The sequence below is a fragment of the Borostomias antarcticus genome (assembly GCF_949987555.1).
Source record: "Borostomias antarcticus genome assembly, chromosome: 10".
Lineage (NCBI taxonomy): Eukaryota > Metazoa > Chordata > Actinopteri > Stomiiformes > Stomiidae > Borostomias > Borostomias antarcticus.
Genome location: NC_140243.1, coordinates 808,742 through 880,830, shown reverse-complemented (window position 1 = coordinate 880,830; position 72,089 = coordinate 808,742). Strand labels below are relative to the sequence as shown.

The window sequence follows — 72,089 nt, the reverse complement described above, 5'->3', positions numbered from 1 at the left end:
CTGATCACTTGTGATTGGTGGAGCAGTGGAAGCACATAGATCCCTGATCACTTGTCATTGGTGGAGCAGTGGAAGCACATAGATCCCTGATCACTTGTCATTGGTGGAGCAGTGGAAGCACGTAGATCCCTGCCTGACTGATGGGCCCTGAACGAGTGCATATGGCCTCATCTCATCCTAATGCTGAATTATGCCCTTTGTAAAGGAAATTAAAGGCTAATTGCACTTCTTTATGATAAGCTGTTATTAGAAAGGAGTTTGGTCCAGAGAGGGACTCATTTTATATTATCCGTAAAGTGCTTTTCGATTAACATAATTTTCCTGTCTTAATTCCATAAATCGTCTTGTCTAATGATAGTCTAAGATATGAAACATTCACAGAAGGGTTTGCCAATGTCTATGAAGATTTCCCTCTCAAGCCCAATAGTCCCATTACACCATGACGGACATCCTTGCGGCCCAAGGGCATGCATTTGGGGGGAACACCATAGCTATCCTTTATAAACTATTAAAGTATGTGTATATACCTGTAACCAATTGATTAGTAAAACAAGTAACAAATAATCAGTTAATTATGAGTTAGAACTACTAATAATTATTCATTATTTAATGATCATTTATTACAGTTTACAAACAATGTGTTAATAGTGAATTCCTGATCTACAAACATTTGAATTGTATTTCTACAACACAAACAATTGTGTGTTCCTCATTTTGTTTTAGTCTCAGGCTGCCTCACCATGAGAGCGAGGGTGGGTCCCTGTTGAAGACATTAGCATTGTAGCAGATGCCCTTATTCAGAGTTAATGACATTTGTTCAAGTCATAATCCTCTATGCATGTGACTCATCTAATGTCTGAGCTTAGCAAACATCTGTGATAAATATAATATGTTTCAAGGTAGCTGGCTAGACCTCTCTTGCCTATTTCATAAAAGATGATATGATAAATAAAAACAAGCTTGCTGTTATAATGTCTTGTCTCTTTTCATCCAACCCTGCAAGTCACCCGCATCTAACTCTGCTTCACCCATCTTTAATGAGGGAACAAAGGCTGCATATCGTACTGCTGTGGCAATACTATAGTCCTAATCTCCTTCTCTACATCTGGTCTAAAACACTGACACTGTAAAGGTACATCCAAAACTACACTACCTTATCTCTTCCAACCACCCAGAGCTCCACAGAGATGAAAGGAAAGAGCAGAAGGAGGAGAGTCTTGTCATCTGGCCGACCTCTGAGACACGTCTAAAGATGTACTTTCACGACTGAGCTGTCACACAGTCATACAGATACAGTATGCGAGCAAAAGTTCACCCTGCGCAACAACTATGTCCAGCCTTTCTCTCCTCTGGCCAGGCGAAGGAGAAATGAATAGAGATTATTGGAATTAATCTGCCTATTTAACATCTGTCTGTCCCTTTGTCAAACTTGTACAGAGGGTTAAAATGGCTAATTGAGCAAAAGGGCTTACCATTTTACAAAGGGACAATAGCCTATACCATCCTGAACATTGTAGCCTACAAGCCCAGATGATAAAACAGAAAAAGGCTTTCTCTCTCTGGAAATATGAGGGCTTACGTCCTGTTCTATCATTATAGATAACATTGAGATCAGTCTTTTAGTTTTAGAAAGGGGCTAGAGAAAGGAACCCCTAGTTGAGAAAAGCTCCCAGTATCCATCCCGCTTTGTGAGAGGGGCTGCCTGCAGCTGGAGATAAACCAAAGGGAGGTGACAAATTAGTCACGGATTTGTGTTTGTGTAATTCTGAGGGATTCTGAGTTTGGCCCTAAATAAGGTGACATGGCTGAGAGGGATTTCATCTGGCTGAACTTGCAAAAGAGACGGTTCTTGTCAAGATGCTTCCTGGAAAGTCAAACGGTGGAGGAATGTTATCTTATTTTTTCCACAATACATCAGATAGCTTGGTGAATGTTTTAGAAGGATGATTAGAAACAATTACAATTAGAGGTGTGTGATGTAATGAGGCCATAAAATGAAACTACACAATTATTAAAATGGCAACACAGTGTCCCCATGCTTACTATTAATTCACATCAGTTGTCAGATATTAGGATGCAGAATGCATTGCTGGATCTATTCAAGCCTTCTTCCTTTTATTTTTTCATAATAAAGGGGGGGGGGGGGGGGAATAAACATGTTTATTTTCAATATAATTTCTAATCTCAAATCCTTCAAACTTTCAAAAGTGTAATTTCCACGTTCCATTTGAAAATAGATTTTCTGTTTACCCATTACATTACCCAGCACCTGTTACACTTCAAAACAGCCTCCCCCCCTCCAAGTTCCTGCTATGTGTTCCCATTAAGAAGGTCACTTTGTAGTGTCTTGGCTCCACATCCATAATGACAGCATTAGAGCAGTTCAATCCAGCCCAGCGGGTAACCAGGAAGATAAGTCATTTGCAGACACACTTCTGTGGGCAATTTAAACACTGATTGCAAAGCAAAGGAGGTTAATTAATTCTCAATCAAATTGAATATGTTCCAGTTAGAGAGAATATGTCTACCAAATTCTTCCATAACATTAATGGTAGCGGTCAGTGGCTAAAGCAGTTACACTGATGATAAGATAAAGTCATCCCCACCGGGTCTTGAATCCCGGTCTCCCAGGTGGGAGTCCAATGCTCTCACCTCTACTCTACTTGTGCAGAGGAGATTGGCGGGTTGATTTTAGTGTCCTTCTTGATTTTGGTGTGCTGGGACTACTGCCTCTTGTGGTGCCAACAGAGAAATGCAGACCAATGCAGGGAGGGAGGGATGGAGTGATAAACGGACAAACGCTATACTAGGTGTGCTGGCTTACAGCCACACACAAAAATAGACATAAAATTAACAAAAAGCAGAAAAATAAGAAAGAAGATAAAACATACCCAGAGGAGCAGGATACCTACATAACACAACCACTTACAACGCAATATCATACACCCCCATATTTATTATAGCTATTTATTATATCTACAGCATGTACATAACTCACCCATGCCCTAACCTATTTTTTTATATACAAAAAAAAAAATCATATCCATATACCACATACATAATCCATATTATACATATTGTGTAGTGTGTTTATTTGTAAAATTTGTAGTTTTCATAATTTTTTGTTTGAGTATTAGAGTTAATCTGTATCAAGTATAATCTTGGAGATGGCAGCAACATTTCACAGTGACTGTACACTGTACATTAGATCTGACAAATAAAGAAATGTTGAATCATGACATTATGTTTCTGATGAAGTGGCTAGGGCTAAAATAATGGCAAACAAGTAGATGGTTATTATTTCAAAACAGAAAGCTGCACATCCAACCTGCCTCAAGTACTTAGGTACTGTAATGAGTACATTTGCATTACAATATAAAAGTCTTTATTTCATGCCAATCTTTCCCTAGAATGAGATTGCAATAGCAATCATCATGGAACTCAATATTAATAATCATCACAAGAGAGTGCAAACAATGGTATGATGAAAACACAGTTCATCGTTGTGATTTGTTACGTTATGTTGTTTGAAATGACAGACATTAGATTTTAATTTGGCTGCTGGTGAGACGCATTGCTTAGATTAAGCTTTTAATTGTTTTCATTTCATGTCACAATAGTGGTCTCAAATAGGTTGTTTACATGTGAAGATGTATGTATTGCGGCCCAAGCTATTGTTGAAAATAAAAATGTGGGCATGACATTGTCATGGTTTTTAAAGCGCATTTAGGCAGAAATACTTAGAAAGTTTAAGATTTTTAATTTAAGACTTTAATATACAGTATACAGCCCAATTTGTGTTATTACGTTTTGTAGCAAATGTATGGTGTGGCGGCAAGGATTTTGCCATGGCGTCGCACCACGGCAAAACCTTACCAGCGGAAACACTGCCCCAGTAAGATTAGAGCAATTGCGTCTTGTGGACTTGGATTCATCATGTTTTATGTTTTGTGCTTTGTCTTTTCTCTATGCTGTTATAAGTTAAAGTATCGTCCCACAGGAAGGACAGATATCTCATCGGTCACTCTTCTAACACTTTCATTTGAACTCCATTCATTGATTAAACTCTTTGACAATGATCAAGGGGGGTTTGAGGAATGAAGACCACCTGTGTGACTATTAGTTCGCTCCACTGTCTGTCACGGTGGATTGTGGTTTTGGTGTCCCGGCGGCCCTGCGGAGTCCATCCTGGTCGGCCACCTGTCCCCAGCCACCTGGAGAGGGTGAGAGGTCATGGCAGGCTGTCCATCAGGCCTGAGAGGCAGGAGAAGTGAAGGTATGGAAGAGGAGAAGCAAAAGTATGTTATATTCAGCAGATGTGGTGGAGAGACAAAAGGACATGTACTGTACTATATGAGTTTACGGAATGTCTTTAAAGACTAGAGGCAGCTAAAGTGATTTGCATTTCACTGTGTATTTATGGAATTTGATTATGGAATGATTTGTAATCCTAAACTATCCTAGACCTATTTTTGCTAAAATGCTCACATTCACTGGATTACAGATTTACTATTGACAGCCATAACATTCTCATTTCTCATCCATGCTGAATTGATCTCACTTATTTATACAAATACAAAACCCACCAAAGTACCAATCGGATTGTACAGTGCATGTGGGCGTAACAGTGCACTCACACGCTTGCGTTTGATGTGTCAACATTGACGGATGCCATTCACTTTCGCTGCCGCACGCAACAACAACCAATCACATTGTCCAAAACTGCGCTCGCAACAGCCAGTAGATTCTCCGAACCTGCTAGCGCACTATTTTGAAAACCCACCCGGCTTTTCGTTTAGTGCTGTCATGGATGCTAATCTGGTCGAACGTATGGCGATCGTTTATGCATTGTGGTTCAGGCAACGTGAACGTGGTGCCCGCAGGTACAGTATTGGGTACATCCTATCCTGAAAACAAACAATTCAAACAGCAATTGTCCTCCATCTTGGTATCGAAAAATTTGAAAATCCCGCCTTGCGATGACGTCTTTCTCCGTCAAGACATCTGATTGGTCGGCAGCTCCGGCAACGCATCTGAAAGTTGAAAATGTTTTAACTTTCGACGCTAGCAACTCAGGCAACGCAACGCCCCGGGACAACAACGGAACCAGAATACCATTCGGCTGCAGCCATTGAAAGTGAATGGCATCCGTCAAAGTTGACGCATCAAACGCAAGTGTGTGAGCCCGGGGTAAGATAAGGAAAAAACAAAAACATGGACTTTGTCAGGCCTACTCTGATAGGTGTTGAATATGAATTGAACATAAAATGTACTACAAGGAATGCTGGGGTCCTCCGAGGATACAGAGTTGAATTTATAAAGGCAGTGCATCCGATAGAGCTAATCAAGAGCAATTAATCTCCATTGTGAGGCTATGGCTTGGTTGTAAAGGGCAGTCAGCCTCTGGCATCATTACACACTCCGATGCCTGGTGCCATTTAAGAGGTGCAGTGCTCCATTTGTGCATCAGACCGTGTGGTGTACAAGCAAACCCAGGGACATTACCCAAGCTGGGCGTCGTGACACTACCCTCATCAAGATAACCTGTGGGAAGGCAGTCTGCATGGAGATAATCTGTATTTTAATCCCATAATTGTCCCTCATGGACACTCGTTTGTTTTTCTTAAGGAGGCAGAATGTGTCATGTTGGTCTGTGTTGTTGTGACTATTTATATTCATTCCTTCACTGTACCTCTCTGGGGGTGGACTCAATTTCAGAGACATCTTCATGATTACGCCTACACTCTCCAAACTTCAGAATGGAGAATTAGCGATTATCTGTAAACTTTCCAAGTGAACTCTGAATTCCCTACACTATTATAGATATTAGCATACAATATGATGTATTTTGCTGTATGTGTTACCATGCCTGCATGTAATTACAGCTGTGTAGGTTACTGAGATAAAATAGGCAGATGGGAATCCACATCATACATTATGTGAGTGAATATGAGCTCTATTTCGCACACTATAAATGATGTCTAATATGAAGATTCACACTAATTCGTTGTTGACATATACATTCTGATAAGGTGTAGGCCAGCCATCACCAACATGCGGACCCCGGCCCGGATCCGGACCCAGAAGCCATCCAATCCGGACCGTGTCTATAACCCGATAAATCAATGAGAATTTCTCCCTTTTGACGGAGCGTAGGTAACTAGTTTGAGCCTGCGCAGCCTTTGTAGTATATTACGGCAAGTTGTATAATTCATTCTCCCCGCGGGTAGCTCTGAACCTGTTTGTCTCATATATTTCAAAAGCTACCTTGTTTTTAAATGTAGACCTCATTTCACTCAAGTTTATAGTAGCCTACTTTTTATTTATAATCCCTCCTAAATGTGAAATCCCTCCTAAATGTGGTGTCAATAAACAGGTTGAAATATTGTTGAAATGTAGCCTGCTGAAGTAGGTTGATTTTAAAGTAAGTTAGGGACCATACAACTGAAGTGAACAATATTTTAACTTCCGTATACTTTTAATGCGTATTTCACAGTAACATACTTGCTGCTATACAACAATTTGATAGGAATATGCAAGGAAACAAATCTGTGTTGAGGGCATTAAAAACGCACGCATCACCATCGGACCCTGGCTTGAGGCCACTTTGTCAAAATGGACCTGTTAGAACTTTACTTGATTACCCCTGGTGTAGGCGACTACAATTGCTTTCGGAGATCTGCCATGCATTCATTTGACAGGCAGAATTTGTAAATCCATTTGTTCTTTAATTTGTTCATTTGATGGTACTCTAGTGAACTTTCCCTTCATTAGGCAGCTTGATACAGTCAGCTTGGTAAAATCCAGAAAAATCACCATACTACATATATTGTTATTACATTTTGGCATGCATGAGAGGGAAAATCCTTCCACTTACAAATGAACCCGTTCATCCATAAAATCAGATCAAGGATTATGAGAAACACTGAATCTAATAGTTTTTACAAAACATTAACCCCATACATATTTATTGCAAATGGTGTTTGTATGATCAGCACAATAATACAATTGCAAACAAAACCACAGGGGAGAGAGAGACTATGCTCAAAGCTGTGCTCCCAACACAGAGGTCTTTAGCCAAAATAACATGCATAATAACATTTACCAGGGTAAATAAGTATTTGGTCTCTCTTTGACTTATAGTAAGTAATATACTTAGTTACTGTAGAACTGTGTGACACAGTAATCAATTACTGGTTTGTTTATTGGGGATTGTTCAAGATGGCTAAGCACCCTTCATTAACAGGTGAATATAGATAGATAGATAGATAGATAGATAGATAGATAGATAGATAGATAGATAGATAGATAGATAGATAGATAGATAGATAGATAGATAGATAGATAGATAGATAGATAGAAGGTTCAAATAATGTGACAGCTTCATGGCACCATATCGATGCTATCAGGCAGTCTTACTGCACAGGCAAGCAAGGCAAGTCTTACTGCACAGACAAATATGGCAAATACACATGGTAACAGCAGTATTACATCACCTCTGTCTTTCGGGGAGAGGTATGTCCAGGCCCCCAGGATTTGAAATCTAAAGTGAAGCCCTATTGAACCGTGCCATCTTGGCAAATTTGTAGTCCTTCTGGTGCCTTTTGTATTTGCGCAGTTGTGCTTTTCTGGCCTACGCGCGTCCACGAACAAGTTCACGTTTATGTGAAATATAGACGCACGTTCCCGGCTCTCCCTGCTTTGAGTTAGCAATGAAAACCGGCTTGCATATTACCTGTTTTTGTCAAATATATCCATTGGAGACATTATTTTTTTATCCAGGCATCTTAGTTTTAACAGGTTAATTATAGCTGAACATGTTTTGTTTGCTAGTAGATGGTATTCATTCCGTTTGCGATAACGTTATTGCAGCCAGGCTAAATTCCTCCAGGCAGCCAGTGACAGGCGAGTTGAAAAGCTTCACTCCCCGCCAGCAGGAGCTTTTGGACAGGATATACATAGTTTAATGTGCGCTGTGCCTAAATCAGGCAGAAATAAACGAATGACGAGGCTTATCCCCAAAACCTACATCCCTTGAGTCAGACTTGGTCTGGCTATGTGAGTCTAGGGTTAGGGTTAAGGTTGGGGTTAGGGTTAAGGTTGGGGTTTGGGTTAGGGCACCATAAGAATAGCGGGCACGTCTATTCTTACGGCAGTGGTACTGTAAGAATAAACTGGAAAAAATGCTAATTTTCGCGCACACTATTTTTTGGGTGCATGAAGGATGTCCTGGAAAAGTCCTGGAAATTGATCTCTAGAAAAGAGTGGGAACCTTGTAAATACTTACGTCATGTGTTTTGGCGTGATTAGAAGATTAGCAGGACTCGGGAGGCTGTGCGACGTGCATTGCTTTGCGGTAGCCTACTAATCGAGTCTACATTTTCAAGATTGATTGCTCATTTTTTCCCCAAAGTCGATGACTAGTCGAAGTTCAAATATTTATTTGACAGCCCTAATTGCTTACTTTTGCCCTTTAAAATAAAATAAAACTTTGATCCAAAATGTCATTTTTTTCAGTGCATGGGAGCAAGGGAAGGTGAAGGAGGACAGGAGGCTTGGAGCTCAGGGAAGTGCAGAAGTGAGGAGAGGGAGGGAGGTGTAAGGTCAGCTGAGAGATTGGATGGCTGGGGTTGCACTCATGGTGATACTGTATGTGCCCAGGAGGCAGTGGTGCTCATTTGAGAGCTGTGCTTGGCTGGAGCAGATGAGAAAAGGTTACATGGTTGGTCATTTTGAACGGTGTCCTCTGTCTGACAAGTGTCCTCTAGGCACAGCTAGCCGCTGCCGTTTTGAAACACAAGATAAAGATACCGAGTTATAAAACACAAGATAACTACTGCATGATACTTTTGCATTAACAATTTATTTCTGAAGTTGAGATGTCCTGAACCTTGACACTTAATGTACAATATAACTCTTCGCCTTGTTATTTTATGACAATAAGTCACACTCTAACTGACCTCACACTCTATAACTGACCAAGATAACCTTCCAGATATTCTAGAACTTTTTTACCAATGGAAACTGGTAAAGTGTTATCTGAATTGTCCAGTTTATTCATAATTTGCACCAAAAATGCAGTTATTGTCAATTTGGTAGAAAAAGTGTGTGTTTGCTTGAATAACACCCCACTTCAATGGTGCATCTTGTATGTAGACAACATCTCACTGATTTCCCCAGGTAGAGCAGCTGAACACTGTCATCTATGTGAAATGACAAAACAAAGGGTTTTCATCTCCCCTTGGAATTCGTCACAAACACGGCTCTTATAAAACAGATTTTGCCCTGGGCTCACCTGCTGCAAACCAGAACGATACATTAGCAAATATCTTCAAGTATTCCCAGTTTTCTAAACCTGCAATAAATAAACGACCACAGGGACATATCTGTTTCCCTCATGGACCTTGGGAAATATCATTGAGGCCTGCTATTTTCCTGACTGTAACAATTCCACGTCATGGAAGAAAAATCACAAGCTGTGCCAAGGGCCCTTAGCAGTTTTTTTGGGTGACATTGTCAAGTGTAGCAGTGCTTTATTTATTCAGTTTGATCTGCATAACATTAGTCATGAATATTAATGTTACCTCATGGCGTGAACTGTTTGCAATACTCAATGGGCTGGAAGAGGCTATGAGACAAAAGCACAGTAAAATAATATCCGCTAATATGACTGAAATGGAGTTCTGGGCATCCAATGGAGTGAATCCAAAGAGAAAAGTAGATAAATCACTGATAATATCACAACTAATATGGGAAAATGGAGTTACATCTTTAACTGCAATGATTATATTTCAGCTGACCTCAGGTCAAGAATCATACAGCATGGCCAATAAGAAGTTACTGGAACTTAAAAAAAAGAAGTTACTATTATATACTATATATTTCATGTCTTGCCCAGAGATGCCTAAAAAATGCAGTAATTCGTGAAATGAAAGACACAAGGGAGGGATGGGTAGTAGTGATGGCCTGACCTAGAATATGGTGGATCTCTGGCCGGAGACTGAAGCTGCTTTTGGAAAGGACTCGGCCAAACTTTAGGTCAGCGGGGATTAATTATCTTTTGAAACCCACCCAGCAGATGTCAAGGTAATCTGGGGACATGGGCCGCAGAGGTCAATGCAATATCTCCCAAGCAGGGGGATGAGAACTGATCCCATCAGTGTGCACCGCTTCGCCACGGCATCACTCATAAACAAGCTCCGACCATTCAATGCAAACGCCAAACCTCTCTGTCTTACACTAGCATCATTACCACATCACAGATCCATAATTGGGCGACTCCAGGCAGACATTCTACACACCATGCGTTCTGCAAGCGACTGTGAAATAAATGTTTTGACTTTTTCTAATATTTTATGTTGTACTATCAGGCCACCAGCGCACGACAGTACCCTCATTTGCCAATTATTCATCTGAATAAGTGCATATTGTGAGCAATTTAACTTTCATGTTTGCCATCAACCAATCTAGCACAAATATAATTTTAAAATCTGCAAAAAAAAATAACATTGAATTTATTCACCGCATTCATCACAGATATAGTGACAAACTACAGCATTTCTTATGATAGAGGAGAAACAAGAAGACAGAACTCCGGAGTTGATTTTCACATATAGGCTGAGAATAGCTCTGTTCTCCCTGTTCCCCACTGACCCCACTGTTCCCCACTGACCCCACTGTTCTCCCTGTTCCCCACTGACCCCACTGACCCCACTGACCCCACTGTTCTCCCTGTTCCCCACTGACCCCACTGTTCCCCACTGACCCCACTGTTCTCCCTGTTCCCCACTGACCCCACTGTTCTCCCTGTTCCCCACTGACCCCACTGACCCCACTGACCCCACTGACCCCACTGTTCTCCCTGTTCCCCACTGACCCCACTGTTCCCCACTGACCCCACTGTTCTCCCTGTTCCCCACTGACCCCACTGTTCTCCCTGTTCTCCCTGTTCCCCACTGACCCCACTGTTCTCCCTGTTCTCCCTGTTCCCCACTGACCCCACTGTTCCCCACTGACCCCACTGTTCTCCCTGTTCTCCCTGTTCTCCCTGTTCCCCACTGACCCCACTGACCCCACTGTTCCCCACTGACCCCACTGTTCTCCCTGTTCCCCACTGACCCCACTGTTCTCCCTGTTCCCCACTGACCCCACTGTTCCCCACTGACCCCACTGTTCTCCCTGTTCCCCACTGACCCCACTGTTCTCCCTGTTCCCCACTGACCCCACTGTTCCCCACTGACCCCACTGTTCCCCACTGACCCCACTGTTCCCCACTGACCCCACTGACCCCACTGTTCTCCCTGTTCCCCACTGACCCCACTGACCCCACTGTTCCCCACTGACCCCACTGACCCCACTGTTCCCCACTGTTCCCCACTGACCCCACTGACCCCACTGTTCCCCACTGACCCCACTGACCCCACTGTTCCCCACTGACCCCACTGACCCCACTGTTCCCCACTGACCCCACTGACCCCACTGTTCCCCACTGACCCCACTGACCCCACTGTTCCCCACTGACCCCACTGACCCCACTGTTCCCCACTGACCCCACTGACCCCACTGTTCCCCACTGTTCCCCACTGACCCCACTGACCCCACTGTTCCCCACTGACCCCACTGTTCTGTGACTGCAACACACTCTGCAGTGAACAGTGCTAATGACTCAGAAAACGCAGCCAGACGCCATCGCTCCACAGGGGGCACCAGAATGGTCGCCATTAATGTTGTCTGTGCTCTGTTTAAAAAGCAGGTCCAGCACTTAGAGTGCAGGCCTAATCAAATCCAACAATTAATATGTTAAGTAATAGGAAACATTTATTTCAGTGAGATCCTCGTTTGCATAAATAACAGTGAGTTCAATAGAACTGTAAGGAATTATTGCATATGACTGTCTTTTGGGGATATGCTCTGTTACAGTTAATTATATTATTGTGTTACAGATCATAAATATGACATTCACTTAGATCTTCAGTCGTACTAATTTCATTACAGGCGAGGAAGACAAACTTTCTTTTGCTTTCCTTCTTTTCTATGTTTGCTGGCAATGTAGTGGAGCAGATAAGTGACGTAATCTTTCAGTTGGTGATGCAAGCATGAAAATTGGCATGAGCAGTCTCCATGGGTCACTTAACAAGAAAATGGTCAGAGCCAACTTTAATTTTCAAGATGGCGACCATTTTCAAGATGGCCACCACCTCAGTGGAACAATTAAGTGATGTAATTGTTTAGTTGGTGATGAAAATTGGCATGAGTAGTTTTCATGGCTTCCTTGACAAGAATATTGTCCCATCCACTTGAAATTTCAAGATGGCGGCCATTTTTCAAGATTGCCGCCACCTAAGTGGAGTAGTTAAGTGATGTAATCATTCAGTTGATGATAGAAGCATGAAAATTAGCATGAACAGTCTCCATAGGTCCCTTGACCATAAACTTTTCACAGCCAATTGATATTTCAAGATGGTGGCCATTTTCAAGATGGCCACCACCTTTGTGGAGCAGTTCAGGGGGCATGAAAATAGTGTTGAGGCAGACACACATATTCTTCTACATGCCCAGCATGCAGTGAATGAAGGACACAAATCTGTGATGATCGATGCTAATGACACAGACATTGTAATCATAGCCACTTCTGTTATGCCCTCTTTGATGCAACTTTGGCCTTGAGAAAATGTGGGTGTCTTTTGGCAAAGGAGAGAAGACCAGATGGATCCCAATACATGAGGTGGTTTCAGCCAGAAAACATGTGGTATCCTCTTCTTCCATGCATTCAGTGGTTGTGATGTTGTGTCAGCCTTCCATGGGAAATCAAAGAGGTCTGCCTGGAAAACATGGGACGTGTGATGAGGTCTCAAACACATTTGCAAAACTCAGTGAATTCCCTCCCTGCAGTGGATGACAGTGACCTGCAAGCTTTGGAGAAATGTGTTGTGCTAATGTATGACAGGTCCAGCGATGTCACAACTGTAAATGAGGCTAGGCTTGATCTCTCTGCCAGAAAGCAAAGACCATATAACCTGATCCCACCAACTCAAGCAGCACTCAAAGAGCCAAACGTGCATCTTATGAGGCTGGATACGCGTGGGGACAGGCTGGATACGTGTGGGGACAGGCTGGATACGCGTGGGGACAGGCTGGATACGTGTGGGGACAGGCTGGATACGTGTGGGGACAGGCTGGATACGTGTGGGGACAGGCTGGATACGCGTGGGGACAGGCTGGATACGCGTGGGGACAGGCTGGATACGTGTGGGGACAGGCTGGATACGTGTGGGGACAGGCTGGATACGTGTGGGGACAGGCTGGATACATGTGGGGACAGGCTGGATACGTGTGGGGACAGGCTGGATACGTGTGGGGACAGGCTGGATACGTGTGGGGACAGGCTGGATACGTGTGGGGACAGGCTGGATACGTGTGGGGACAGGCTGGATACGTGTGGGGACAGGCTGGATACGTGTGGGGACAGGCTGGATACGTGTGGGGACAGGCTGGATACGTGTGGGGACAGGCATTGAAGCGACAGCCACAAATACCAAACCCACCCGACTGGGGATGGATAAAACAAGATGAGGGGTGGAAAATCTTTTGGACTTCTCTTCCACCTATTGCAGAGAATTGTTGGGAGTTGACCAAATGTGGGTGCACCAAGGCATGTACTGGAAGGTGTAAGTGCTTCAGATATGGACTCACTTGCACATGTCTATGTAGTTGCCCCTGCTAGAAACTATGTGCATTTTTTGTTTTTTACCAGGGTTCCTCTCCCTTGGCCGCCTGTGTTCTCAGGTGTAGACCTATGGCTCGGCTCCCCATCACCACACCAGTGCATCTTCAGTTTTAACAGTGAAACACATATTTTTGTTTAGTTCTTTAGTATTGTTTTCCACTGCCAGTGAGATATATTTTAGTTGAGGAGTTACTTTGTAATGTCAGCACCTCTGCCTTTTATTTGTAAGAGATATTTTCAGTTTGTCATGCTGCACGGCTGTGTCAGTCAGAGCTGCTGTTGTCTCTTGATCTGTCCATATTGCCATTCAGTACTAGTAATTGCTCAATTATTATTTTGAAGCGTTGTCCATTCAGCACCACAGCTGTGCTCATCTTCCTCTTAGTATTTATTTGACAAAGTTATTGTCTGTTAGTTTAAAAAAAAAAAAAACTCCCTTGTGACTGCTACCTTGTCGTGGTAAGGGAGCTTGTGTTCTTCACTGAACCCTAAGAGCTGTGCCGTTGGGAGGCAACTCCTGGCAGGTTTTACCAAATCAGACAGGTCAAGGGCGAGGAGTTAAACAAAACACAGTCAAACAACCAGTCTTGTCCTCTTTAGGAACTCAATAAATTTATATGGGAAGATATATAATCTAAAGATCGAGGCAGCAATCTCAAAGAATGGTTGCAATCTTTTCCAAGTGGCTGTGAGCAGTTTCTGCTCAAGTGACCCATGGAGACTGCAGACATGCCCATGCCAAACTTTCAGGCATGTATCACCAACTGAGTGATTACATAACTTACTCAAGTGACCCATGGAGACTGCTCATGCCAATTTTCATGCTTGTATCACCAACTAAACATCACTTAACTGCTCCACTAAGACGGTGGCCATCTTGAAAAATGGCTGCCATCTTGAAATTGTAATGGGCTGGGAACATTTTCTCGTTAAGTGACTCAGGGAGACTGCTCATATCACCTACTAAACAATTACATCACTTAATTGTTCCACTAAGGTGGCGGCCATCTTGAAAAATGGCCGCCATCTTGAAAATTCAAGTTGGATCGGACCATTTTCTTGTTAAGTGACCCATGGAGACTGCTCATGCCAATTGCCATGCTTGTATCACCAACTGAACGATTCTTCCTAAAATCAGCTCTTAGCCGCTCCACTAATGGAGTTGTGACTCATAGGATACCTTTTAATGGGATGTTATTTTTCACTGAGTTGTCTGGCTAATAAATCTCTTCCATCTCATCAGACGTGCAGAGTAAATACCTATAACACCCAGACAGTTCCTGTGAGAGGAATAAATGCTCCTGCTCTCACTGTGATATCACAATCGATATAATAGAGGAACCAATGTTTCCCCACATATCTTCAGTGTCTCAGTGCTCAGTGTCTACAGCTCCTGTTGAAGGGATATCGGAAATTGTTCTGCAGAGTTCATAGAACTCGAGGACAATTAGTAAAGAAAGAGACAACTCTCTCTCTCTCTGTCTCTCTCTCTCCCTCTCTCATGCACACACCCAGACACACTCACTCTCTCTTTCGTAGAGTGTGTGGTAGAAAGAGAGAAAGCACAAGAAAAGTGCAGTCTTTATTGTAAAGAGCCTGACAATGTAAATGTGAGGCCACAAGCCAGAGAACATATTGAGTTGATGAAGCGTGTAACATTTTCTGCACAGTCAGTATCATTGCTTAAAATTTTCCACAAGGTAGGTTATAATTAAAGTTATTTAATGAATTGGCAATTTTTAAAGGATAAGACAGGCTCACGTAACCGAGCATGAACAAATTTTGATATTCAATCTGTCATTATGGAAAGACTGTAAAGACTTTACAAGGTTTTAAAACGACTGTAGTGTCTCGTTGTGACTCATGGCTTGTATATGTGAACCTGGCTTTATGCATCACCGTCATTTTTGAACAGGGCGACTGATCTTTGCTGTCTTGTAGAACCGTCTACCATTGGTGTTTTTTGTTTGCTGGGAGCGATATCTTTCGAATGTACATTTAGACCAAAGCTTTTTTTCATCCAGGTAATATACTGTACAGTGCCACATATTCGGGCATGTGCAGAATCGAAAAGATGTATAAACTAGAAATGGTGCTCGAAGAGCACCATTTCTCCACCCATGAATGTACTTCCTGGCTCTGTGCATGCACACGTGCGTGCGATCAGGACATGTATGGTATTGCTTCATTCATTAGGTGAAGAGCTTTATGCCTGTCCAAACCCTGTGTTACGGCGCCGCTCCCACACTCCTCCCCTCCAGCCCTTCCGCAGCCGGGACGCGTTGTGCGCCGTTCTGGCTCCGTTCCGCGGCGTTCGGAATCTCCCAAATTCCCACCCCCCGCCTCCGGAGCTGGGGCGCGTTCGCGCTCCTCATCCCCGGAGAGTGATCCCGCATCGACGTTGGATTATATTTACTGGATTACGTACGCCGATCGCCTGACCCCGCCTGTGATTTTGACTCAGATTTTTGCCCCCGTTTTTGTTGCACCAATAAAGGCCCTGCTGGGCAAACCGTCCGCTGTCTCCTGAGCCGGGAAAAAATCAAGATAGGTGAATGCCCGTCCGTGTTTGGGCGGCTCATGGACACGCCCCATGACTCGGATCCGCTCCAGAATGTAATTGGAGTTGGCCTCTGCTACTGTGATTGGTCAGGTTTTTTTTTTTACATAACCCTGCTAATGGACAGACAAACAAATGATCAAACCAACACGCGCCACTGAAAACATTACCTGTCACCCTGCGCCGTCACTGGGGCGGAGGTAATGAAGTCACTTTTTTTTAAAATGCCATTGCCTGTTTGTTTTTGATCAGGTGCTTAAGGCTAATAACGTATTAATAATACATTATGCACATTCCCTTCCAGCTCTCTGGGGTAGCCTACTATGATTATTCATAGATATTGGTTTATGTTAAAGGGATAGTTCAGAATTTTGGACATGGCCATTATGTTGTTGATCCATGGAGACCTTTTTCAGCTAATCCCATGCTGTCCTTCTCTGTGGGCATACACATTATGCTAATGTTAGCGCAAACAAATGGTAGCCAGCTAGCATCCATTACCAAACTCATTTAAACACTCCACAGTGCCCCCAAAGCAAATGCAATATGATGGCAGTCGTAACAAGTTTAATTTGAATGTTTATACCATCATTGTTGAAGTCAAACAATGAGCTATATGCCAGTGGCGTCTGGTGGGTTCTAGAACCAGGTAAGCCAGGACCAATGAAGCACTCACGCGCAGCGCGCACAATTGTTTTGGGGGTGCGCTTTCAAAGCATGATGGGAGGTTTCACAGCACCAGAAGGGCGCTGAGCAGTGACATTTTTATGTAAAAACATACAGGAAAACTACAGTAGCCTAGGCTACTGATGTTTTTTTTTTTTTAACACATCAACAAAGGCCAATAATTTGAGCGAATAAGAGGACAATATTTAGGCCGAAACAACAAAGCTTTTAGGGACACACAAAAAAAAACTACAGAGCCATTATATGACAACAATGGCCAAGCACCATGAAGAGGAATGACAGGATGATAAAATACACCCCCTTAGGGAACAGCACTCAATAGCCTACTCCCCTACTTCACTAATCAGTGTTAAGGCTACTAGCCTACTAGGCTACTAGGCTTATTAGCCCACCGCTCCAGGAAGCAAAGTTCACACTAGCGAGTGCTGATTAAACTAGACAAAGCAAAACGCACAGCCATAACAACTGGTAGGCTAATTAATCACAAACATTATATCGTAACCCAACCAGACCAACATTATATCGTAACCCAAACTCGTTTAATCCACTTGATTTTGGAATCAACTTTCAACAAATACTCAAGATCTCTGTTTTCCATGTCCGTTGATGCTGCCAGTAGCTAGATAGCTAAAGTGGGTAACGTGATTGACAGGGGATGTGAATGACGGAACAGTCATGACAGGTTTTGATTGGATAAACCGTCCCAATGTTAAAATGTCAATGGGAATTCCATGTAAGCACTTTGAGAATTGGCTTACCCTACGCCCACTTTTAAGCATTTTGACAAATCACAGATTAGGTTACATTTCGACTGATGACCACATAGTTCGCGGTTTTGTATGTGTGGGCTAATTTGATTGGTTGATTTTTCATTTGGTCTTGACTTCCGTAAGCCAGAAGCCTACAATGTTAAGTGAATGACGAGCTAGTAAGACCGGTGTCAACGGACCGTAACGTGGACTGTATTTTCATGAGGACTGTAGGAGGCGACGGAGCACTACCAAAACGCTAAACACGGATGAAAATAAAGCGATATGGCAGAATACAAGATGCCTTTAAGTCAAAAACAGTTTGTATGGGTAAGCCAGGCTTACTCTGGCTTATAGGAGCAATTGCCACTGTTATATGCACAACTCCAGTACTTCCTGAAATAAGACATTCTTCTCTATTTCCTGTCACTTTTTCCTACACTATTAGATGAAGTGATTAATCAGGTGTGCCTGACTGCAGCACAATGATCAGGCACACCTGAATAATCAGTTCATCCAATAGTGTAAGACAGGAAATAGAGAAGCATGTCTAATTTCAGGAAGTACTGGAGTTGTGCATATAGCTCACTCCTCATAGTCTCCATGGTTCAATAACATAATGACCAAGTAGTAAATGAGACTATGTCCAAAATTCAGAAATATCCCTCTCATTTATAGTTGGCTATGCCTCTATATTTGCAGGTACTCTGCCCAACATCTTGAAGCCTGCACAGCGTTTTATTAGCATGCTCACCCTTATGGCTATTGTTATACAACCGTCTGTTTCTCAGCTATGAATATTGTCTGGTGCAGTTCAATTCAAGACGGCTACAGTATTCTGCTGCTGTTAGTTCATGATCTGATAAAATAATGTTCTAGAAGTTATCAAATCACACCACTGACTTCTCAGTGTCACTGTATTGGTTGTCTCTGACTGTCTGACAACATCTGTTCTCTTAGCACTCAAAGGTGGTAGAAATGAAGCCAGTGCCTTTTACCTCAATGCATTATTAGGGAGTTTACCTGTTGAGTATAAACGCCTACATTTTAAGGTGTGAGAGAAATGACTGCCCCTGTGTGGGCAGGGCGTCCAGTGAGACTGCCCCCTGTGTGGACAGGGCATCCAGTGAGACTGCCCCCTGTGAGGACAGGGCGTCCAGTGAGACTGCCCCCTGTGTGGACAGGGCGTCCAGTGAGACTGCCCCCGTGTGGACAGGGCGTCCAGTGAGACTGCCCCCTGTGAGGACAGGGCGTCCAGTGAGACTGCCCCCTGTGTGGACAGGGCGTCCAGTGAGACTGCCCCCGTGTGGACAGGGCGTCCAGTGAGACTGCCCCCGTGTGGACAGGGCGTCCAGTGAGACTGCCCCGTGTGTGGACAGGGCGTCCAGTGAGTGCCTCTTAAGAATATGGTGATGAAAATGTGATGGATAACTTTAACATTAGCCTTCACCTAAATCTCTGCTGGCATCGGACCCTAAGGTATTCAATCACACTTTACAATGTGGACTCAAATGGATGTAAATACCCATGCAATCTGTCATGGTTGACCATAGCACATCAGGGAGCAATTAACTTTAATCAGACTTCAGTTGGGTCAATAACTCCAAGAGTAATCACAATGCATGAGACATTTTTACTTTAAATATAGACTCAGTTTCCATGCTGACAACTTCATTTTTTTTTTCGTTTTATACAATTGGCAATTGAGTCACAAGTGAGTCACAATTAAACAGTTTTGTGTGTAACTGTGGCCGTCTGCAATGTTGTGTTGCTGTTTGTTGAAACTTCAGAGAGTCCATGTCATAGAGATGGGTTCATTGCAAACCCTTTATTTGATTGAAGCTTAGCGGGATTTGAGCTGAATCTTGTAGTGCTGCCTTTTTCTCTCTTTTTGATGACGATATGAGGGAATGGAGAAGGATCAGACGAGTGGGTATTACCATTAAATCACTTGTTAGAAGAGACTATGGACCACTGTCTCCTACTTGACCTATTGGTTGATTTATTTATGACACTGACCCTTTGGCTGCTTAAATTCAAAGGTGATGTGTCCATAATGGCTGCACATTAATGTGCCCTTCAACAAGACAATCACATTAAGCTAATGGCATTCAATGTGGCCCTTCATTCCAGATGATCCGACCAGCAATGTCCAAGGATATCACCTTCAAAAGAAACCTTTGGACAAAGAAAAGCTGAACATCATGAGTAGTATTGTTCACATTCAAAGTAACCTTCTATCAGGGCAGGCTTCATTATACAGAGAGGCATTGCTGGAGGAGAGACAGAAATGTGCCCTATTGAAATGAAAAATAATTGGTCTGTGAATGAGTACCTGCAGTATGAGTTCATTTTGCAATGCAACTTTCACTGACCGATGTCCAAATGTGAGTTTCATACCCACAGAGATATCAGAAAATCAATGCACTCAGTGCACTGTGATGTGAGTATCAATCAGCCAAATAGCATATGCTTTAGAATCTCAAGTGTTCAAACCTATTGAATATCATTCACACAATCATTTCACTCTGGTTAGACACACAACCACCATGAAATACACCTCACCACTCATCAGACAAATGCAAATACCTGATAGGATGAATACCACCACCAGTCTTGAGACAAAAGCGCATGTCTAGTAGTAGTTCTGCCAGACTGATACTCTCAACTTGGTACCCCACAGCTCACATTTTTAAGAGCCACAATACAAGCAGACATCCAAGCCTTGCTGAAAACACTGATACCCTCATCAATATTCAGTATGCAGCTCAAACCACTGTAAACAGATGGCTTTCCTTTCCTTCATCCTAAAAACAACTCACAAGGAATTGCAACCACCCTTGCATACAAAATATTACAGAGGCTCAAATAATGGAATGTTACCGGATAATGACTACATTCCTGATGAATTTGGTCTTTTAATGGATTTATAATTAATGCCTGTAAGTTTCTGAAAGCATTGGTCCCACATGAAAGATACTTCTCTGTAACCACGCTGTAATCTCTGGCTGTTTGGGAGTCAGTGGAGGGGAAAGTGATGATGATGTTAACAGCTCTATTTAGATTCCGGTGCTGCTCGATGTCATCCATCCCGCTGCAACAGAATTCTCATATTCTCGTATGTGGGCTGAGGGCGTGATTTGTCTAAAGTGTCAAAGGCACTTGACATTAAAAACCATCCGTCTGGCATCTCAAACAGAAGCCAATGTGGCTCTGCCAGCTGTTTCAGTCCTAATCTGTCAAGAGTCTCTGTGGATCTGGTGATCAGGGTCCAGATGACTTTGGGAAGGTCAAGGTCACAGGTAGACCAGCGTGGACATAGCATGTGCCTTCAGTATGGAGCAAATGGGCAGAATGTTTAATGACAAGCACAATGGTTTTGAAAGCATTAAAATGAAAATGGGTTAATAGCACTTCAACCAAAAAGCAAGTTGATGGGCGTGGCGGGAAAAAAAACAACTAATCACAGATACTGCCCAAATCACGTTAGACACACCATCATTACTTTCGTTGATTTTTAAAACTGATGTCTTCATTGTTGCCACCTTTATACGTGATGAGTCTTCCAGCTGGACCTTAGAGAAGAACATTTTGGTTCAGAAATATCAACACGTTTTCATAAAATCAAATGTGAAATCCTAGTATTGGGTTATATCTGTATTCATCTCTCTGTCATGATATATGGCAGGACCATGGGAAAATAATCTTGGAGTCGTGCTGTATCTGATATATGACTTGACAATGATTTATGTCTACCGGATACCAGTTTTGTCACTATTCTGTCACATTCAGTCAAAATGATCAAGGTACAAATTCATCAAATATAGCGAAAGGCTCATTTGATCTATTTTTTGACAATTTTCTCATAGGTCTGACAAGCAATAGTATGCAAATTGAGCTTCTCTGATAAGCATCCTCTTAGTTCAATTTGGTTCAAACCTTTTTTTCTGGTCTGCAGGTCTAATTTCAGTGATGAAAATAGTCTTATTATTTCCTGATAAGGTCATGCCTATTGAGATGTCACAATGCCGTTCCCACTGAGCAATCACCCAATCCATTCAATTTGGATTCAAAATACCAATTCCAGTATTCTCAAGAGAGATGGTTACCTACTAATAGACACACACACATGCACACACACACACACACACATGCACACACGCAGAGACACATGCATGCACCCAAACAAACACACATATACATGTGCACAGAGAAATACACACACATAAAAGCACTCACGAGGATGCCTCCTCCATTTTCATCTCAAACCTGAGTGTGATGATGGATGATTGTGCCTTCTATTCCGGGCCCATCTGGAACATTGAGTTCTACTGCCCAGCTCCTCCAACGCCCTGCACTCAACCTGGCAGTGTTTGACCAGAGAGGGAAGCAGCATGAGGGCATGATCACCAGGATCTATAATGCCAGCACCATTTTTTATGTCTGAAAAGGATGAGGTCGAGCAGGTCAGGCAAGAAGTCAGTACAGAGACTAGAGCTGTGTTCGAAACCGTTCCCTATTCCCTATATAGTGCACTATATAGTGCGTCCGCCAATTTTTTGTAGTGTTCGAATTCTCAACGGTTAATTTCATTCGCTATATAGTCCACTACAAAATACCCACAATTCACATTGATTCCTAGTGAACAGAGGATGTACCCTACAATTTCTCCCGTATACCACAATGCAACGCTGTCGTGTTTTACCGAAACATAAGACGTGAAGAAGACGGTAGCTACCAGTGGCAAAACCAGTTAGCTAACGTTATGATGATTCCTGTAGCTGTTTGACTGCTAATGTGCGTTTGAGTTTGCCTCCGTTTATGCCTGAGAAACAGAAGTTGAACCAACAGCATCAAAATAGCTACAGGAATCATCATTGTAATGTTGGCTAACTGCTTAAACCACCGACAGCTACCGTTAATGTTATGGAAGCTGCCGTTGTGAGCTAACTGATTATAATCACAGTCTTATTGTGCAACTTTACAGCTTGCTATTAGCAGACAGCACCATAGTTGACAAAACCACACTTGCACATCATTAGAATTTCAACAATTTATTTGGGATTCAACATTCAAAACTGAACATTGAAACTGAAAACTACTGAGTACATTTCAACCTGCTGCCATCAGTGCTCGGTTTGTTTACGTTACACGCGCTGCTTGCGTCCATGAATATCCGACAGAATGATGTTCCATGTAGTATCCGAAAACCGTTTAATCATTCCCTATTTAGTTCACTATATGGGGAACACTACATAGGGAATAGGGAGTGAGTGAATGAGTGAACGATTTTGAACAAAGCTACTGTATAGTGTACTAGCCACCTAAAAATAGGGAGGCATTGAGAGAAGGAAGCAAGCTCAATCTGGACAAGACTGAGCTGCTGTTCCTCCCGGGGAAGGGCTGCCCGCACCAGGACCTGTCCATCACCATTGAAGACACAGTGGTGACACCAACTCGGACTGCGAGGAATCTGGGTGTGACCCTGGATGACCAACTGTCGTTCTCCGCACATATCACATCCGTCACATGCTCCTGCAGATTCATGCTCTACAATATCAGGAGGATTCACCTTTTCCTCACTGATGAAACGGCGCAGGTGCTCATCCAGGCCCTGGTCATCTCCCGCCTGGACTACTGCAACTCCCTCCTGGCTGGGGCGCCGGCGTCAGCCATTAATCCCTTGGAACTTGTCCAGAAAGCTGCTGCTCGCCTGGTGTTCAACCACCCCAAGTTCTCCCACACAACTTCCCTCCCCGTTCCCTACACTGGCTCCCTGTAGCGGCTCACATCCAGTTTAAAACTCTGTCGCTAGCCTACAGGGCAATGAAAGGAACAGCCCCCTCCTACCTCCAGGCCATGGTCAAACCCTACACCCCCTCCTGACCGCTACGCTCTGCTACCTTGGGGCGACTGGTTGCCCATCACTCCGAGGCCCCTGTGGTCAATCGACACGGTCACGGCTCTTCTCTGTCCTGGCCCCGCAGTGGTGGAATGAACTGCCCACTGACGTCAGGACAGCAGAGTCGCTGCCCATCTTTCGTCGCAGGCTCAAAACTCACCTCTTCTACTACAACCATCCTCCCTCTTAAGCACCTATTGTGTTTTAGATTGCTATTCTTGCACTTTGCCTTCAGCACTGGATTATGCTCTTAGTCACTTGTTTTAGAAAAGAGATGCACTTGTGAGTTCTGGCAAGTAGTAGTACATTGGCTCTTCCTATGTTAAATGCAATTATTGTTAGTCGCTTTGGATAAAAGCGTCTGCTAAATGACTGTAATGTAATGTAAGGATGCAAATCTGTCTTTATACCTGTAAACTGTTTGTCCGCCAGAAGATAAATATTATTATCATTCAGTGACGTGAGATTTTGATTCCAATTTGGCCAGTGCACTTCATTCATGTACTGTATGTGCTCTAACATGCTTGAACATAAACCGTGCAAAAGCAGAGAAAGGGACAGGTTGCAAAGCAGCCTCACTGAAATTGATATTAACTGAAATTGATTTTAAAATCAGGGATGCATGGGTCATTAATTTCTAATCTCTTCTTAATCAATAATACTCAAAATCCCATTGCCAATTCCGATTTTGGTAACTCTTGTTTATGAGTAAAACTAATAAGAATGATGGCATTCTTTAATTAAAGCCAAGGCTCCCTTGCTCCTTTATTGCAAAATGTCATACTCCCATAGCAACATCCTTTATGAACCTCTTGGTGAGAAGTTATCGCATACAGTATGTGACAATGCCATCTGTGACTTTCACTGACACAAAAAGGAACATTACTTTTAAATACCATGACATTACACTGCAGAGGTTAAAAGAAATAGTTCTATGTCTAAAGGTTCCGTCCCTTAGGGGCTACACTCTTATTGGTATATTCCCGTGTGTAAACAGCTGATAATTTATTCATACACTCGCTTGAGCCAATCAGGCTGAAGCAGCATTGCTATAAGCCCATGGCGTCCCCCATTCGTCTTTTTTTCCAGTTCAGCAAGACTGATTACGACTTCTAAACTCAACAAGACGACAATTTCAAGATGACCGCTGCCAAGTCAAGCCTTCTACATGCTTCCTCTGCGTCTTGACAATGGCAGATCCTATGCTGACAACAGCTCTTGTAAGATCGCCCTGCTTGTGCGCCAGTCTGATGTTTAGAGATGACCTCCATAGCAAGTGTTTCATCTGCTTAGTAGCAGAGCACGCCCTCTCCGGGTTCACAAACCCGCCATTTTGTTGCCACTGTGTCGTCAAGGTGTGAGAATCTTGACATATCTCGATGACCTCTTGATCCTAGCCCATGGAACTAGGGGCCATTCCACTCACAAAAAGCATGTGATCACTCTCCTTACAGACTTGGGGTTTGTGATAACCTGGGAGAAGAGCTCTCCCATACCCAGCCAGCAGGTGACCTATCTGGGATTGCAGTTAGACACCTTCCATATGAGGGCCTAACTGTCTGAGTCATGGAGAGTGGACATACAGACTGGTTCGGGTGGGCCATTCAGTGACGGTGTTGACCATCATGAAGCTGCTTGGGCTACTGGCAGCAGCTCATGCCCTAGTACCATTGGGCCTCCTGCACATGTGCAGTATCCAACGATGGTTGAACCCGATTTGCCACTGGTTACATTTGCTGGTTGTGCCACGATCTCTGAGCAGAGACCTGACCTACAGGAAATAACCACGAACCTCACACAGGGCATGCGTCTGGACAGATTATAGGCATTGTTTTCTGACTCTGGCATACGGTTATCACCCCATCTGATGTCATGTTTATTGTGAGTAAGAACATTTCTCTTGTGTTTTCCATGTTTAGTCTTACTTCAGCCAGTTCTGATGACACGTTTAATGTGAGTAAGAACATTTCTCTGGTGTTTTCCATGTTGAGTCTTACTTCGGCATGTTTGAGCGTATTGCTGCTGCTCTATGTTGGCCATGTGTGGGCTATACTTTTGCAGTGTAAGCTGGCCAGTAAGGCACAGGAAGTATGTTCCTGTGGTCAGCCTACATTTTAGGATGGTAACCTACCCTAGAAAGCAATAGGCCTAGTGTTGAGGTATAGGGAGTAAATTAACACTCTTTACTCCACTTTGCTTCACTCCTTTATCCACAGGCAATATACTGTATACCCACCTCTTATCACCACTAATGTAAAAACTGAACATTTCTGAATAGTTGCTGTTATATTTGCCCACTGGTTATTTCCAACCTCGCAATCTGATTTCTGCGTCCCAAGAAGGGAGTCCTGCCGGGGACTTGGAATTCGTCACAACCCCAGTTTGAAGTGGAGGGACGCGAGTGGCTAGTCTCAGAAAACGGGTTAGTACTGAAATACAGAATCTAGGCCCTCAAACAGCAGAGAGGCTGCATATTGATAATGGCTTTCAAACGTGCCCCCCTCTGTGTTTTTTTTTTCCACAAATTGCACCCTGCTTGTTTCATTCATCTATATTCTGTTCTCCCTGCTTCCTTTGTCTCCGGGTTAATTTCTGTATTCTGTGTGTTGCTGTCCTTCATCCCCTGGATCATTGAGGACATAACATTCCTATATTGGGATTTCTGCAGGCTCTCTTTGACAAGAAGCGCACACCATCCACCATTAGTGTGTAAGTGGTGGTAATTTCATCTTTTCATGAGGGTTTTGCTGACGGGCCAGTCCCGTGATGGCTGCGGTCGCCCCTCAGCGGGACTCGGGGTTGGTTTTGGACGCACTCTGTAATGCACCCTTCAAACCTGTGTCCCCGATCCTGCTAAAGCTGTAGTCTTTTAAGACGGCACTGCTTCTCGCTCTGACCTCTGCAAAGCGTTAAGGGGATCTGTGTAGTCTGCCTGTGCAACCTGACCATCAATGGCGATCTCATGGCGCTGTGCTATGCCCTGACCCCTGACCCCTGGTTTATACCTCAGCGCTGTGCTATGTCCTGACCCGTGGTTTATACCTCAGCGCTGTGCTATGCCCTGACCCCTGACCCCTGGTTTATACCTCAGCGCTGTGCTCTGCCCTGACCCCTGACCCCTGGTTTATACCTCAGCGCTGTGCTATGCCCTGACCCCTGACCCCTGGTTTATACCTCAGCGCTGTGCTATGCCCTGACCCCTGACCCCTGGTTTATACCTAAGGTTGTGACAAACTCATCAGATCGAGGGTGTGTTGAGTTGGCTATTTAATGAGGAGATCTTTGTCCTTGCAAGATTTATAGTACAGTAAGATTTATAGTACACTATATCCAACAAAATAGGTTATTTTGTCATAGAAATGTAATGTGTTTATCTTTTGTGAAATGTCTGTGCAATGTTCTTCTTTTGGAGAATCAGAGGAAATGTAGATTATGATTTGTCATGTGGCCATCCTTGGCTGTTATTGCTACAGTATTCAGTGTCATGAAAGCCCATATGTGCTTGGCACCATAAATAGTACAGGACACTTCAATTAACATATCAATCAATCAAATCAATGTCTGTGTCCCATCCCAGGCTGGTGTGCTACTGTATGTGAACTGCACAGCATCGATGCCCTGGGGGTTCAGGACATTAGTATGCCGGCATCCTGGTTGTCACCATCACCATTTGCCGTTTTTTTTACTTGCCTGCCTTCTGCAAGTATGTGCTTGGCATCGCGGCCATACACATTTAGGGATTTTTTTTTTTTCATGGACTACTCAGACTCTCTGACATGCTGCTTGTGCTTAGTGTCTAACACGTTATCTGTGTGTACTCTGTGTGTAGCGCTAGCCGCATCCCATTGGCCCTTTGTTGGGCACGATGGATTGCCAGGGTCACGGTGTGCATAATGTTATATTCACTATCGGTCTTGGCTGCATCAGCCTTCGCCCTGGACCGTTACGCACTCGAGGCGTGTCCAGGTCAAGGGGGGAGTATACATTAGTATTGTTCTGTCTGGAGGCTCTGCCCCTGGGAGCTACACTCCTATTGGTATACCAGGGGTGGAGCCTCCTGACATAGAATGATAGTAGTTTTGTAAGTACAGTTCTTTTAAGGAGGCGGAGCACCTCAGGGTTTATACCCCACTGGCCCCCCATCAGTCTTACTGAATTGTTTTAGAGGACGAATGGCGGGCGCCATGGGCTTACATGCTGCTTGATCTTGATTGGCTAAAATGTATGAATACATTCTCAGCTGTTACCGCTTATGTGGGGGAATATACCAATACCAATAGGATACTATTTAAGATGCAACAGTCTTACTCTCTCACTCAAGACCTGAACATCGTCACCATCATCCAATCCTCTGTAAGAGGATATGAGCACAGGCCTCTTCAGCAACAACAGTGCCTCAACAATGCATGCACTGACTGGCAGTTGATGATGTTTGTATATTCACCCATTATTACTTACAGTATGTTAGAACACAAATTGCCCCCTGATTGCTGCAAGGATGACTACCTTGTAACGACAGGAAGTTGAACAATCAGCCATACTGTTTCAAGTGCTACAAAGTATACTAACGATCACTTACAACTACAGTACTCGTGGCTTCTCTGAAGTGCCTGTAACATTCGACTAGCTGGGTTTTTAAATATGCATAATAAATATTTTCCAAAGCTTACTGCTCAAGCACTGTTGTCTTGCCTTAAACAACTAAATAGTTAAATTAGGGTTATCTGAAAGATAAACACAGCCAACATTGAATATTTTCCTTTATACAAATAATCTATGTTTTTGTTTGTAACACTGTACTGTATTCCCCCCAAGGGAATACTATCTCAACCATCAGTTGAGTTGAGCACAAGGTCAGCCAGCATGACCAGAGCGCCTGGATGTCTGGATAAAGGACAGATTCGGAATTTAGCATTATAAGCATTTATTTGAGAAAAGGTACCTTTTGGTTGCGCTGCCTGTTTCTGAACAGCACCACATCCACGATTACTGTCTAGTTACATCGGTCCAGTGGGTCTAGACACAGGCTGTTGCCTTCCCCTCCCCCCTAGTTATTACTGTTATGACATCTTAGTAGGGAACCAAACAGAGGTATACACCCCCACCCCCTCTGCAGTGGCTTATAGGGACTGTCTTTTTACTTTTCAAACTTTTGCCAAAATTGAACTTTTGATATTGTTCTCTAGATTGTGTCCACTGAGTTTCATGCAGATTGGTGAATATTCCTAGGAGGAGATGGATTTTAAGCATTATTCAAAATGGCGGAAAGTCCTCATAACGGAAGATATGGGTTATTGATGCAAATTTGTTCCACAATAGGAGAGACATGTGTGCAAAGTTTCATGTCTCTAGGTTAAACGGGACATGAGATGCCTGTTTAAAATGTGATTTCAAACGGTTGCAATAGCACCCCCTTTGGTCAATTGATACAAGACTTGTTCTTTTGCCTCTTTGCATGATCCTCTACCATTGTGCAAAGTTTCGTAAAAAGTTACGTCAGTTATAGGTGCTGCCATAGACTTCCATGGCAGAGATAGAAATAGAAAAGCTAACTATTACAATTGGGTGCCTCACACCTTCGGTGCTTTGCCCCCTAACAAGTCGAAGCCTAGGATTGCTTTGCAGCTGGTATTTAATTGATAGCTTTAGGTAGTGTTTGTTGATGAAAACATATGGGACACAGATTAATCTAAACATATCAAGCTTTGTTGCAAATACAAATAAATGGATATAATGATCAATAAAACCCGATCGGAAGTATACTTTGTGGCGAATTGTTTTTTTTTGCCAGAATATCAACGGACACCAGTGATCACTCGGTGAGTTTCCTGTCTTTTGAAAACGAGAGTTTCTAGTGTTTTTGAGGGATTTTGTCTATGCACCTAGGGATCCATTGAGTGAGTTAGCGGCTATATCTTGAGTGCACAGTTTGACGAAACTTTGATATTGGCCATTGTATATGATCGTAAATAACCTTATAGCATGGCATATCATGCTAAATTCCGAACCTGTCCATTAAGTTTGTACATACATATTGTGTTGCTTGTACAGGTACATGCATATTATGTGATATACACTGTACTAATACTAAGACAACATGTACATTCATTAAGTTCTAGGTAAACAAAATAATCAACTTATACAACACAGCTTAACCACAAACAACCACAGGGTCAGTGGCTTGCTGGCACTAAGCTGCCCTTACTCATGACCAGACAGAGGCTGGTGGGGGTGGGGGTTTGTAAAATGTGCCATTAATCCAAATAGTTCATAAATCACTTTGTTCAACACTGGTGCTACAATTCTCTGATGAGTACATGCCGCAAAGGATGGTCTAGTAAGAGATAAATCGAAAACCTGGCCGGAAGATTCCCAAAGTAATTCTTTAATTGATGTTGCAGCATAAAATGGCTCTCCGTAGGCCTGCGCTCATTAGGTTAGCTTTGTTTCTGTCTGGTGATCTAAGGCTTATAAACATTCCCTCATTGAGTAGAATGACAGTTTCAGATCCAGGTCCAAGGCCTCCTGACATCCACATCAAGAACTTTCTCATACAGCAACTTAAAAGTAATTTTATTATTGACTATACATAGATAAAGAACTGCGAGAGTAAACACATACTCCGCACTGCAGTTAATCCATGACTATTGAATGATGTAGTGTTTAATAAGGAAATGGAATATGGCATTTTTGGCAACTGAAGAAAGGCACATTCTCTCTATAATTCTCTATCTTTCTCCCTTTTTTGTTCAAAATGGTTTGCATGGTGTACTCTGGGGAAAGAATGCAAATGCTGGCATTCCATTGACTGGTGAATTCAGAAGGCCACATCAAGCTGCCTCAGGTGTGCTCATTCTCATTTGGGACTGCCTCTGCTTGTTCCCATCAATGAAAATAATCCTACAGGATACTTCACAGCAACACTTTTCATTGTTGATCTCTCAGACTGCTTAGAAATCAGCAGACTTATTGTGGGCTTCCATTATGCAGGAGCATGATTATGTTTGACATTGACAAACTTTTTTGTGTGAGGTCAGCCTGTGTAGGAAATATGGGAATATAGGAAATATGTCAGTGTTAAAAGCAGAAGAGGTGTCAGACGCAGTCATGTATCCACTGCACGTCTTTGACGGTGGTTTGATTTCAGGTCTGGGTCTCTATGGTGCTTCTCCCCCAAAACTATTCAAAGAACAAAAACTCTCAGAGATACAGTATAGTGAAAGCATTCACAAATATACTTCTACTACATCCAATTATTAAATCATTATATATTTCTTCATGACTTTTCAATGGTATATCCCCACTAAATAGCCATTTCCCAAGCATGTACAGAACTGTACATATTGTACAGTGGCATTACTGAGACTAGAAAATGTCTTTGATCACAGCCTCAGTTGACACCTGAGGTAATGCCATTTTACAATGCCTCATCATTCGGAATAAAAGTCAGGATTGATTTGTGTTAATACAAACCACATCAGGTGGAAACCAGCCCATCAGTAATAAATTGGTGCTGATCTGAACAGGGGGACGGAGGAACAAAACGCCAACGGATCTCATATTTGAACTGGCTGCTCAGCAGCACCATCGATCTGTCTGCAGAACCTTTTGTTCTTTCAGGTAATACAGCAGCATTGATTTATTGGCGGACGATGGTCACCTTATGCCTCTTCTTGTGTTCTCTTTTTCAGTCCACTGCTATTGTCCCCAGTAGGGAGGAACTTGGACAGCCAGGAATCCCATACCGTGTCACAGAACAATGCTCTCACATACATGAGTCATTAAGATTCCATATTCCAGAGTATCAGCCTGATCTGTGGCTTTTTTTACATTCTATATGTGTTGCTAACACAAGGGCCTTGACTGGCTGAGTAATCTGTTTGTTAATTGGCTGATACTGGCCTTGCACTTCCTACAGGGAATTGTCCCAGTGTACATCACTTCCTCAGGTTAAGCACCTCAGGGTTCATTAGCATACACTTTGTTGTTATGGCAGCTCTGTAAGCCTGGGCATACTATGCAACGTGGGCTAATGCATGCTTTGGATATTGCTCACCAGTCAAAAGTGAAACTGTACATTAGTCTATTATTGTAGAGAGCAGACAGGCAGTTATTTAAGTGGTGGTGGTGGTGGTGGTCCTAAACACATGATTTACATGAGCACTTTTCATCAAACTGTCACTTTTGATTGGCAGCTCACAAAAGGTCAAACTGTGTATTATTAAAGCCTCTCTCCACTCACTGAGTTTGTAGGGAGACAGACTGCAGCAGAATGAAAAAAGAAAACTATTTACAAGTGCTCAGTAATGAGTTACAGTATGGCTAGCTATCTCTGCAGGCTGCTTTGTAGAAGCCAGTCTCATAATTGGAGAATGAGCAGAGGATTGTTAACCATCATAATTATTACTGCCTGGGGATCTGCATTTTGCCGGAGGAAGAATAGACAGGCTGCAAGAATTTACTGTTGCTATTTCATTTTCCTCAGAAATACCCTAGTACATCCATGGAAATACCACAGAAAGAAATACCCTTCGTCAAGGGAAATGTTTCATTTTGGGGAGAGCTTGAGTTAGTCGAGATAATGTAGACTTGTGTCTCTGAAATAGCTGAAGGCACCTGACACCAGGTGGTCTGGCATGCTTTTTCCATTGACGTTGGTTTGACAGTCTCACAATGCACGCATCTTGATTTCACTTGCTCTTGAAAATATCCTCCATTCACAAAGTTGATGAAATGAGCAGAGACATGCAGTACAATGGAACATGGTCTGGTGCCTCGCCCTTCTATTTTCCTTGTAGAAGCCATTTTCAGGAGGTTTTCAGATGGTTATTACTACCACGTACCTGCCACCACTGTATCCAAAGGACAGCCAGACATTCAGCATACACCTTGATGCATTCGGCATACCCCTTGCATCAAGCCTTAATGATCCACCTTGCCCTCCTAGGAATTTAACTCCTGACATGAGTTGGATTTGATAAGTGGAGCAGACAAATTGAGGTTGACCTTCACAGGTACTTGATCTTCTGCTCATCTGCTCTACTGGGCTGCGATGCCATCCAGGCATGAGCAGGTTAATGAGATCTGACAACCTCCCCTTGACATCAAGATTGCAGGTATGAATTTGTGACGGTCTGATGCAGGGGGAGGGTCTTCGTGCCAACACCATCTGTATGCAGAAGTGTTTCTCTGATGTAAGCCTTAAACTAAACTGCATTAATGGATCAAATAAACTAATATATCATGTTTAATCTCATTCACTCGACTACCCCTCAGTGGTTTAAATTGCAGCCAATAAATGTCTTTAACCTCTTGGGATAAGAAGGAATTGCAGCTTTTGCTCAGCTATAAGTGAATTTGACAAATATTCTTATAAATTGTGTTATTACATTATGTTTTAATATCAATTTATCTACAAAACTGACTAACACCACTATATTCTGGTCATCATTGAAAGTGCACTGTCACTGAAGCAAAGGAACATAGAAAAGTTACAAACAAACATAATGTACCACATATCTTTAAAATTCTCTTCATTTCGCTTCAGTACACACTATATAAATGAGAAAGTCTGTATTGAACAAGATGGTCAAACTGATGCAGAGAGAGTTAAATATTATAATTTTCTAGATGTGTTAAATGTTGTCCATGGTTGTGTTTATTCTGCTCCGGCCAACAGTTTCTGTTCTTGCCACACAACAAGTAGCCAAACGACCAGACAATTCTCCAGCTGTCCACGATTCTCCCTCTGTCGTTAACTACACAGTGGTATGCTAATCCAGGTTGTCGGTCAACTGACAGTAAATACACAATTCAGTCACGTAGCAGTCTGTTCTCCTGGAGGCCAATGACATCCCAGAGTTCCTCTGCCAGCTGTTAACTACACAGCTTGGTGGTCTCGTAATCCAGAGGGTTGGGCAGGCGGGCGCTGAAGGCCTGCAGGGAGGCGTGGATGCGGACCACCTCACTGGCGGTAAGTTTGAGGCGGTGTCGGAGCAGACAGGCAAACAGATCCAGTCTCTGTTGCCCCGGAGGGGAGAGGCGGTTGACCCGGTCCCTGATCTCCAGCAGCTGCAGCAGGGCCGTGTCCTGGGACCCCTGGGTGTACGGGTAGTCCAGCTGCAGGATCAGGTCCCGGATCGCTTCCGGGTCAAAGTGCATACTGTAGCCAAAGACTTGGATGTTGTTGATCTTCATGTAGCCCAGGTTCCGCGAGGGATCCAACATTTCCATAGGTTCGTAGTAAACACTGCCGTTCCCCGTTGCACCTCCCTGGGTCTTTATCCGGCTCCTCAGGTAAATGTGGATAGTCTCAAAGAAGGTCTTCCACTTGTTGCCTAGAGTCAGGGTCCAGTTGTAGCACTCCAGTGGTAGGTCCAGCTTATTGGCCTGCCAGTCTGGGAAGCTGTTCTCACTCACAGGGATGTACCAGCTCTCCGAGTGACTCCCACCGAAGGGGTTGATGTAGAGTGCGAGGGCAGGCTCCAGGGTGCTGTTCTTGGTAAGGCACACCTGGAGAGACACTCCCAGCAGCATGTGCACCAGGTTGGACTTGTACTTGTTACTCTTCAGCGTCAGCAGCATCCTCTTCCTCCACGAGGGGTCGAACCAGCTGTTGAGGCGCATATCGTTGCTGATGAAGATGGCATGGACCTAGAGAGACGCATACACATTGCGGTGAAGCCATCGCCAGTTTCTCAACCTATACAGTATATGCCGACACTAAAAATAGATTTGAAAAAACAACAACTTTCGTACAATATGAATCGCTGCCCTGTACATTATAACCAACTCGAAAAAAGCTCCAGAATGTGTCTGGGAGTTGTGAGTTTACCTCCAGCCGTCGGTCGGCCCGCAGCAGCAGATAACGCAGCTCCAGGTCCTGGAGATCTGTCTCGAAGCCCAGGTAGTTCTCTGTAGAGTCAGCCACCATTGGCCTGCAGGCCCCCTGCGTCAGGACATAACCTGGGTTGCAGCTCCCACAGCGCGTGTGGTTGTCTGGGGCGCAAGCTGCACAGGTGGGGCCCTCCCCGATGGAGCAGGGTGGAAGCACCTGGCAGGGACTGTGCTCATAGCTACAGGTGCAGCTGTGGAGCTCCTCAGAGAACGATCCCAGCTGGTTGTTCTCCGAGCAGTAGAGAAGGGACTGGAAGTGTCTCAACCAGTATGACTGTGGGCTGATGGACACATACACACATGCATGCACGCTCACACACACACACACACACACACACACACACACACACACACACACACACATACACACACACAATTGTTGATTTCTGATTCCTGTGTTTATTCAGTAGCCATTGAGTTGAGATATTTTTCATTATCGTAAAAAGTTATAACGTTACTAAAGTAATTAGAGTATTATTATACAGGACAAATGAAATGTAGCGTGTACATTGTAGCAACTTAATGTAGCGTTACAGCACATATATCTGTGAAAATGGCAAAGAAAAGCTCAACAGCCATTAAACAAAAGATAAATGAATGACTTTAGTTTTAAAGGGAAAGTCAGGGAGCAACACTGCATCATTAGGTCTAATGGCTAAAGTTTTAGCACAAAGTGTTACTTTTAACAAACTAAAGTCGAATCATTATTCGCCTTATAAAACTGAGCCGCCTTCTCCCAGCGGATTATTCCTTCATAATTGTCAGCACAGTGCAACTGGCCCCAGGAAGGGAAATCAATCATGCATCTGGCATCTGTCTGAGGTGCTGAGGACTGGATGTACAGTCGGGGAGCCTATCAAGAGCTCCACTTCACACTCTGAGGCAAACTGACAAACATCCCGCTTCCCAGTGGAGCTTTCTCTTAAAAATAAAATAAAATAAGAGCTTCACGTTCAACCCACCAGCAATAACGTTGGCAAATCCTCACAAGTCTCTCACAGGAGCGAGTAGGATTATCAGCTTCCTGGATCAGTGATTAAAGTGTAATTTGGTTCTGTGTTGATGGGTGAGGGGGAGGGATGATTGAGGTGGGATGCTCACCGTTCCCGGGGTAGACGGATGTGAGGTTGCCTCTGGCACCTCTTACTGAGGCTGAATAGCTTGAACACCACTCTCTGGGCTCGCCTGAAGAGCAAGCGCATGCTGTTCTCCAGCTGCTCGTAGCGCCACTGGAATACGCCGTCTAGAGACCACAGGTGCTGGATCGTCGACACATTCAGGAAGAAGTTCTGAGGGAGCCTCGTCACAAAGGTTTTGAACTCATCTGTTGAAACCAAACAGTAATTATGATGAAATTAACGGGACATAGGGCCTTTGAGAAAAGCCAGAGCCAAATGCTGATGAAATGTGATAACAATGCAGGAGTATGACCTGGAACAAGGTATTAAGTGGCAAATTCAAGTCTAAGGTGAATGATGTAATTGGGTTGTGACCATTGCATGGTCTACCACAGTATGTCTCTATACTATCCCTTCACTCCATTTCCTGCCATTTCATTCTGCTGATGGAGCAGGAAGTTGATTGTCTTATATCGCTCTCTAGGACACATTTATGACACCTGAGAAACTCTGTATGCCATGGCACTCCCCTACACTCTCCCTCTGCTCTCAAAACATACACTTTGAAAGTAATTGCACTTACAGATATTTCCGCCAAATCTGAGAGGAATAAAGGCATCCATTTTGATGTCACCCTTGCATTAATAGCTGGTGGGATGACCTAGCTAGGCGATAATACACAAATATTATGCTAAGTGCTCTCAATCATATCACGTTAGTATGATGACACAAAATGCTGGACCGGCAATAAATGAGTTTTACAGCGGATTAAGCTGCTCTTGGCATATTGTAAACTACCTGTTCCAGGAGATTTCCCCCCCAAAAAAATCCAACCCTGTCATGCAGTTGATTTGTTGAACAGAGATTGGGAGCCAAGTCTCAGGATTCACAGCCAGTCATTACGTTTCACACAGCTGAGCCCATAAATCATACCTAGCTTCAGGAGCTCATATTGAGAATCCTCCTACATCCTTCATTGTGTGACATATGATAAAACAGTTTTATTCATTTTCATACATCCAATGTTGTTGTTTTTTCTTCATGTTCGAAACACTAGCTATGAATTGTTCGAAACACTAGCTATGAATTGGCTGTATAGTGCATGTCATAGACGTTGAGTGTCATACAGAAATGTCTTCAAGCTGGCATGTTGTTATATCCTTACCTGAATCCTCAAACTCTTTGTAGAGGGTCCCCCATGTCTCTGTGATGCGCTGTAGGCTAGCCTCCATGGCCTGGATATCCATGTAGGGGCAGTTACACTCGGGAAACTTCAGGTCACATTCACACCAGCAGTCATTGTCTCTGCAAACGAATGCACCCTCCCCGTTGCAGGCGATGTAGCTCAGAGCCGCCTGGACGAAACTATCTCTCAGGTAATCCGGGAGAATCACCTGCAAGCCTGTAAAACCACACCCTGGGATTTAGTATCATCATCAAACAGTACAGTTAGAATGTGGCAGTAGGGTATATGAGTGATTTACAAATCACAAACCGTTTAGTGAGATCATGAATTAAGCTATAAAACGTTAAATATTTTGTTTTATTTTGCTCTATATTGGCAGCCATAATACACCCCACTCATGGTGCAGTGTGGAGGAATGCCTGATGTAGCCATCGCAACAATTCTGGGTTTGACCTTCAAATGCAATACGGCATGAAGATACTAATAATACAAACCTTGTAAATGGACTTTGTTTTCAGGACTCTGAACCAGCACAGAGCTGACTGAATCAAGGTTGTCATAGTTACTGCAGCCAAGGGGTCCTGTCCGGGTCTCTGTTACCTGGGCAACAACATATTTCTCATGAATTCTTCTGTACATCAGCGTATAAACAAGTTCAGACACACGGGTTGTGTTTATTTTGTAAAATGCATATGAATATGCATATTTAAACTGATGTGTTCATACGCAATACTGTAGATCTTAACAACTCAGAGAAAAAATCTTGCCCTGTAAAGACTCTACAGGGGGAAAAAACAACGAATGATTATTCCCTAGTGAGTGATACAGTATTCATACCCAGACAGCTTCCTACTCCCTATGTCACTGAATGAGCCCTGCTATGGAATCTCTGCTTACAGCTACAGCTATGGCATGCCACTGCATGCAGTATAGCAATGTGGATTGTGTTCTTTCTTCCTTCTTCATACAGATGACCCTTAATTGATACCTTTCTCTTTACAGGTATCTCAGGCAAGTCACACTCTCACCCTCGTAGAAAACGAACAGGGCAGTCCTGCAAAGAGCAGCAATCAACCCAAACTGCCAGGGTCTGTTAACTGAGACATCTCCATTGACCTTTGCTCCAAACCACCTCCACCAGAGCATATCTCCCCCCTCATTTGTAAGAAGAGCAATTTGATTCCAATACCACTCTTTTTGCCTTTACATGGTGGAGAGCCCCTAATTGATTCCCATTTTTCTCTCTTTGTGTGAGTGGGACACCATTGTTAGGCCAGCAATCTGCCAGTGTCTGGGTTGTCACAGGACAGTTGGTGGGAAGTGAGTGATGGATAGGGTGAAACAATGGAGGTCGGTCTGTCAGTAACACAATCAAAAAGTGCCTGAAGGGGAGGAGAGGAGACAAAACACCAATGAGAAATATCATGGAGCTATTCAATCAAACCCTGGATCCAGCAGCCTGAGGTCTCTGGGAAAATGAATACGCCAGACAGAAGAGAGATCAGAATCCTCTGTGCCCAATACTTTTGTTATTCTCTTTACAGTCTATTGTAAATCACACGTTTCCTTCATATGGGATTTTACCACTGACATGAACAAGAGGAAATGAGGAACAACGCAGAGGTTCAGGACACTTGAATATTGAATCTATAAGGAGCATTATTTGATATGCCATATGATATCCCATATGGCAGAGCAATGACTGATGAGAAGGACATTCAATTTCCTCTACAGATAGCAGCTGCTCTTCATTGTGGTTACATTCTGGTATATTACAAAAAGCTTAATGGCACATTATTGGCCACCTGTATCTTGGTGCTCAGCTGTTTGTGGGGTTTTAGAGAAAAGATTGAGACGCAGTTACAAAGCTTCATTTCTTTGTCTTTATGACCACTGGAGGATGAGGGGATTGAATCAACGTTCAACATGACCTGAACACCCAGATACAGTCAGAGCCAGTTGAGCAACAGAGAGGAGACGAGGGAAAGCAGCTGTTTAAAACTACTGGGGACACAGTCTACAAATGTTCACTCTCTGGTCTGTGACAGGAATCAATTGAGGTGCAGGGCGGAAACATAAAAATACAATAGTCCCTCATAATGACAAGATAACCCAATACTGAGGCTGTTTCGGAGACAACAAATATGAGGTTGCATACTGTTGTGAAAGACCCGCTGATTCAAACTTTGTCTCATTGTTCATCATTCTGAAGACACACTGACAACAGCTGCTTCAGGTCAGGTGGGGATATCACTATCGATTTAGTCTGGGAAATTGTCAAATCATAACAAAAATGATCCCTGCCGCTCTGAAACAGCTTGAGTCATTACTCATTATACCAACAGCCGGCTCTGAGCGGAGGAGGCACGCCAGGCCGTGACTGCTTGAAGGGGGCCCTGATTCCCTTCACTAAAACTCCAGAACACCAGAGCACTAACCGACTTTCCCTCCAAAATGAGCTCCTAAATTTCCCCTTCATACAGCAGCAGCAGGTTTGATGCCACCTCCAACCCCCCAGAGACCTGTTCATTTTTAGATTTATACAGCGCAACGCTTAGTTGTGTCTGTCCTGCTAGCGTGGGGGTCGACGCCCTGTGGACGTGACGTGTGGGTTGTTGAAGGATGCGACGGTGCTGTGATTCGGTCTCCTCCAGCGATGCAGCTGAACCTCCCCGCCTCAAAGCCTTCGCCTGTCAGTCACACCGCATGTCCGCCTTCGCAACACGAGAGCTGGCTCTCTCTCTCTCAACTCCCAAGCAGCGGAACCGACAGAGCACGTCCTGTTACCTCAGCTGTGATAAAAATGTCTGACCTCCAAAAAAGCCTTGTTGCGAAGGGGACGTTCTGTTGACAGCTTTAATGCTGTGTTTGGGGGATGTGTGATGCATGATGTCATCTGTAGGCCAGACACTTGCCCGTCACTGTAACTGTTGTTGTATCCGCTCATCAAAGACAGGATATCAAAGACGTTAAATGTGTCGCTTTCTTCATTCTCACTGTTAGCTAGTCACCTACAGAGTAACCATACTCACAAACCCACCATCACACTATTATGTAATTGACAGAAACCCATAATGTATATGTCCATCATGCACTGTACTATATGTCAAAAGATTTATCCCACTGCTCATTTCAGCATCTTGTAAGTTTAGGGGAGACTTGATAGCATGTTTGCACCTTCAAATACATCAAATAAATCACCAGCAGCAGATCATAGTCTGCCCGCCTGCCCACCCACCTATCTGTCCGTCTGTGCACGTGAAGGTACAGGACGTTTACCTTGATGGCGGTAGAGGCTATCTGGATGTGGTGCAGCTTGCGCAGGGTGCTCTCTCTGTCTATGAAGTAGGAGGCGGCTAGCTGGTGCAGAGCCTCCAGGGTCACAACAGAGGAGTTACCGGAGCCATAGTCACTCATCTCCGCTTTCTTACTCAGCTTCCGTTTGTCCACAAATATTGTTAAGGCCTCTTCCCCTGTAAACATGAAGTGTACACAGATCTCTCACCGGTGTTGGCAAACTGTTTGAACAAGATTTACACTTGTTGGGAGGAGTTTGTTGGCTAACAAGTCAACTGCATCAGAGTTCCAGCGTACTTAAGAAGGGCTGAAACAATGGACATTTTTAAGCAAGATATTAAAGGGAGTAGTAAAGGGAAAAATCATGTTTAGCCCTGTTTTAAGGTTACTTATCAATCAATCAATCAAAGCTTTATTTGTATAGCGCATTTCATACCCAGAGGCAACACAATGCGCTTTACAGAGAACAAGGGAGGTGGGCATACGACCCACTCTCTACATATTCCAGAGGGAAGCAAAAAAAACAGTAATCACCCGGGGGCCAGATAAGTGAGCTGTAAAAATTCTTCCCTGACCCCTCTCAACAAGGCGATCGAGCAAGCTCCAGGAGTATGTTTGTCTACCGGCTAAGAACATTTATAAAGCAATACATTACATTAAATTACATTTCAGAGTGAGAGAGGCTAAAAGCATCATAGGAGAGAGAATATTCTACGGACATGCTACGACATCCACAGCAGACACGGGGGTATCTATCGGACTTACGATCATATACAATGGTTCAGATCAAAACATTGACAAAACAAGAACTTTTTAGAAAGTCTGATAATTGCTCTACCACCGTTTTGGTCATACAATGGATGTGGGTGGGCACCTTGAAAAATCATTCAAAAAACATGTTAAACTCTCAATTTCAAAGACGAGAAACTCACAGAGGTGTTAGTTGGCGTTCTGACATATAATTTGCCATAAAGTAAGATTCTAGTTCATCTGGAAAGGCTTTTTTAAATATTTAGCATATAACTATTTAGTCGCAGCACATACATCTGTAAACTTCCGCAAACTAGGTAGCCTAGCAACATAAACAATAACAATAGCTACCGTAAGTAGTTCCGCTTCCTGAATCCCCTCTGCGGATTGATCTACACATCTACAACAGTCATGTCAATACAAGTCAATGGATTTCATAAAATGATCAATAAAACCCTACAGGATTCATACTTTGCGGCAAATTTGATGTCAGAACACCAACGGACACCAATTACCCCCTTGGTGAGCTTCTTGTCTTTGAAATCAAGAGTCTAGCATGTTTTTGAATGATTTTTCAAGGTGCCCACCCACATCCATTGTATGACCAAAACGGTGGTAGAGCAATTATCAACTTTCTCAAAAGTGCTAGTTTTGTCAACGTTTTGATCTGAACCATTGTATATGATCATAAGTAACCTTAAAACAGGGCTAAACATGATTTTTCCCTTTACTACTCCTTTAAGACTTACCTTTTCAGTCTAGCCTATAATCACTAGCCAAGCCCTAGAGACACAGAAAGGCAGCCTCCAGCCTGCTTATGAATCCTTCATATACATTGGTGTATATCCTGTTATGCACTCTGTGTATATATAGATGTACTGTATATACAGATGCTTGTTGCCCAGCGACTGGCACGTTCTGTTTTAATATCTGGCTCTGCATGCTACTCACCATTTTCTGCCTCCCCTCTCCGTAGTGCCTCTCCCTCCTATCTTCTAACCAATGCCCCACTGTCACCTTACGACCACCCTGAGTCTGATAGAAACCCTCGCGTCTGCTGTAGATGTCCAGCCACTAACCCTGTCCTCCTCCCTAGTGTCTCTCCCTCTTATACTCTAAACAGGTACTGTGGACACTCCTGCAAGCCACCCTGTATCAGGTCCCGGAGACCCCCCCCACCAAGGTCATCCAAATGGCTCCCCATGGCTCCTGAAGAGTCCCCTGCTCGAGTCCAGCTCCTTCCCACTCTGTGTCGCCAGCTGTCCCTATCCAGCCAACTCTACCCCTTTTTTACTTTTGGCTCTCTGCTTTCTGTCTCCCCACCTCTGCTATGTGGCTATGCCTCGTTTACTCTACATTCTCTATGAGCCTGTTCTGCTAAGTGCTTATTGTGCTTTGTTACATGATTCACTTAAACATCATATTATAGACTACAGGGATAGCTAATACATAATGGCCTACCGTGTAGGCAACATCTCTGTAACTATTTCTATATTTGTGATAGACTAGTAATAGTCATGCCTCTCCTATGAAGTATTTAGCCCATGTTTATTGCTCTGTAAATGTTCTTAGCCAATAGACAAACATTTTCCAGGAGCTTGCTCGATCGTCTCGTTGAGAGAGGGAAGAATTTTTACAGCTCACTTTTCTGGCCCACCGGGTTTTTTGCTTCCCTCTGGGATATGTAGGGGTGGGTCGTATTCCCACCCCCCTCTGCTCTCTGTAAAGCGCATTGTGTTGCATCTGTGTATGAAATGCACTATACAAATGAAGTTTGATTTGATTTGATCAATGTCTGATGGCAAAATGTACACTTGTGCAATGCTTGTCTCTGCACTGTTCTTGTTTTGTGTGCGGTCTCGAAAAGTTGCTTCAACAAACATGCTTTGCTTTTCTTTCTTAGCTGAAGAAAGGTGCCCTTAATATCATCATCTATTTATTTATTTCATGAGGTCCATATGTTCCAGAGCATGGACAGGCAATCCATTTATAGCCCCAGAAACACATCACTGGCACAGGACCAAGGCTCTGGCTCCTCATTTTTGTCTCTCCATACCACTCTGAATTGGTTGTGTGCCAGAGCATGGAGGATGCATCTGGGCAGCAGGGGTTGTTGCATTTTATGGAGTTACTCACAACCGCGACCTTTTAAGAGCCAGGAGCCGTGGCTAAATTCTCGGTCTCTAAGAGGAAACCCATTCTGTCTGCGTCCCTGACATGCACACGGCATTGTAACTGAAATGAGATCATGTCCTGAAAAGAGCAAGTGCCATCTCCCACAGGGTCTCTGACATGTCCATTAATACCACGGCAGGCCAATGACCGTTAGACAACACTCTCCTTATAAAAAGAGGCCTACCTGAGACCTTAATGTCACCTTCAGATTTTAAACATTCTCTTGATCTAACGATAGAGATTTGGGTTTGGTAAGCATGAGACCAGGTTTTCCTAGAGGTCTCATGCTCAAAGGATACATGAAATGAGCACAAGTGTATTTACCTCCCAGTGTAGCCGACAACAGGAAGTGTGTGCCATACTTCCTGATCAGATTGTCAGTGATCATCTGGGTGGTGGGCCGGCGGCCAAGGAGGCGGATGTTGCGGACAAACTCAGGAGTCAGGGGCAGCGGCGACTCCAGGAAGTCTCTCCTCTCTACGGCCAAGTTATTCACCTTCCATCTCCCAAACTCCCTGGACAGCATCAAATGAGAAAGAATGAAAATGTCAATGCAAGTGGTGTTTGGTAAACAAGACCATCACTAATGATGTGTTTTCATTAATGTGCGTCTGGCAGGGCAGAGGAGAGGTGAGTCTTTGGGGGCAGCTGCCACATCGCATCGCTGCATCATTAGCTTCAAGTTATGACAGAGAGCCAGAGCTAGAGAGAGGAGAGAGAGAGAGAGAGAGAGAGAGAGAGACAGAGAGAGAGAGACAGAGAGAGAGAGAGAGAGAGAGAGAGAGAGAGAGAGAGACAGAGAGAGAGACAGAGAGAGAGAGAGAGAGACAGAGAGAGAGAGAGAGAGAGAGACAGAGAGAGAGAGAGACAGAGAGAGAGAGAGAGAGAGAGAGAGAGAGAGAGCATACTTGAGACTAGAGAGCTATGATCCAAACCGGGTACCATTTGGAAGATGGATGTTTCTGGGAGGAAGCAGTGCTCAAAGCCTGCAGCTGACAGGTCTTCTTCTTAATAATCACATTATGACAAAAATATGCACTGACAGAAAAACCCATAGAAATTAATGGAAATCACTATGAACGGCGGGTAAGCAAAACATTGTCTGTAGTTTTGATTTTGTTCTCTGTTTATAACTTTTCTTTTGGTAAAAACTGGATGCAACCTTATGGATAAGAGCATTATGCTTTGTTTGTGTTTCTCCTGTGCTTCAATACTTATAGTATTAAAGTACTTGCTCATATTTAATTACCTCTGACAGCTTCAGATAGTATTTATGTGAATCGGGGCAAAATTAACATGAACTGAGCTGGAGACTACAGTAAAAATATAAACTGCCAGTATAATATAAATGGGCAATATACATCGGGTTAAAAACGTCCTAGTTTTCTGCATTTCTCCACCTACACAAATGTATATATGAAGGCAGACACACACAAAACCATGTCTCACTTGGTAGAGCTATTAATGTATGCACTTACTGTACCCTAATTTGTGCTGTATAAAGTCGTATGTGAACTGGCAATCATGAAAGTGCATAATGATGATCATAAGGGAAGTAGGTTTGTACACCTTACTGTCCTCTCCAGTCTCCAGACTAAATGGTGCACTGCGCTGAGGGAAGAGCTTGACTGCTGTAATCAGAGTCGGTTGGGCAACCTTGGCGGTTGATGATGGATGAAGAGAGAGTGGTCTTTTGAAAGGGTATATATCACATTAAACTAGGAGTAATGAGGGAACCCCTGACACCTGCGCGTTTGATTGATTTATCCAAGGTAAACCCCCTAAATTCACTCGGCTTCTCATAGAGCTTGTGAAGCATGAGGAAAATATTTTAAAATGCATCCACTTTCATTGTTGTCACTATTTAAAGTCAATGGAAAGTGTAGCACATTTCTGTCCTGGGAATTATGTATGCAGATTTGCTGTGTCCTTATTGTTCAGGCTTTTGTAATTAACATACTTTATGAAATGAATACACAGTACTCCCTGACCCGAAATGTCAACAGCTCATATACCTACTTACACTGTAGTTTTTAGACATAGACCATGACTAATTTATCGGTCAGATACATGTAGTATAGCCATTCATCTTTACCTCATTTCATGCCATACAAATAAATTGCCTCCTCAATTGGGGCACTCTTTCTCCCGAGTTCTACTTTGCTGTGTGAACTCACTAGTTTAAAGACACAGCACGTAGAAAGAGAGTGTTAGACACAGAGGGAACAGGTAAAGAAAGGGAATTCACAAATCCCCTCTGTCGTTCATTTCTTTGGTTATCGTTGACTGTGATAAGATAGGTCTGTCTTATCTTAAACCCCCGATAGGCCAAATGGTTCATCCAACAAGGAGTGAAGGAAATGAAATGGGTTTCACCATGGAGCTGAAATGGGGGACTGTAGTTTAGCAGTAGGCTTGAGTAGTCATTACTGATATCAATCTCATCATTTTACGATTATTGCAGGTAACTAAATCAGTTTCATTTTGCTAAAAGGTGATATAGTTAATTCATTTTCCAACTGTCGTTACTTACGGAACATCACGTTTTTTCAAAATTAAGAGATTATGAATATTGTACATAGTGTCTCAGCATGTACAGAATTTCAAAGAACTGAGGTTATACTGAGGTAATAGGTAATACATGTCTGTATTTACCTGTTTTGACACTGCAAGAACACAGTTCAGAGATATGGTATTCCAGCATTTTCCTCATGTAACCTTATCCAGTATCATACTGTGCGCATTCACAAATGTTATCCAAATGCAATATGCAAGAACAAATACACATGATACATCATGTTCACACATGCCTGCTCCATAAGGTGTGGCAATGCTCTCCTGGCAATTGTTGCTATTGACAGGTGTCCCAACAGACCCGCCACTGGAAGCCTCAACACTCCCTCGCCAAAACACTCTTTACAGTGATTGCCACAAAAAACAGACCCCATTTCCTTCAGAGGAATCATTCATATTCTTTCAAATTCAATCAGTAGTAGAAGGGGTGGAAAATTGAAAGAGGGACAAGATGGTGCGATTTCATTACCTCAACGTTGCTGTAGTAACACACCACTGTAACTATGAAGCACCACTTCTGGCAATTCATCTTCTCTCTGTCGTTGAGGATTATTTGAATTTAGCAAAGATCCAAACTCCAGAGGAAGAGAACCAGCCTTTGAAAATAATACTGTCACTTTTAATCTCCTCATGTCTCTTTTTTGCCCAGAAATTATGTATGTTGTTAGCCAAGAAATAGACTGTCAAAAATGTGAGATCATTTGAAAGAAATAAACAGAGCTAGAAGGGCAGTGTGTCTATGTTGCTATCACTGTGAATTATGGTATTGACATACTGTATTGGGTCAACGCATGGCAGCACCTCAGATAGCTTTTCATATTAAGTGCAACAGAGACAGTACAGCAATTACCACCTCAATGTGTTTGTAAGCCCAACATGTCCACACAGTCATCAATGAGCTATGAAGCACAAACATTGGATTTGATAGCGGACCTGTTATGGCGTACCGTCCTTGATGTGTGGAAATCTCTGAGGGGGGATTAAGGGAGGAGAACAGACTGAAAACATCAGTAATAGTGTTCTACAAGTCTGAGCCGAAGCACTGCTGAGGGAGTTTTCTATAACCTCATCTCCGTTTCACTGTGAACACCTGCTCTGCTCCCTGTGGTCCTGCAAAGTTACCGCTTTGCATTCTAAACACATCATGTACTAATGGGAAGCAGGTTACCTTGATCATCTTTAAGCCAAAAGTATCCTTTAAGCCAGGAGGAGGTATAGCCGTTTAATAACAATAACATGGCAGATAATTATGTCATGCTTTATCTTATTGCACCTGTCTCAAATAAAACTTATATACAGTAGGCAAAGAAAGTTGGCAAGCCATAACCAAACCAAACTAATTGGACTCTAGAGTATAAACTATGTTTAAGTCTAATAACATACAGTACACACTTCACCAGTTAACTGCTATAGCCATCTAAAAGGAAATATTTTCTGATTTATTAATAGTCTAGGTTTGTGAATGATACAAATAAACACAGCTAACATCGTCAACTTCTCATCAGTCTGTCCCCAAATGGAAGGTTGTATAACATGCATCACTGTAAATCAGATGGGTTGTAATCTAGTGGGCCTCAAGCACAACCTTGCAGCTTGACAGTAGGCACTCAGGGGAGTCCGTAATAATGCGCAGTAATAAGTATTAAGAGCTCACTAATCACTTGGCCACGTGATAAGACTATTAATCGTACCTACCATGCAGCGAAGCTCTGATGGGCCAGCCTTAGCCAGAGGAGAAAATATTAAAAAGCTTCAACATGCAAGATGATCACCAAAGCCCATAAAACATCCCGCACCCAATCCATAGATCTCAAGATCCCTGTCTGCCATTTCCCCATGCCTGTTCGATATCCTGCCAAATGATGATGGATACGATCATGACACTATTGCCAGTAATTTCTATTGCAGGCCAATACCTGATAATGTGTTAACATCATGACAAATCATCCTTTTCACTCTGCTCTCTCTAGGTTATCCTCGGACGAGCCCTCCATCGGTGCTTCCAATCATCCCAATCCTCCATACATTTGTCTATCTTACCAGTACTTTCCACTCCTGCAGCTTTCTTGAGTAACTCCATGTATGTTAGTGTGGGATTAACAGTACCAGTTTGCTGGCTGGCAGCTGCACTAATCATATTCTACCTGACGTGATTAGGTGTCAGAGTTTGCATCCTGCCTAAGCCTTTGGGACGAGAGAGAGGACTAAAGGCTTATATCCAGTTGTCTGGCCATGCGTATACAGGTGCATCTCACAAAATTAGAATATTGTGAAAAAGTCCGTTATTTTCCGTAATGTAATTCAAACTTTCTTGTATTCTAAATCCATTACACAAAGTGAAATATGTCAAGCCTTTTTTGTTTAAATTTTTATGATTGTACAGTATGTTCAGTATGTTCATTTATACACTCAGTACTTGGTGGGGGCTCCTTTTGCACAAATTACTGCATCAGCGTGGAGCAACATGGAGGCAATCAGCCTTGAAATATTTCACTACATGTGTAATGAATCTATAATATAGGAATGTTTCACTTTTTGAATTAAATTACAGAAAATAATGAATTTTCCACAATATTCAAATTTTCCGAGATGCACCTGTATGACTGGGCATATACTGTACATGTACTGTATATCACAGCTATGAGTCACAACTGTTTAGTCATGTGCTACAGTAGGTGTCATGTATTGACAGTATGTCTCATTCTGTTCTACATCCGGTGTGTAATTTGTCCTGTAACCATCTAGGTGTGTCATTTACAGTATGTACCTAGCTTTACCAGGATACCTGCAGTAATATGTCAAACCAGTGATACTTATAGCAGCTGTTCTGTTGGCCTTTTTTATTGCAGCTGGGGGGCAGGATTTCCACAAGAAATGGTCAAATGATTGGTATCAAACTGCACTGTGAGGCTGTTGTTCCCCTCCCATGATGCATGTCGTCAGCAGGTACAGTTGTTGAATGTATAAGTGGAGAGGGCTTTTCTAGTTTCGATTTATCTATAGAGACAGCATATAGACCTATCATAGTTTTTGTTTGGTTAAAATGCCAATGCATATCAATGCATATCAATGCATATCAATGCATATCAAATATCATGGTAAAAAAACAAACAAACATACAATTCTTTTTCACAGGGTTATAAGCATGTACAGTTAATCCGGAAAGTGTTCATATCCCTTCACTTCACTTCACATTCCTCACTGATGAAATGGCACAGGTGCTCATCCAGGCCCTGGTCATCTCCCGCTTGGACTACTGCAACTCCCTCCTCGCTGGGTCCCCAGTGTGAACCATTAAGCCCCTGGAACTTGTCCAGAAAGCTGATGCTCGCCTGGTGTTCAACCACCCCAAGTTCTCCCACACAACTTCCCTTCTCCGTTTCCTACACTAGCTCCCGGTAGCGGCTCGCATCCAGTTTAAAACTGTGACACTAGCCTACAGGGCAATGAAAGGAATCTTCCTCCTACCTCCGAGCCATGGTCAAACCCTACACCCCCTCCTGACCGCTACGCTCTGCTACCTCGGGGCGACTGGTTGCCCCGTCACTCCGAGGCCCCTGCGGTCGATTGTCACGGTCACGGCTCTTCTCTGTCCTGGCCCCGCAGTGGTGAAACGAACTGCCCACTGATGTCAGGACAGCAGAGTTGCTGCCCATCTTTCGTCGCAGGTTCAAAACTAATCTCTTCAAGAAGTACTACAACGATCCAACATCTTAAGCACCTATTGTATTTTAGATTGCTATTCTTGCACTTTGCCTTCAGCACTAGATTATGCTCTTAGTCACTTGTTTTAGAAAGGAGATGCACTTGTGAGTTCTGGCAAGTAGTAGTACATTGGCTTTTCCTACGTTAAATGCAATTATTGTTAGTTGCTTTGGATAAAAGCGTCTGCTAAATGACTGTAATGTAATGTAATGGTGTACATTAAATTGTTTGCCTCGACATGATTCCTTATTGAGTCTTGAGGTGTCAGTGTTTCAGATCAGCGGTCTGTTTCATATTCACAAGGTTCATTAACTAGTATAGGAACACGCGGTCTATGCTTCCCTCTGCTGTGTGTATAGTGACATTATCATTACAGTATGTTCAATGCATTCTACAGACTCAATACATTCTACAAGCACATCAAAAGAGTAAAGACATCAATCTCTGAACTCTGTGCCTTTAGAAAGAAGATGGGCTCCTGAATAGAATACACTAGAGTTTTACTGGAAGTATCGTTTTTTATGTACAAAGCAAAATGTACTTGGCAATGGGAAAAATGAATTGTGGCGAGCGCCTCCCAGTGGTGGGCTCTAGTACATGTGTCACGGATGAACGCATGCACTAATGTTCAATGGTTAATATCGCCCCTGCACAGACTAACATACCGGGGTCAAATTTGTAATGGTAACAAAGACGACTTCATCACAGATTCTCCAGGAATGACCTTGATCTCTTCCAGACATTAAAACCACATTTTTATCTAAAGCAAACATACAAACACAGATGGCAAATGTCCAATTCAAGTAGCCTAACTTATTCCAATCCACAGAAATGCATTCACTTCCTGGAATGTTGCACAATATCTCAATAATCATGCATACATTTACATATTTTGCTACCAAATATCTAAACAATTGATAAAGTCGGGTTTAAAGTTTACTTTTGTTTTAACAAGTTCAAGGTCCAAGGTCAAGTTAGTTTTATTTGTCACACTAAGTACTAAACTTTTCTACAGAGTGATTAGACATGTAAACTAATAGACTCAACTCAACATTTGGTAACCACCGCTGGATGGTTAATAACCTCATATGTGACAGAAATATAAAATAAATGTGTAAATGTTAGGACTGTCCCCGACTTTTATGAGTCGAATCAAATCTGCCTACTCAAACCAGCGATTCGATGATTTGTTCCTCCTTTATTCCCGTATGTCTCCCGTGAGGCTGAGGGGACACCGCGGGAGGCGGGACAGCTGTCAAACTAACTCAAACTCGCAGGCAGCACAATAAAAGATGCCTGTTTTTCTTGCTAAACATGAATCATCTAGCCCACATTGTCCATCTACATCAGATGTCCTCATGTTTTTATGCAATCTTTTCATAGCCTACATTCTCAAATAGGCTCATGCATTGAGCAGCAGTCAATAAGGAAATGTTTTGGCTGTCACTAAATCATTTTCGCAAACATTAGAGCTCAACCTGTCTATGGGGAAAAAAAACTTTTTTTCCCCAGCAGATATCTTAGTAAAAACAAGAAGATTGAACTTTGAGAGCAGTTGTGTGTTGTGATATTTCATTTGGGAAATGCATGTGATTGCTGGTCCACCGTAGGCTAGACGCAGAGCGGAGGGAGAGGGATTCCCTGCCTTCTTCCCTCCACTATATCAGCCTTAAGTCTCCTTTAAATGCACAACAAATAGCTTCAGTAATAGCCTAGGTGTAGAATGAATGATTGGTCCGTCCTATACAATCACAAGGCAGATGAGTTGTCTAAGCCCACCACATCTTGACAGTGGAGCAAAAAAAACAACTGCTCGACTTCAAGAATCTCAGTCGACTTAAGGGTCTCTGACTGAGGATTCGACTCGTCGACTTTAAGAGAGCAGCCCTAGTAAATGTTTTAAACCGCAAAACGAGAGATGCATTTAAAATGTATTCTTACCTCACAAACAGTTATATATCTGTGAAATAAATATGAATTCATAATAATTACTTTTATTGTCCATTTTCACAAAATGATTTATTTTCAGTATCTGACATCACTCGGTACGTGCTATCTCAACGTCCAGGGCAGGTGCATTCACTAAACCTGCTATCTTCCAGGGCAGGTGCATTCACTAAACCTGCTATCTCCCAGGGCCGGTGCATTCACTAAACCTGCTATCTCCCAGGGCCGGTGCATTCACTAAACCTTACATACTGATTCTTACAGAGCCCCTAAAGTGACAGTGAAAAAAATCTTTAGCTTTCTCTGAGCAAGAGAAGCTATTTCTGGGTGCGCACGCAATCATTTCTCGTGGTCACGAGAAAGCTAAAGATTTTTTATTTTTTGTCCATGTCACTTTAGGGGCTCCGCAGATTCTCAGATGTATTCTGCAGATATTTACTTGTAATTTAACTTGGAATTGGAAATATCATGTTGTCCTTTCATGTTGTGTTGTATTTTTTGTCTTTTTTTTTTCATTTTAAAGACAAAATAAGCTTGTATTCACAAACACCTCTGTAAAAGCTTAAAGTCGCACTGAAATGAAAAAAGCATTCTGTCTCATTTTGGTTCACATAATTGATCATAGTGTTCACCTATTCAATGATGTATGCCAAAAAAAAAAAAAAAGTTCTACTTCTGTTGTAACCTTACATCAAAGTATATCATTTCTCACTTCCTGGAAAATGGTAGGTCACGCACAATGACAACAACAGGTACCTTAGATTTTAGGCCAATAATCTCACAACATCCACCCGTCAATCAACGTTATCCTTCTATCGAATCTGTCTAAAGTTCTTAAAACCCGTCCACTTGTCGATGTTCCAATCAAATTCCTCTAAACGCATGTCCCGCCCTCATAGCTTGTTTGTGTCGGAAATACGTCAAACTACGGAATTTAGATGATCTCAAACGTCCGTTTCAGTGCGACTTTAAGTATATTGTCAAAACAAAAGTAAAACTTTCAGTCTGATTTTATCCATTGTTTAGATAGTAGCAAATGTATACATATTTTATGAGATAGTGCCTAATTTGCATACTTAAATAATTGTTTCGAGACAAAGTGCAATACAAAAAGTATATCTGTGAATGTGAAGATTAAACTGGCAGAGATTCATGAGAATATATTAAAAGGAGAAAAGTTCTATTCACCTGTAGTGTCTCCCCTTAACAAGATGTGATCCGTATCACCCAGGTCTCTTCACTGTCTCTCTATGCTACAGACGCATCCTCAGAAGTAGGATCTTTTTACCCTTTATCAGTAATTGTTTCATTACTTCCGAGACGTGAACCAGAATAGCATTTTGTTTGTTGTGTTGGGGGTGTTGTGTGGGTGGGGTTTGCATTTTTGTGAACAGCCAATTGGTGCCATAGGGCCAGACAAAAGCAATCAGCAAAATTAATTGAAATTATTTCAAATTGTCTTTTGACCCAGGTTTGTCAATCAGTGACTTGACCATAAGTAGGCTGAGTCAGACTCACCTGTATATCTTGTACCGAGTGGAGAAGCCGTGGCGGTTCCTCTCCACAAAGTCAGTGTACTCCTGGGAGTGGTGGAAGGGGCCCTTGTCAGACAGGAGCCAGTCCAGGGGGCCCCCAGGCTTGTCGCTTGGGAGGCTGGCTGCAGCGGCTATCCAGAAGCACAGCCAGGCCGAGCAGTGGAGGCTGAGGAATCCCCATAGAGCCATCAGAGATGGAGGCAGCGAGGGAGGGATGGAGGGGTTCAGCAGCCACACGTCAGAGCTCTCCTCCACCTGGAACACGGGGGGATCTGCATTACCTCACCTCCCCCTGAGCACCTGAGGGAAACCACACACACAGCCACAGGCAGACAAGACAAAGAAATACACATCCACAGATAAACACATGTATGTGACAGGCACAATAATTCGGGCACACCCACACAGAACGATAAAGAGAAAAATTGATTCATCAAATTGATTGTCTGCTCATTCTTAGCACATCCCCACTATGTTGGAAAGCAGACGTATTCCCACACACATCTTTAGTGGCTGATTATAGTATGTAGCATCATTAGTTCACACACGAACTGAACAACAATGTCTTTTTATTATGAAACAATCACAACCTGTTTGTCTCTTTTGCTTCAATGGAAAAAAAAAGGTTGCTTGTGCCATAACACATCGCCAGTCATCGGTTTTGAGAGCACCTGCTGTTCCCTCCCTTGTCCAGTGCTCAAATTATTCTCCATCTCCCTCCTAAGAGCTTGTCAATCATCCTCTGCTGCCGTGACCAACCAGATGCTTTGATAGAAAAAAAAGTAATATTACATTATTCTGATGACAGTCTGTCAAGTGAAGTCAGCCATGTGACCATGTGTGTGCTGGGGGTTCAAAAATCATTCATTTTAAACAGTATCAAGCCAAGAAGTGCAGATCACTGTGTGTGTGTGTGTGTGTGTGTGTGTGTGTGTGTGTGTGTGTGTGTGTGTGTGTGTGTGTGTGTGTGTGTGTGTGTGTGTGTATGTGTGTTAGGGTGTGCTGGTGTGTGACAGGAGGTGGTCTTAGGAGGAGGGTGTTGAACAGAGGCAGGAGGTCTGAGAATTTGAGAGAGAACGATAGGGAGAGAGAGAGAGAGAGAGAGAGAGAGAGAGAGAGAGAGAGAGAGAGAGGGCAAGATGGGGGTTAATTACCGTTATTTGACCTCATATGGAGGTCAAATATAACAGACATGGACTTGAGGGTTTAGATGAGCTACATTGGTGTTTGTTTCAAAATTGATTTGAGTCTGAGTTTGGCTCTTTCTGGGCATCTCTCAGCTGTTTTGCATAATCTGACTGTGTGTATGTGTATACGCGCATGTGTGAGTGTGTGTGTGTGTGTGTGTGTGTTTGTGTGTGTGTGTGTAGGCGGCCATAATGAACTGCGCACTGGGTCTAATTCACAGATAAGTGAATCCAAACACAGACCCAATCTGGTGTACAATGCTTTTTGCTGTGATTACACCCGCTTTAAAAGCTTGGGTTTTGCTGCATGACATCTAATTCCTCAGTGCAGACGTCCTTGCATGGCCGTGCATATTGATTAGGTGGTCTGTGGGGGGCTGGATCCGTGGCAGCGCACAGCAGGGAGCAAACAATGGAGCACTGTAGTCTTCCAAATGCAGGGATGGGATTGGGAATGGAGTGATTTGCTTGAGAAAATCATGCAATTCTCAATTCCCTTTTAAGTTCCTTAGTTGTTGTTGTTGTTAAACAGTGCAATGGGTCTTTAAGCTATTTGAGCTCTGATTTTAGTGGTGTTAAGCAGTTTGCATAATTCATGATGCAACGGGGAGACTGTTCCCTAAGTCGGTTAGATCAGCATCTTTGGTTTACATGGCTGTCTTCGTTTGGCAGACGTTGTCTAAGTGACCTTGCAGTGAGGGGACTGTCTACCCTGGTAATATCAGGACAGGGGAGAGGGGTCATGTTTAAAGACTCTTTAATCCAATCATCCAACAGGCAGGAGTCCAAAAGCTGATACAGGAGGGGAAAGCTGTCTCTCTCACTCTCTCTCTCGTTGTCCCTCTCTCTCCCCCCTCAGGTTCCTGTTCAATATGAGAGTCCTGCACCACACACAGATCCGTCTGTTCCCAGCGCTATAATCTCATTATCAGACAAAACACAGATGCCACAAACCAGATCGCTGAGATTATCTGTCGCAGTGACATCGGCTACATGTCATTGCCCATTTACAAGGGCATAACTGGATCACATTTGTGCTCGTATGCAAACATTACACTTTCATCAAACACTGTTAAAACCCTCATTCTGGAGCCGCAAGCTGTGTGCAAAATCTTGAATCAACAAATAGAATGTGTGGCCTGAGAGTAAAAGGCATTTTCATTATCAGCACAAGGAGGGCATAGGGCTCCAGTGGCCCCACTCAAATAATTGCCGACAACGTGGGCCTGCGATAACCGTAGGCTCTGTGCCACTACAGTGCACTAGCATGCACCGTGTGTGTTCCTGCAAGGTCCTCTGCTTGGCTTTGTGAAAAGAGTACAATAAATGTAACATGAATTCCCAGAATGCACTGACCACCTGCATTCAATTCAGACAGAGTCACGCAGAAATTATATCTCAATAAGGTGCTGTGTGGTTTGACGTCAAGGCAGGTTTAAAGACAAAAGCACTTACATTTACTGTATTTTAGTCATAATACGTTTGTAACAGTGGATAAAAAAATGCCATGGTCCCTCATTCATATCATCATTTGATCATTTGTCTCAGCGCAAAATTAATCACATCTCAGCACACATTGAAGAACAGAATGGCTTTTAAGTGTATCCTTCCTATCTTCCTTCCTAACTACTCCTCACAGTGGGACGGCAGGATTGGAGGCCATTCGAAGGGATAATTTGCAGTCCACAAACGCCTCGATGCGCAATCACCTCAGCCTTGTCACATAACACACAATTTTTCTTTCAAACTTTCTACTCAAAAACATTTGTGCAGTAACCAATAAGGTTTCAATCAAAGCACAAAACACACAAATTGCAATATGGCAAGGTCCTGTTTATTTCTCTAGGGGAAATATCATTTTGGAACCATAGATATTCTGGTAATAAGATGGAGAAGCATTTAAGACAAATGGCCATTCAAATGACTTAATGTCCATCTGGTTAGAAACTCGATAGGACTTTTATGACCACTGCCCAGCATAATGACTGGTTATATTCATTAAGGGCCACTGATTATCAGCCATTCTAGATGAAGGAATACCTCAATAGTGTTCAGTAAAAGCTTTATGAGAGCATCGCCTGATTCAATCAAAAGGGACCTGGTCAGCTGAGTTTGTTTCTGTGCCTCTGAAAATAGTTTTCCTTTTCTCTCACCTGTTCATGTACTCCAAAACAAAACAGTGCTCAAAGAGAGGTCATGAAAACTACACGTTTAGAATATGACCGGGACTGCTTCCGCAACCACTGAATGCCAAAGAAGACACTAAGGCCAATAAAATAGTCACCAAATACCATTTGGACATTGCAGCTAACAGCTACTGTACCATACAGGTTCTATAATCCTGGGTCTGCTGGCTCTTGTAAACTCAGGCTCATACAGTAGTTTCATGTCAGTGGCAGGTGATTCGATCACAGGAATCAAAGTAATGGATATATGTAACCCATGTCAGGTACACTGCTTTGAACTGAGGTCGGGTTCTATGAATGAATAAAGGTATTAATCATCGATATGATTATATACCATGGATGTAGGGCAATCATCTCAGTATGATTTCTAAATGGGTTATACTGTAGATTGGCAGAGCGGTCTCTTGTCCCCTTTCGAAGGCGCAGTTAAGCGCGCTACACAACATAGAGAACAAAGAGCATGAAGGGTGTGTCATTAATGTCAAGGAGCTGACGTTGTGAACTCTCCACCACTCCCAGAGCTGTGTGCATCTCTGAATTGCTTATCAGACAGAGGAAGTCCAGAAGAGCCTCAGCATAACCAGAATATCGGTCCTAACTTTTGTTGTGACACCTCTCTGTCTGCCTGAGTCTGCCAGTGTTGGACATTCACTTCTGCCCCGGCCTTTCATGATACTGTGTGGGTGATGAAATGTGGGGACTCAGCCTAATCAGTCTAAAGTATTCCACCAGACGTAGTCGGAGGATACAGGAGTGGGAAAGAGTGTCCGGTCTCAGAACATTTGAGCAGGCGCTACTCATTAGGACACTAGTCATGGCGATGTGCCTGTGCTGTGTGAGCGCGTGCATGTGTGTGTGTTTGTGTATTCGCCGTTAGAAAACCAGTATTACAACACAGTGCCTTCACTCGGCAACTATGCAAATTGGTCTGACTTTCTTTTCTTGGTATCTACATGCAAATAAATGTGAATAGAGAAAGAGGAAGGCAATGGAAAGGAAGTAGGCGAGGGGTGGATAATTGGCGGGGATTTGAATAAAAGGTTTCATTAGAACTCCTTCAACAGGATGCAATTTGTACCTTGTACTTTCAAACGTGTCTTCAAGCCATCCCCAAAACCATCTTCAACAGGAACTGATAAACTTTACATCCTCCCCTATGTGCTGACTAACGAGATTTTTGGCCCTAATTAACGTGGTTCTAATTAACATAGTTATCTTCCCTCCTACAACTGTCAGCAATACCTCTTAGATGGGAGGCAGGGGTAACACCATTTATAATCTACCGGTCTCCGTCACTAGTCTATCTTACAAATCAACACAAAAGACTTCATGAGTAGAGAGACATCGAAGAGAGGCTGGCCTCATGAAAATGATGGCACACAGACAGAACTGTATGAAAACCTAAACGTAGCACAAAACAGAGAGAGTGTCTGGAATAATCTTATAATCCCGCTATCTATTTGACCGTTTGACTTGTAAAGACAGCAGATACCCTGCCCTTTGACCCTGTGTCCCCAGTTAAAACGTCCCTCGAACGTCACCTCACACCAAGCCCCCAGGAATCGAAATCTAAAGTGAAGGCCTATTGAACCGCGCCATCTTGGCTAGATTTGTAGTCACTTGGCTATTTCCGGTTACTTTTGACTTGCGCAGTTGAGCTTCTCTGGCCGACGCGCGTCCACGAAAAAGTTCACATTTCTCTGAAATGTAGACGCGCGTTCCCGGCTCTCCCCGCTTTGATTTAGCAATGAAAACCGGCTTGCATATTAACCTGTTTTTGTCAAATATATCAATTGGAGAAATTATTTTTTGATCCTGGCATCTTAGTTTTAACAAGTTAAATATAATTGAACATGTTTTGTTTGCTAGTAGATGGTATTCATTCCGTTCGCGATAACGTTATTGCAGCCAGGCTAAATTCCTCCAGGGAGCCAGTGACAGGCGAGTTGAAGAGCTTCACTCCCCGCCAGCAGGAGCTCTGGCCGCGGCTACCGCATCTCGGAAAACCCGCTGAGTTCGTGGCTGCTATTTCACACTCGCCCTTGATCAATCCCAATACCGATCCATGGTAATAATGAATCAATCGTTCAGATCAGATCGGCAGTGCTGCATGCATGTTACAACATCATTGTTAGCTTTATTAACATAACCATAGCCTACATTTATCTCTCTAACGTTAGGCTATCCATCTTACACCAGTCGGCCATTCGATAGCTGGAAGCGGTCAACGCCAACGTTGACTGAAAACACCCAAACTCAGTGTATCGTTTCATCTTCATGCTACACATCAACTCCTTTACATTGTATGTGAATAAATTCCTGTTATTCTAAAAATATCCCATTTCTGTCCATTCCTGGAAAAGGCTAATAATTGCTGTCAAATGATCACTCCAGTTTATCACCGTATCCCACTACCATTTCAACTATGCACAGGAGGTTGTCTTGTGGTCATTTTCATTAAAAAATGATTAGCCTGATCAGTTTGTTGTATGTATTAAGCCCTTAATACCTTAATACCCTTAAGAAATGTGAACTTTTTCGTGGACGCGCGTCGGCCAGAGAAGCTCAACTGCGCAAGTCAAAAGTAACCGGAAGGCCAGAAAGGCACAACTGCGCAAGTCAAAAGTAACCGGAAATAGTTAAATGACTACAAATTTTGCCAAGATGGCGCGGTTCAATAGGGCTTCATTGTTGATAGCGGCCAGTGAATGGAGTGGCTGTATCCAGTTTATATAATACATCCATGCCTCACACCTGCAGTATAATGTCTCAATTCTCCTCGTCAGGCCTGGTTCCAATTGTTTGTAGAGAGCGTGGACGATTGTTTGGGTATTAAATATTAAATATATGAAAAAGAAAATAGGCAGCACTCCAAGTTCCTTAGTTTACCTTATTTGCTGCATGGATGTTTCCTGTGTACTGGATATGTGTTATTGGGGTTATTAAATATAGATACACTCATACACTGAGTTGACATTTTGTTTCACTTTATTATTCAGTCTGAACAGGCTCACATTGCAGCCGTTTTCCGAGATGGGCGGTGCCAAAGAGGGAGGTTAGTTCATCCCCTAAACCAATCAAGCAAGCACAGTTGAATTCAAAGGACGGTGATTGGCCGGGTTGGAATTCCAACCAAGAAATCACTCTGGAGCCTTGCCAGACCCTAAAACACATCTCGACAATTCAAAAATTCAGATTCAAGGGCTGGGGACAGGCGATTCTCCAGTTAGAATTCTATCTGGACTGTCTCTAACATCCTAGCTGTATTTTCAATGCTAAATTAAAACCACTGGGTGACAAGATAGTGATCAACTGAACACAGACAGTGATTCTCCTGTACGGCTGTCAGTACTCTATACTGTAACTAGGCTACTGCAGCACGTAACACACCATTGGCTGATTCATCTCTGGGGGGGGAGGGGCTTAAAATTTTAATTTGATTTAATCAATTAGTGTGTGTGTGTGTGTGTGTGTGTGTGTGTGTGTGTGTGTTTGTGTGTGTGTGCGTGCGCTGTGGAGTGGAGGGGAGTAAAACAGAAAGGTACATTGAAATTAAGCACTTTTTCATCTGCAAGTAGAGAAAAAAAAACAACACCAAATCGATTCGAACAACAATAAAAAGACCACTTGTATGGTCAGTGCTGGTAAAGCATTCGGGGGAAAGCTGCCTTAATTATGGCGGTCCAGCTCGTAAAGTTCTCACTTGTACATTTTTATTTGGCTGCATATCACCGTGTGACTGGGAACAGAGTGGCCAAAGCTCTTATAAATCTCAGTAAAACACACAGACCTCTTTTTAAAATGTGCACACAGTGGCCTAGTGCAAGCAGGCCCAGAGGTTCCTCCTAAATAACATATATATATAAAAAAAACTATTAAAGTCATTCTAAATAGAATCACTGCTGAATTATTTGCAATAACCAGGGAGTTCAACAATTTGCGGGTGAGAGTAAGAGAGAGTAGAGAAAGAGCTTAGGAATACATGAGGCTTACTTTCCCCCTCTACAATAATGATGTTTGTTTTGTTGAAACGGGACACAACTATGGTTGTCAGTGTAGTTTGTTTTCTACATCTGCCCTGCTACACTTTCTTTAAATTCCAATGGTCTCCTCTTGGCATCTTAAGTATGTTTTAATATCCTGGTCAGTCTATGGATCTTTTTCTGATTGTCTTTTTGTTCTCCCAATCACATTCACATCTCATCCTGTCTGTTCTTCCCATGCTCCTCTCTGCCTCTCTCTCCATTTTCTATCCATCAGTTCTGATCTGAGTCAGGGCCATCGCACCACTGAGCCTTCAGTCTGCTCATTATCATAAAATAATGGGCCATGGGTATTAACACCAGGCCCTACTACTGCAGAGGCTTCATACTGACTTCCATCCTCTCCCTTTCTCTCTGTCTCGGTTTCTCTCTCCTTTCCCTCTTTGTCTTTACAGTCTACACTCTTCCTTCTTTCTCTCATCCTCACAATTTTTGACTCACTTTAGCTCTTTTTGCCTGTATTCCCTGTCATAATATTGCTGCAGCAGTTTCATGCATGACTCATCCAGTCATCCGAGTGCTTGTTAGTGTATCCTTCCTTTACTTGGAGACAGGGATTCTATACTGACATGACACATTTTGGATAGAACCAAAGGACCTCTCACTGACTGCTGTCTGATCAATGACCACGTCTCATAGTTGGAGCAAATTAATGGTTTGTATGAGCGAAATTTAAGAATTTGATATTTGATACTGCTCCAAAGTATACCATCTTGAAATTGAAAGCGCACACACACACACACACATACACACACACACACACACACACACACACACACACACACACACACACACACACACACACACACACACACAGACCGACAGGCTAGATTGTACATAGATCCCACTGCATCTAAATCAATGAATGGAAGTGTTCTTTTTGAATGTAATCTGTAACTGGAATCTGCAAGACTGTTGATGTTCCTCTTACCTACTCTATATTTAAACAAGCTGAAACTTTGCAAAGGTGCCCTACAGTATGTACCTGTATGTGACAGACATGAAACAAATACAGATATGAGACCATTTAAAATATTAAACACCAATACCTGCATGAATAATACCAGGACCCTCTTTTCATCTAAGCAGACAATGTCTCTTTCAGGACTGAATGATTGGAGGAAGGCTGTGTTCTCCTAGCCCCATCTGAAGGACTGAATGATTGGAGGAAGGCTGTGTTCTCCTAGCCCCATCTGAAGGACTGAATGATTGGAGGTAGGCTGTGTTCTCCTAGCCCCATCTGAAGGACTGAATGATTGGAGGAAGGCTGTGTTCTCCTAGCCCCATCTGAAGGGTGGCGTGGCTGCTGAACACAGGGCCTGTTGTGGCTTATCAACAGAGGTTTCTGCACTTGTGGCTAAAACCCTCTCTCAGCTTCCTGAGTGAATGTGAGAAACTGAGAGAATGGCAGCTCCGAGTCTCTCCTACTAAGCTGAAAAAGCACGGCTGACCAGCTGAATGGCGTGACTGAAATCCCATATCCATATAAAGTATGAATGAGGGTGGAAAATGAACTAAAATCAATGAGAAGCATCCCTCTCTTGGACTGTTGGTAAATAGTTTTGGTATCAGTGCTACCTACATGACAAGTTTGGTGAAAATAATCTAGGCCAGTCAGTTTGAGGATACAGCCAAAGCACACCAGCTCAGATGTCCATGTGTCTGAGAAGCTTCAGGGCAAATATACATAATTATTACATTATAACACTGAGAAAATTGTTTCTGGCTGGGCAGTGGCTGGTCATTACGCCTCACTGGTACTTGGCAAACATGTTCATTGAGATCTGATCCTCTACAGGAAAAGCACGCCAATAGAGCCTACAGGAAATACAGAGAATATGCTGGATGATCGTGTGGGAATGGGGAAAACACAGAGGGGGAGGGAAGGGAGGGAGTGAAGGGAGGGAGGGAAGGGAGGGAGAGAAGGGAGGGAGGGAAGGGAGAGAGGGAAGGGAGGGAGGGAAGGGAGAGAGGGAAGGGAGGGAGGGAAGGGAGGGAGGGAAGGGAGAGAGGGAAGGGAGAGAGGGAAGGGAGAGAGGGAAGGGAGGGAGGGAAGGGAGGGAGGGAAGGGAGAGAGGGAAGGGAGGGAGGGAAGGGAGAGAGGGAAGGGAGGGAGGGAAGGGAGGGAGAGGGAAGGGAGAGAGGGAAGGGAGAGAGGGAAGGGAGGGAGGGAAGGGAGAGAGGGAAGGGAGGGAAGGGAGGGAAGGGAGGGAGGGAAGGGTGAGAGGGAAGGAAGGAAGGGAGGGAAGGGAGGGAGGGAAGGGAGAGAGGGAAGGGAGAGAGGGAAGGGAGGAAGGGAAGGGAAGGGAAGGGAAGGGAAGGGAAGGGAAGGGAAGGGAAGGGAAGGGAAGGGAAGGGAAGGGAAGGGAAGGGAGGGAGGGAAGGAAGGGAGGGAAGGGAGGGAGGGAGGGAAGGGAGAGAGGGAAGGGAGGGAGGGAAGGGAGGGAGGGAAGGGAGAGAGGGAAGGGAGGGAGGGAAGGGAGAGAGGGAAGGGAGGGAAGGGAGGGAGAGAGGGAAGGGAGGGAGAGAGGGAAGGGAGAGAGGGAAGGGAGAGAGGGAAGGGAGGGAGGGAAGGGAGGGAGGGAAGGGAGGGAGGGAAGGGAGGGAGGGAAGGGAGAGAGGGAAGGGAGGGAAGGGAGGGAGAGAGGGAAGGGAGGGAGGGAAGGGAGGGAGGGAAGGGAGGGAGGGAAGGGAGAGAGGGAAGGGAGGGAAGGGAGGGAGGAAGGGAAGGGAGAGAGGGAAGGGAGGGAGAGAGGGAAGGGAGAGAGGGAAGGGAGGGAGGGAAGGGAGAGAGGGAAGGGAGGGAGGGAAGGGAGAGAGGGAAGGGAGAGAGGGAAGGGAGGGAGGGAAGGGAGAGAGGGAAGGGAGAGAGGGAAGGGAGGGAGGGAGGGAAGGGAGGGAGGGAAGGAAGGGAGGGAAGGGAGGGAGGGAAGGGAGGGAGGGAAGGGAGAGAGGGAAGGGAGGGAGGGAAGGGAGGGAGGGAAGGGAGGGAGGGAAGGGAGGGAGGGAGGGAAGGGAGAGAGGGAAGGGAGAGAGGGAAGGGAGGGAGGGAAGGAAGGGAAGGGAGAGAGGGAAGGAAGGAAGGGAGGGAAGGGAGGGAGGGAAGGGAGAGAGGGAAGGGAGAGAGGGAAGGGAGGGAGGGAAGGGAGGGAGGGAAGGGAGGGAATGGAGAGAGGGAAGGGACAGTTGGGGAAAGAGAGCGAGTGAGAAAGCTAAATGATTCTGCTCCCCTTGTCATATATCTAAATGTGCCCATCGCCTTGCTACTGTACATGCATGCTCCTTGTTGGTGAAAAAGACAGATGGTGTGTGTGCGTGTGTCTGTGTGTGTGTGTGTGTGTGTGTGTGTGTGTGTGTGTGTGTGTGTGAGAGAGAGAGAGAGATAGAGAGAGAGAGAGAGAGAGAGAGAGTGTGTGTAGGTGTTTATGTGTGTGAATAAAATAATAATAAAAACTGACACGCAGTGAATTCACCTGCGTTAATGTCAAGACTAAATACTTGGGTTCAAATTATTATTTTTCAGTTGCATCCTTGACTGTGACTATGATGATGTACCTGTGCAATTGCTAATACATGATATGGAACAAAATTAAACATAAGCTACGGCCTTTAGAAGACGAACATCATAACTCACCGTGATTCTGAACAGCAGACAAAGTTAAACTCAACATCTTCCATTCTCCACTTGAGTCTTTTGATGTGCTTGTTCCAAGTGTGACAGTTGTGGAAAATCTCAATTCATGTAGTGCACAACGGAGTGAATTAGTTATCACTTCAACCAGAACGACAAAAATTCCAAGCATCCGAAAAGGATCCAAAAAAGAGACCAGTCGATCGCTACCATGAACTAATGCGCAGCCGAGCAGTCCTCCTCAGCTCTACAGCCCACTGAAGAACTTCGGCACCCAAATGCTTTTCATTATAAAAGAATGGGGGAAGTGAGAGTCACATCCGAACTGTAACGTTCCTGGAAGGAGAGACGCTGACCTTTCAGGGGATAATGACTTTACAGAATGAAATCATCCACCGAGAGATACATGGAGAGGGGGGTGGGGGACCCGATGCCTCTCGGTTGGGATTGCGTGCGCGCTTCTATAGCCTAAAACATACCGACGGGCTCTTCAAGGAGGGCAGATGCGACGGAATGCGTTTCGGTAATGCTTCGCGGGGTGTATAAGTGCCTCTGGACGGTGGTTAAATCTTCCTTTCTAAAGTCCGTGGAGGCACCGCGCTCCGCTTGACCCGCCTACTTCGCACGGCTATCAGGAGCAGAATCATTTGCAGTAGGTGGGCGCTCCCAGTTCCCTCTCTCACTTAGTCACGCGTAGCCCTCTGTAGCCTAACATATATATATATATATATATATATATATATATATATATATATATATATATATATATATATATATATAATATATGCTACAGGAGAATATAGCCTACTTAAGACCGTTGATGTGGCACGATTTTTTTTTTTAAAACGCACAAAAACAAAACTGTGTTTACAGAAGAGTTTAGTCTACAGTATATCTTCGTTCACTTTATTTTTATATTTTTTATATTTAGGTGATAGAAAATAGCTTTCATAACTTTAGATATATAAAAGGTAATTGATGTGGGCATATGCAGTCTGAGGTGTCATCATGAGTGGACATAACCAATTATAGTCACCATGTCTGGCTGTTACTGTCTGCATCGGATAAAGAACAAGGCTGAACACGGACTGCAATGACTCACATCACATAACACATGGGAAGTGAATCACTGAATGAATGTTGGCATTCCACAATGAGAAGGGATCATTCCTAACTAGGCTTCCAGCTATACAGACAGCTGTGTGGTAGAGGAGCTCTCCATGGGGCTGAAATGTAGTGAGCGTGGCTTTCATTGTTTGCTGGAAAGTTCATTGTGACTCATACAGACAGTGCTTGACTACCTTTTTTAAGCATAATTTCCTCACTCCCTCTTTGGGACAGCCAATAATCAGCATGTTAGCCTTGACAATTCAGTCTCCATTCCATCACCATCACAATTAAAACTAAATGAACACAATTGAAACTCATTTGAACAGAGGAAGGGATCGGGAAACAGGCAGAGAAAGGTGAAGGAATCTGGTGAGCCTATGAGAGCTGTCCGTGGTCCTGAACAGATGATCTGTGCACTAGAAGCTTCTCTCTCTTTGACACGTTTCTGAACCAGAAAAGATTCCTTGGATAATTAGCCATTTATATAATAATAATTAATGAATTCAAATGCTACCTGTTTCTTACTGAGAAACAGAGCTATCCTAGGGACCACAGAACAGGAAATGGAAATGAGGACACTGGGGTATTCTACTGTTTGTTTAAAGTGACAACGTAGCTATGAACTATTGCTGTATAGCAAGCTTTACCTGATAATGTGCTTTGTAAGAAGTTTATTGTTTCAAATGAGCATACGGTGTTACCATTTGTTTTCATGATTTTCCTTTCAATTTGATTGTTCTCACAATCGAAATGAGAACAAATAAACATGCTATAGATTTCTTTAATAGCTCACATGCTGTACAGTACTTGGCCCCTGAGAAATGAAGTGAATAAGATACAGATACAGATACAGCACCAAACCTATCATTAGATACAGCACCAAACCTATCATTAGATACAGCACCAAACCTATCATTAGATAGGTTTGGTGCTGTATCTAATGATAGGTTTGGTGCTGTATCTAATGATAGGTTTGGTGCTGTATCATTAGATACAGCACCAAACCTATCATTAGATACAGCACCAAACCTATCATTAGATACAGCACCTAACCTATCATTAGATACAGCACCAAACCTATCATTAGATACAGCACCAAACCTATCATTAGATACAGCACCAAACCTATCATTGCAGAGACAGCTTAAGTAGAGGTGTGTTTAATAAATGTCTCAATGGTGCAGAAAAGCTGTGCCAATTTGTAACGTCCTCCACATTCCTACAACCACAGCTTACAGTGCTAAAGACGTGTCGGAAACTGGCAGTAAATTTAATTTTAATGGGGCAATACCTTTTGCTGAGTCATGCACTTCTTTCCCAGTCTGCCGTTCCGAACCCTGTCACAATGCAGTCTTTCTCCCAGTCCCATGAGTCATGCCTGGCAGCTGGGGGCCCATGGATCAGTCACATTTGGCCATGAAATACAGATAGTGGCAGGGGTAACGTGAACCGTGTCACTTTCCATGCCTTTACTTGCCCCCCCACCCCCCTTTTTTCTGAGGTCTTCAAGTCTGTGCTAACTGTTGGTTGGGAAAGATGCATCTACGATTCAAAGCTACTGTTGAGGGACGAAGTGCTTTTTTGTGTCTATTGAGAGAAAAAGACAACAACATACTGTAGGTTTATTGTCTGAACACCCGCAATATTACTGATCACGTATGTCTTCCTGCAGAGAGACAGGCTGCAGCTGAGTAGGAGTGGGCTGTGTCTGCAGAGTTAGTCATGAGGCGGTGTTCACTTAGATCAAGGTGCCCATGCTCTGGGGTTTAGCAGCTGGTTGCTGCCAAGCGGTTTATCTCCAGTACATCACTGATGATGGATGTGGAATGGAAGAGCCAGACCCCTCTCGCTCAAAGCACTATATCACCTCTGACAAATCTCCAACCTATATGTTCCTTGGGTGATGATGATAGCCTATACCTCTTGAGCCTAAGCAAAGGTACAACCATGGCTGATAATACCTGCAGTATACATTCCAAGGTTATTTACGGATTTGGCATACTGTACCAGTATGAGATAAAATAGCACCGAGGCAAGTTTTGAGACAGCAATTACAGGACATTTCTATAGCTTATGTACGAACCGACCACAAAAGACACCAACAGTGGTTTTATTGTGTTTACTTTTGTCCTAAAAAAGTCATTTCGAATAAAAAACCTGAATAAGCTTTCTCTCGGGGATATACCTACTGTATGCAATACTATGAAAAGGACATTGCCTTTGAAAAGGACATCTCTATGAGATTGGGTATTTGATCTGTGCTTACTGAGAGGTAGACAAAGCAGCTTACCTATCTCAGCCTGCGCCAGTAGCTTATCAAACCTACAATCCCACTGAATTAGACATACTTTGAAGCACTGGGGATCATGTACCATGATAATGCCGCAATTCCCACAAATGAAAATGGGGATTACTTTCACATTGTTGTTGTTGTTTCTCAGAGAAAGTCATTGAGCCACAGAGCCAGCAGCGAGATCTGGAGAATCTGTCTTCCCTCATGTTGTGATGAGGCTAATGGATGTCATGATGGGGAGCTAGTGTGGTTTCATGCTGTCTCAGTAAATACCAGTTGTGATGGGGACATTGAGGACATAACTACAATGTCACACTACAGTAAGTGTGATTATACATATACTGCAATATATACAGTATATTGTATATCACGACTTATCAATCCTGTATATCACGACTTTTCGTTCCAGCAAAAAAATGTATTTAATATATTGAATCGCTCTACACATAGCGAATTTCATAACATTTTCGCTCTGGACTGGACGAAACTAATTTCTCTCTGGACTGGACAAAACTAATTTCTCTCTGGACTGGACGGAACTTGGAACGCAGACTGCCCCACCGGGGAACCGTCCGTGGAAACGACTGCCTCCCGAAAAACGACTGCCCTACCGGGCCTGGTCCCCAGACGGGTTAGGGGTTAGGTTCAGGGTTAGTGTTAGGGTTAGTGTTAGGGTTAGTGTTAGGGTTAGTGTTAGGGTTATACGAAAATGATAAGAAAATCGTTCAGTGGAGAGCAATTCAATAGATAAATATTCGTATCCTTGGGAGGGAAAATTAGTGATACAGCCCTGTATACAGTATCTTATTTCATTGAGTTTGGTTTGGCTCAATGACACATACTGTATTACTCTCTAAATAAATACTTATGTGGTACATTAGAAAAAGCATCACTGTGCAGGGGCACACATACAGTCACTCATTATAATACCTATGTTTAATAGTCTTACATTACCTGTACCTGTTTTCAGTGGCATGTCTGAGGGCAAGAACATCTTCTGGATTATAAACAAAACTGATCTTTTGTTGGCTATACTGTGCTTTCATCTAGAACCAAAGCTTTTCTACTATCCACAACAAGAAACACAAACTATAATCAAAGGCATGATACGACCTGCGCCTTCTTACATTCTTGATACATATTCCATACCTCGGTGGTATATAAAAATAGCATGCCGGGAGATAGCCTGAGTTCATCTGTCTGAGGTATTGCTGTATATTCCCTCCAGTACCAGGGGAACTCAATAATCCCACCTGTTCTAAATTAGAAGATATAACTTGCTGGCCTGATAGTATTCTGGGAAGTGATAACCAGAGAGATGAATGAGCTCTTAGTTGAACAGAACTAAATTCATTTCACCAGGACAGGGAATAGAGTTATCGGAATCAACTGTCCTCTGCGGCTCACTGAGGGATATTGAAGGAGGCTTAAGTCAAATTATAAGAGGGTTCAGGGGGTATTCGACTGGTAGAGTTAGTTCCCAGACTCAGGCAGAGATTATCAGCATCGTTAGTGCTCTGAAGAGGCTGACAGCTACGGAGATGGCGTAAGGCTGGGATAAAGAATTAATCCACATACAAAATAATATGGGGCATCATAGTTACAATAGTCACACATTATTAATGCTCTTTCTACCCTCAGTGTGTTTGCTTCAGGATCTTTGAACCCATATACAGTCTCTTTCAGGCTCACTGCATGGATACAGCACTGAAAACTATTTGCTTCAAAATCTCCCACCATACGGGTATACACACTTCAGCAGGGACACACACACAGTTACTCTGCCAGCTCAACTCTCTCCTGACAATCTGGGAGTCTGATTGAGACTGTGTTTAAAGTGTGAATCCCACAGCCCTGTTCATCACAGACTGCTGGTCTGGAAATCCACTGGGCTACTCCAGCACCACGAGACCCACACTGGACATCCATTTCCAGCACATCACTCATTAATATGCTAATGGAAATAATTTCTGCTTGATGACAAAAAGTACTTAGTGGGTCAGTGACAGGAGGGGGTAGAGACGCTATAATTTCAAACAGAAATCCCTTTACTTGAATGTATTTTTGAAACATCATATTCAAACATATGCCGCCACTTACAGTATAAACTGTTATACCTCTTACTTTTACCTTCTAACAGACCTAAACTTGAGTTTATGTGATGGACACCTGTTTCTAAGCTTTGCAGAGCAGGAGGACCACTTGAGAATAGAGCACTTGCCAAGTGTTACAGCTCCCGGGCACGGGTGTGGGTGTAGCAGGTATAAACTGTCCTAAATAGGATGGGAAACAGAAAAAGAATGAGACGAAGGCGGGATGTGTCTTTCTCCAATGGCAGGTCTCAATGCAATCGTATTTATTAAACTATAGTTTTTTCAGTGCATGGCAGTTGTCTCTTTCTTTTAGAAAAGTATATTTGGCATTCATATTCCACATGTACAGTAGTGTTAAACACTTTCTCAAAACTCAAAATAAAAATACAAAACTCCTAAATCTACTATTTCCTTGACAATACAAAAATAAACTTCATCTTTACTTTGCTTTACTTTTACGAATACAAGTATGGGTAATATAGTATTATAATAGCTCTCCACACAGGGCGGATTTTCATTCCCTATGAAGTCCACTATGTATTACCCACAATTCACCTTGATTTGCAGGGAAACGTGCATGTACCCTACATTTTCTCCGTTCCCTAGGTAGTTCACTACATGGTGAACCCTATATAGGGAATAGGGAGTGAGGGAACGAGGGAACGAGGGAACGAGGGAGCGATTCCGAACACAGCTTGGGTGTTGAGGAGCCTTTCTGCACCAGTGATTGACAGCCATGTTAAATTACAGAGTAGTTCCAGGAGAGGTTCGAGCTCTTGAGGTTCGACAGACTCTAATTGTTCCCCAATCCTAATTTAACAGTTCTAAAACACCCCCTTGAGCTCGGCACTGAACAAAAAACAAATTATTCTAATGCCAAGTTAATTAACAAAGCAGCAGATGCTCAGTCCTCAGAAAGCCATGGAATGACAGAGTGGGAATATTCCACTCTAGATCTGTTTATTTTGACACTAATGTCTGAATGTCAGAGGGATGAGCCCTGATAGATTCCTCATAGCTGGTTAATTAATTTTATTTACGAAGCCATCTCTTTCCAAAAACGTTTTTGATTAATTTCAGCACCATGCCTTTTGATGCCACCGCTTTTGAGCCACCAGTTGGCTCTCTGTCTGAAGACTGTTCACAGGTGGATGGCTTTCCAGGGTCTAGTAAACAAATTAGGCCTTTGTCTAGTGAAATCCAATTAGTTTTCCTTAAGCATAATGGAAGCTGTCATTTTGTCTCATAAAATACCTAACCAAACACGTAGTGCCTTAGTTTTATACATTTCACCTCTGTTGAAAGAAGCATACCGTATATAACATCATGAGGAACATTCAGCATCTTCTTAAGATCAAGAGAAACATATCAGATAGGACAGAATTATTCATTGTCTGGACTATTGAGACGCGAGAAAAGTGTTATAATGTGATTGACCTCAGGCTCTCTCTCCCTCTCTCTCTCTCTCTCTCTTGGGGTATAGGAGCTTAAATTTGGCCCATCCTTCCTCAGTAACTGGTAATGTAAATTGCACAGCTATATTACTCATTCCTATTCACATTTTAAAATATGCAAACGAAATGAACGCAAGGGCAGATGGCAGAACTTAAAGGGTTACACCTAATCTATATGATTTGATATTGGGAACACCATTGTCAGTTTGAATGATGAACATCTGAATTCCGTTTTTATGGGCGTTGATGTTGCATTTAAACCCATCCTTGAACAGCACAGCGACCTTTTCCTTTTCAACAAATCCTCTCGTCTCTTTCATCAAATGATTGGGATAATTGAAAGTACAGATAGCAGCATGTGTTCATTGGTTTTGGGGTTTTATCTCTGAAAGTTTTGAGGAAAGATAATTAAAGGTCAAATTAGTGACCTCTGTAATGGGACTGTCTGTGAAGTCCAAGGCTCTGAACCAACCGACAGTGTGACCCAATCATTTAATTGACTTTGCTTTGCATGTGGTATCTCTGAAATTACAACAGAGAGAAAGATACACACTGGTGGGAGGCAAGGGCATCACTCATCTACCAGCCTGTAAACACTTTAAGATGGGATTCAAACGATAGTGAAGATCTTACAGACACTGTTAACAAATCTCCTTCAACCTCTATTAAAACAGAGTGGATTGGCTGAGATCCTCCCTCTGTTATCTTTCAAATCAGTTCTGTCTGGCAGAGAACCCAGATCTCTCCATTCCTTTGTAGCACACAGTATGTCCATCTCAAACCTTTGAAAATGATGCCCGAACTTGTCATATGAATCTACTGATCTGAAGAGACAGGGGCAGATGGAGAAGCATATCACCCTGACTACACTCCATGGACGTCCATCACTGTGGCCAGTTAATGGCACTGAGATATGTAGGCATTCTCCCTCTCAGAGGTATGCATGCTATTGATTCCTCTGGGGCACTATCAATCACTGTGGTAACCCCAGCATCGCATAACTTATTGAGAGCCATGGTTCAGGCCTGAGGCGGTGGGGATGAGAAAGGTAAGGGGCTGGAAATCTATGGCATCTCTCTATTCTTGGATGATACAGCTCTGCAGGCCCATAGCGTTGCTGGCAGCAGTCTATAATGTTGTTAAGAGCTCTGCAGCAGCTGACATTAGCCACATTAGCACTCCCCTTCTAATTGTTTTAAGTGAACTGTCCCCTGGCTCCTTAGGCCCTAGCAAACATCAGTTATCTAATAATGAAAACATGCAGCATCCTGGAGTAGATATTAAT

General features: G+C 43.3%; 1 protein-coding gene across 1 annotated transcript; it reads right to left on the bottom strand.

Annotated features, from left to right (window-relative positions):
* Window positions 1–33,500: 33,500 nt before the first annotated feature.
* On the bottom strand, window positions 33,501–52,996 carry brinp3a.2 (bone morphogenetic protein/retinoic acid inducible neural-specific 3a, tandem duplicate 2; the record flags this gene model as incomplete). The annotated part of the gene is made up of 8 exons (XM_084444203.1): window positions 33,501–34,277; window positions 34,459–34,801; window positions 35,622–35,844; window positions 36,804–37,040; window positions 37,319–37,424; window positions 40,104–40,297; window positions 43,371–43,561; window positions 52,791–52,996. 8 exons carry the CDS (start codon window positions 52,994–52,996, stop codon window positions 33,501–33,503), a joined length of 2,277 nt encoding a protein of 758 aa, XP_084300329.1.
* Window positions 52,997–72,089: the final 19,093 nt, after the last annotated feature.